Source organism: Miniopterus natalensis, chromosome 2 (genome assembly GCF_054644295.1).
Source record: "Miniopterus natalensis isolate mMinNat1 chromosome 2, mMinNat1.hap1, whole genome shotgun sequence".
Classification (NCBI taxonomy): domain Eukaryota; kingdom Metazoa; phylum Chordata; class Mammalia; order Chiroptera; family Miniopteridae; genus Miniopterus; species Miniopterus natalensis.
The window spans coordinates 81,186,283-81,258,371 of NC_142082.1; the positions used below are offsets into that span (position 1 = coordinate 81,186,283).

Genomic DNA, 72,089 nt, shown 5'->3' on the forward strand with positions numbered 1-72,089 from the left:
CAACATTTCTTTTTGGGGAACACAATTAACCCATAATAGTAAGTGTAGTTCTCATCTTCATTAAATTGAGACTCAGTAACTTATACATAGATATAGAATAGGTGGCATAACTCAGTTTTTAATTTGTCTAGACACAATTATTACCACTTATTGGATGCCTGCCTGTACCAGGCTCTCTACTGGGTGCTTCTTTTTCATTTCTAATCCTCATATCAACTGCATATAGTTATTATCCCCCTTTTTCCAAGCAGAGACTCAGATAATTTAAGTAGTTTGCCCAGAGTCACACAGGTAGGAAGAAGCAGATCTGAGAATCAATCCAAGAATTTTCACCCAAGTAAATACACTGCAACGTCTTTGGGATGCCTCACCCCCTCACTCCCTATATACTCTCCCCTGGTATAACTCCCTACTTGCAGCTGAGAGTCATGACTATAAAGAACACGTTACTGGAGTTTCCCAAGTGAACCACGTAAAGGCAGAAAATTAATCATTAGGGTCACAGCACTGCAACTCGATGCCTCATGGTGGGTGACAGTCTGATGAGAAAGACCAAGTCGTCATCTCCTTTCTGGCAGCCCAGGAAAAGTTGCACAGAAAATCTACATGAGGAGTAAATGTCATTAAAGAGCAATATACGTCACAACTAATTACTTCCCTACAGAAAGCTGCATGTGAGCTGAAGCCACTTCTCTGTTCTAATAGATACCTTACTGGAAAGGAGCCTCTATGACTACAATGGGGAGAGGAACCACGTCTCAGCTAAATCCATAGAGTGGTTATTCAAATTGCTTCATTCTTGCTCAAAATAAAGAAATCAAAAGCATCACTTCCTGAGATGTGCTGTGCATACACACACTCATCAGGGCCTTGCAGACACAGCAATGCATAAGCCATAGCAACTTCCTCAAATCAATGCAAGGCAACATAAGCGAGGCTTCAGCCCAATGCTACTAACTGAGGTTGGAGCAGCACTTACAAGTTAAAGTTGGTTTTGCTCATATTACCTCCAAAGGATACCACAGAAATAGGGAGTAGGAACATGGGCTTTGGAGGCAAGCCGACTCAAATGCCAATCCCACTACTACCATGCACTATAAGTGGGAACTTAGGTGCATTATTTCTCTTTTTGAAGCCTCAGTTTCCTCACTTGTAACATGGAGATATTGAAATGAACTTCATAGAGTTGTTATAAGGAATATCAACATACCTCTCTGACCTGTGATTCCTAACACGGAATATAAACTATGGGTAAGAATAAAACATTTTTTGAATTTTTATCTTATTTATCTTATCCCATGTGACAGTATTTCTATTTAAAAGAGACATAGCTTAAATAATAAATGGGAGCAGAGATCTGGCAGAGGCATCAGGATGCGAAAACAAATGACAGGATGAGAAGACACCAGATTGATAGGAGACACTCATTTCTCTCATGTGCTCAATATTATCTAAATGAATAACACGCCCACAGCACTGGATGGGGTTGGGGGACTACCTGTACAATGATCACACTGTTATTAACAATATTTTTCCACAACTTATTTAAGTCTTCAGATATCTTATATTCAATTTTATATCAATGAGACAATATCCTAAAGGGCAGGGATAAGGTTGTATTCAACCATGCATCCCTTGACTTAGTGTGAACAGAGATGACAGACAGCTTTGATTTGAGCCATCTGAAGGAGCGCCATCTAGAGGCAACTGATTCAAACGGCATCTCCACAGGCAGTTAAGCAACTCACACTCATCTTGAAAATCTAGACGTAACTGCAGAAGCAATGTGCACTCACTATACAAACCCTGAAATAAGTAAAGTCTATAAGAATGATACAATACAAAATGGCATTTAAGCTGAAAATAAAGCCTGAGAAAAGACTTTTGGTTGTATTTTTGTTCAATGGAAGTACCAACCCTTTTCACAAACAGCTTTACAGGACGAGGAGCTCCAACATTAGTTAAATACAACTATTCAAATACAATATTAGTATAAAAAAAAACTCTTAAAATAAACAGTAGCAGCAAAAACACTCAACATTGTAAACAAAACCACCAGTAACAACCCTTAGCTTAATGACCAAGAATCTGCATTCTTTAAAAATACTAAAGATATAATAAAGAGAATATTGACCATTTTTCTTCTTAATATACAATCCTCAATATCTAAAACAATGTTGTCAATAATAGACACATGTTGGTGTTGTCATAAGGCCTATTGAACAGTCTTTTTCACAGTACTCCAGGGCATCATGTCACTGTAGAGGGCAAACTTTCCAAAAGTCTTCTCCTCGCTGTGATCCTTGCACACCGGGGGCACTCAGAGGATTGGAAACACTGCTTGTGAAAGCAAGCTCTGCACTCTGCAAGTGAGGAGGACAGCCATTAGCAAAGGGGCTATCTTGTTTTCTCACATACAGACACTCGTCCCTACCCTGGGGAGAGAAAGGATCGGCGTCCAGAAATCAGAGTTTTCCAAAAAGATATGAGGTAGGTTGAAATTCAGAGGGATTATAAAGTCTCCAATAGGTCATGAACATGAGACTTGGAGGGCCTGATGAATGGATGCTTCAGTGCCCCCAGATCTCCCCAAGGGACATTCCGTCAGCTGCTGAGTATTGGAAACTAATGACTCAGGTGCTGTCCCTTCCCTGGAAATGGTCCTAATTAGAGAGAGCTGCCTTGCCCAAGGTCATGTCCCCTTGTTAGCACCAGCCTGTGTTGGGTGACTGATTGGTAAACATGGGGTTTAAAGACTGGGCTGGCCCCTTGTCCTCAATTGAGACAATGTTGAAGGCCATTCCCATTTCAGAGCTCCCCATGAGATATGCTGAGCCTTCACTGCAATCACTTCATAAGTCAGCTTCACTCTCTGCCCAATCCTGCTTTCTTCACACCCCTGTGGGCGCTGAGCCCAAGAATACTCCACAGTGAACTTTCTGCATGCAAATCCCTGCCTCAGAGTTTCCCTGTGGGGAACCCACCTTGTAACTCTGCCTAATGAGTCAGGGGAGACATCTGAGTGGTCTAAGAAGGGGGCTTGCTCATGTCAAGGGCAAAGGCAGATTTCATTACCATATCTCTCCCATGAACCAGTTTAGAGAACACAGTATTTCCTGGGGCACTAATACAGTAAACAAGGGTCTGCAAACCTTTTCTGTAAAAAGGTAGATAGTAAATGTTTTAGGTCCTGTGGGCCACATGGTCTCCATAACAACTACTCAACTCTGCCATTGTAGCGCAAACGAAACCAGAGATAACACTTCAGCATTGGGCATGACCATGATCCAACTACAAGATGGGGTACTGTAGCTTGCCCTGGTGTAGAAGAATTGTGCACAGGCAAAACAGCGTTCACTTCCTCTCTTCAAACTCTGTACTAGGAGACATCACCTTTTATCCCTGCTGTATTCAAATACTCCTTCCTGTGCACCCAAAACTTTATTATCTCCAATTCAACATATAAGCACACACCAGCATCATTATAATTTAAAGAAATGTTATATAGTTATTATTAAGCTTAAGTTAATTTTATGCTTGTTATTAAACTTACGGTAACTTTGCACTTAGTTATTAAGCTAATAAGCTTATATTATTAATTTATTAAGATACCTGAACATCTTCTACACACTGCAGTCTGAAATGGGAAGATGACAGCTGTACTCCGGCAAAATTCACAAATGAAGCCCTTTCCTTGACACAGCTGTAAGAGGAGTCAAAAAGTTAAAATCCCCATTGGTAATGTCTCTTTTGATGGAGAATCTTAGTCACTACTTTTACAGAACTTAATAAGCATCAATTTTAAAATGTCTATGACTCCTGCTTCTGGAAGGAACAGGATGTTATATTCTGTTGCAATGAATAGATCAGAATAAGAAATGTGCATTCATTTTGCATGGAGAAATTTCACATTGAGTTGGATTAAGGCACCAGAGCAAGATCATGATTTTAAACATGATTCTTAAATGGTCTAATTTTGTTTCTACACTACGATTCTTCAGTCCCTGTAGATAAAGAGCTCCTGTTCCATTGGATCCTGAGTTGAATTGCTGTATTTGGAACATCAAGACAGATGGGATATGAGGCAGGCCCCCAAGCAGGGCTGGGAGCCCAGACTAAGATAAGAAGTCACTTGGCCCAGGCTTGAATCCAGGCCCTGCTACTTATTAGCAGGATGACCTTGACTCTTTTAATAGCTGTGAATCTCATTTTTCCCATCTGAAAAGAGTATTGCCAGCACTTCCTTCAGGGTTTGTAGAAGTTAAATGATGTAAAGTGCAGAACACCCAGAACAGGCCCTAATGCATAAGGGACAGCTTAGGGACACACCTGTTCCCTGTGAACCTCACCTCACAGCTGGTCACGTGGGAGAGGGAAGCTTTCAGAATGTCCTTGAGCAAGGGCGCCAGCAGCCCTTTCTTGACCCTGACCAGATCCTCCAGGGAGAACAGGTAGAGCTCGTCGGTCAAGTGTCTGGGCACCTGCTCAAACTCTTTTAATGCACTGCCAGAGAGGAAAAAAAGAGGATTCAAGGACCCACCCACACAGAGGCTGGGGCAGAAGGGGAAAGGGGTGAGCAGGTAGTTGTTTTCTCCTGAAACTCACACTTATTTTTTAACTCAATTTTTTAAAATAGCCCCAAGAACAGGTTAACCTTACTCATCACTTTGCATTTTGCAAGTTTGCTTGGAAGCCAAGAAATTAAAATCTCATAAATGCCGATTTCAAAAAAACGAACCAGCAGAGAAATGTGCCTCTTGCAGCCTGCCCATGCATACAGTGAGCAAAAGAAAACTGAATATTATTTCAAGTCTTAAAAATGTATACTTGGATAAAACCCACTAGCTTACTGATTCCAGCTAAATGTCAAGTCTTTCACTGACAGTTGCCCCAGCCGGCAGAAAAATTACTTCTCAGGCATGTAACTCCCAAATCTTTGTGTTCAAAACTAAGCTTAAGACCCAGGTATCCAACTGTGCGCTGGTCACAGGTACTTGGATGTCCCAAGGTCATTCAAAACTGAACAAAACCTTCTCCAAACTCTCCAGATCTCCTTCTGAATTCCCCGAATCAGTGATGAGTAGCATCATCACGCATTGCATTCCCAAGCCAGCCATTGCCTACACTGGACCTGACATTCTAGTGATACCAAACCATATTTAATTCTCCATCCAGCCTGGGGAACTCACTCACCCTGTTTCCACTCCCAGATCAGGTTTATCTCTGGAAGCCTTGCCTGCTCCCTTGCCTGCTCCCTTCCCTGCCCCGTCCCTTATGAACTAAATGTTCATCCTCACTCTCAGGGCTTTGTACATATCTAACACACAGTCCAGAAATGAGCTGTTGTGCAAATTTTCTCCCTGGACTTAACATGAGTCATTTTGATTTTTTAATCTGAAACACAAAATGGAGATTCAAGAAATTGCTGTTGACAGTAAGAATTGTGGGTATTGTTACATGTTACAGACAAGAAAACTGAGGGTCTGAGGAGTAATTAACCTGTCAGAGCAAGATAAAGCTCAAGCCTAAATGACTACTGAAGACATGCTACTCCCCAAGAAATTTAATTCAAAAGTAAGACATTATCATTAAGTAAAGATTAGAAACTGAAAGAAGCTTTAAAACAAAGCAAAAAAATTATCTCTAAACCTATGATCCTATTATAACGAATAATCTTAACTCTTTGAGAAACCTGCTCTTTTTCCACTTAAATATCTCTATCTCTCTCAAAAAAATCATGCCTATGCCTTTATGGCCATGGCTTCCAGAAATTCTACTTCAAGAAGTTTATCCTAAGGACATACCTATGGATGTGGGCAGAGATTCAGCTAAATTCTAGGTTTCTTTAAAAAAAAAAAAAGAAAGTAACTTTTCAATTACAGTTGATATTCAATACTATATTAGTTTCAGGTGTACAGCATAATGACTTACCCCCTGGTAAGTCTAGTTTGTTTATTTTGTATTTTAGATTCCACATATAAGTAAAATCATATGGTTTTTGTCGTTCTCTTACTGACTTATTTCACAGTATAAAGGTTCCTCAAAAAATTAAAAATAAAACTTCCATATGACTTAGCAATCCCACTTCTGGGTATTTATTTGAAGAAATCCAAACCACTAATTTGAAAATATGTATGCATTCCTATGTTCACTGCAGCACTATTTACATAGCCAAGCTATGGAAACAACTCAAGTGCCCATCAATAGACAACTGAATAAAGAAAATGTGGTACATATATACAATAGAATATTACTTGGCCATAAAAAAGAATGAAATCTTATCATTTGTGAAAACATGGATGGATCTAGAGGTTATTATACTAAGTAACTAGTTTTTTAAATAACAAAAGACATTAAAAAACATTTAAATATCTATTAAATATTAAAACTCTATAAGGTTTAATATCTACAAAGATATTTAAATCTATTTTAATATTAAGATATTTAAAGTCTATTTCGCTAAAAATCTATCAGTAATAGAACAATACTTGAATTATCACCACATCATAGTCAAGAATACTATTACACCCAATAAAAGTTTGACATGCCTCCTATCAGTGGTTTCTGAAAGCCATTGGTACACCCATGCTCACAGAAACACTATTCAGAATACTAAGAGGTGAAAGCAACCCAAGAGGGATGAATGGACAAACAAAATGTGGTATACACATATATTCAGCCTTAAAGAAAGGAAGGACATTCTGGCACATGCCAAAACTTCGACAAAGCTTGAGGACATTATGCTACGTAAAATAAGCCCATCACAAAATACTGTATGATTCCACTTATATGGGGTACTTAGTAGTGAAATTCTCAAAAACATAAAGTAGAATGGTTATTGCCAGGGACTGAGGGGAAGGAGGACTGGGGAGTAATTGTTTAATGGATACAGAGTTTCAGTTTCGCAGGATGAAAAGAGGTATGGAGATGGATAGTGGTGATGGTTGTATAACAATGTGAATGTACTTAACCCCACTGAACTGTTTGCTTAAAAATGGTTAAGACAAAAAATTCCATGTTATGTTTATTTTACCACAATTTAAAAATAATAAAAAGGCCACTGGCTAGAGTTGTTTCATCCTGACCCATTCTTCTTAACAAAATAAATTCACTACTAGTGAGTTAGAAGGATTAATAACTTTAACGAGAGGGTTTGCATTCCCAAGGAGAGACACAAGGTAATTACAGTCAGCCCTCTGTATCTGTGGGTTGGGTTTAGCACCCAAGGATTCAACCAAGCACAGATCAAAAATATTCAGAAAAAAATATCAAGCATCTTCTCAGATCACAATGCCATGAAACTAGAAATCAACCACTATAAAAAAACTCAGAAATATTCAAACACATGGAGGCTAAATAGCATGTTATTAAACAATGAATGGGTTACCAAGGAGATCAGGAAGAAATCAAGCATTACAAGCCTATCTCAAGACACAAGAAAAAGATCTAATGAACCATCGAACACAACAACTAAAAGACCTAGCACGAGAACAGCAAGAAAGAAGGACATAATAATAAAGATCAGAGCAGAAATTAATGACATAGAGACCAAAAAAACAAAACAAAAAATCAATGAAACCAAGAGCTGGTTCTTTGAAAAGGTAAATACAATTGATGCACCTTTAGCCAGACTCACTAAAAACAAAGAGAGAGGACCCAAATAAATAAAATCAGAAATCAAAGAGGTGATATAACAACTGACCCAACAGAAATAGAAAAGACTGTAATACAATACTATGAGCAACTGTATGCCAAAAAACTGGACAACATGGACAAAATGGACAAATTCCTAGAATCATACAACCTTCCAAAGCTGAATCAGAAAGAGGCAGAAAACCTGAATAGGGCAATAACAACTAATGAAATTGAAGCAGTAATCAAAAAACTCCCATCAAACGAAAGTCCTGGACCAGATGGAATTACAGGTAGGTTTTACCAAACATTCAAAGAAGAATTAACACCTATTCTATTCAAACTATTCCAGAAAATTCAAGAGGAGGGGAAACTCCTAAACTCTTTTTATGAGGCCAGCATCATATTAATCCCCAAACCAGCTAAAGACACTACAAAGAAAGAAAATTACAGGCCAATATCCCTGATGAACATAGATGCCAAAATCCTCACTAAAATACTAGCAAACCGGATCCAGAAATATATTAAAAAGATCATACCCCATGACCAAGCAGGATTTATTCCTGGGATGCAAAACTGGTACAACATCCACAAATCAACAAAGGTGATACATCACATAAACAAAATGAAGGATAAAAGTCATATGATCATATCAACAGATGCAGAAAAAGCACTCGACAAAATCCAGCACCCATTTCTGATAAAAATTTTCAGCAAAGTGGGAATAGAAGGATCATACCTCAACATAATAAAGGCCATATACGACAAACCTACAGCCAACATCATACTCAATGGGCAAAAATTAAAGCCATTTCCATTACAAACAGGAACAAGACAGGGATGTCCACTTTCACTACTCTCATTCAACATAGTGCTGGAAGTTCTAGTCACAGCCATCAGACAGGAAGAAAATATAAAAGGTATACAGATAGGAAAGGAGGAAGTAAAACTGTCATTATTTGCAGATGACATGATATTGTACATTGAAAACCCTAAAGACTCCATCAAAGTACTACTAGATTTGATAAATGAATTTGTCAAGGTAGCTGGAAACAAAATCAACATCTGGAAATCAATGGCATTGATATATACCATGAACTTTCAGAGAGAGAAACTACAAAAACAATACCATTTACCATTGCAACTAAAAAAATAAGATTCCTAGGAATAAACTTAACCACTGATATAAAAGACCTGTACTCAGAAAACTAAGTGACACTGAAAAAAGAAATAGAGGAAGGTTTAAACAAGTGGAAGAAGATACCATGCTCATGGATTGGAAGAATTAATATCATTAAAATGTCCATACTACCCAAAGCAATTACAAATTCAATGCAATTCCTACTAAAATACCAACAGCATATTTCACAGATCTAGAACAAACATTTTGAAAATTTATATGGAACCAAAAAAGACCCCGAATAGCTGCAGCCATCTTGAGAAAAAAGAACAGAGTGGGAGGGATCACATTACCAGACTTCAAACTGTATTACAAAACCACTGTAATCAAAACGGCCTGGTATTGGTACAACAGGCATATAGGTCAGTGGAACAGAACAGAGACCCCAGAAATAGACCCACGCCATTATGGTCAGTTAATATTTGACAAAGGAGGCAAGAGCATCCAATAGAGTAAAGACAGTCTCTTCAATAAGTGGTGCTGGGAGAACTGGACAGCTACATGCAAAAAAATGAAACTAGACCACCAACTTTCACCATACACAAAAGTAAACTCAAAATGGGTAAAATATAAGTCAAAAAACCATAAAAATCCTGGAAGGAAACATAGGCAGTAAAGTCACAGACATCCCATGTAGTGGAATTTTCACTGATATATCTCCTAGGGCAAGAGAAACAAAAGAAAAAAATAAACATATGGGACTACATCAAACTAAAAAGCTTCTGCACAGCAAAAGAAAACAGCCTCAAAATACAAAGGAACCCCACGGTCTGAGAAAACATATTTGCCAAGGATGAATCTGATAAGGGGCTAATTTCCAAAGTGTACAAAGAACTCATACTACTCAGCAAGAGGAAGACAAACAGCCCAATTAAGAAATGGGCAAAGGACCTGAATAGATACCTCTCCAAAGAGGACATACAGATGGCCAAGAGACACATGAGAAAATGAGCAACGTCGCTAATCATAAGAGAGATGCAAATTAAAACCACAGTGAGGTATCACTTCACACCTGTCAGAATGACTACCATCAACAAATCAACAAACGACTCCTGCTGGCAAGGATGTGGAGAAAGGGGAACCCTAGTACACTGCTGGTGGGAATGCAGACTGGTACAATCTTTATGGAAAACAGTATGGAGGTTCCTCACAAAATTAAAAATGGAGCTGCCTTTTGACCCAGTGATCCTACTTCTAGGAATGTATCCTAAGAATCCTGAAACACAATTAGAAAGAATATATCTACCCCTATGTTCATATCAGTGCAATTTACAATAGCTAAGATCTGGAAACAGCCCAAGTGCCCATCAGTAGATGAGTGGATAAAAAGTCTTGGGACATACACCATGGAATACTATGCAGCTGTAAAGAAGGATCTCATACCCTTTGGGACAGTATGGATGGATCTGGAGAATACTATGCTAAGTGAAATAAGCCAGGCAGAGAAAGATAAACATCACATGATCTCACTTATATGTGGAAACTAAAGAACTTAATAAACTGATGAACAGAATAGATTCAATGACATGGAATCATAGATCAGACTGACGAATGTCGGAGGGATGGAGGAGGGCAGGTGGGTGGAGGGGGAGAGAGTAACCAAAGAATTTATATGCATATATGCACAACCCAAGGACACGGACAATGGTGGGGAGAGGGACTGGGGAGGGGGATGGGACAGGGTGGAATAGGTCATTGGGGAGAAAAAGGGACATCTGTAATATTTTAAACAAAAATAAAATTAAAAAATAAAATAAAATAAAAACATATTAAAAATATACATTGTTCAATTAGGAAAAAAAAAAATTCAGAAAAAAACACACCAGAAAGTTCCAAACTTGACTTTGCCATATGTCAAGCACTATGCTGAATCTATGTGAATGACATGATGTACAAGCATAGCCTGCTATAACCTATATACAAATATAGGTTATATGCAAGTACTATGCCATTTTGTAGAAGAGATTTGAGCATTGTGGTGCCTGAGCATTTTGGTATTTGGGTCCTGAAACCAATCTGTCCAGATACCGAGGGACAACTGTACTATGCTGAGAGGCCCTGTGTTTTGGAGGGGATGGGCCAGGAGGCATACAGAGGGTTAGCAAATGTGTGGAGGTTATCAGTCTGCCCAACTCACATGCCCAGACTGTCCCAGCCAACAATAGTACCTTTCAGCAAATCTGCAGGTCTTCAATAGCTTCTTGATATGAAATAGCTGCTCCTGGATTTCCTAATGTCAGAAACAAAACAGGATGCTTGTAATGTAATATATGACACTGGAAATGTATGTCAAATTTCAATGTTATTTCTAACCTTGAATTGCTATAACTCTATAAAACAAGCCTTTGAAGTAAAGTCTATACAGCAGGGGTTCATGACTGAGTCCTGAGATTTGCAGAGGGTCCAGGATGGACCCAAGTTTTGTGGACCCTGAAGTTTATATAACATTGGAGGCTTTCTTTAAGAAAAATACAACTATGCATAAAAGAAGGAGATCCTGTCATTTGCAACAACATGGACGAACCTGAAAGCCATTAAGCCAGACATAAAAGAAAAAAACGGCATGGTCTCACTTGCATGTGAAATCTAAAAATGCTAAATACATGGAAGCAGAAAGTAGAAAGCTGGTTCTCAGGGGTAGGGAGGTGGAGGAAATGGGGAGATGTTGGTCACGGGGCACACAATTGCAGTTGTGCACAATGAATAAGTCTAGAGATCTAATGTGCAACATGATGACTATAGTTAATACTATACTGAATCCTGGAAATTTGTTAACAGAGTAGACTTCTGGTGCTCTCACCACACACACACAAGTACATAAAGGTAACTATGTAAGGAGATGGATATGTTAATTGAATAGTGATCATTTCACTCGGTATGAAGTCATGTTGTACATTCAAATATGTACAATTTTTATTTTAAAAAATAATAAAATTTAAAAGCTATGTATAAATGCAAAACAGCATAAATATAAAACCTGACAGGGAGACTTTGCAAGAGCCAGTGCAAGCCAGGGGCCTGGAGGCAAAACTCTATCCACTGGAAAACGGTAAAATGCCCTCAAAGGGTGCCCATGGAATGGATTCCCTGTGATGGGTGTGATGTACATTTGCGGCGGCAGGACCCTTTCAGCCGCTGGACTGGTTCCCCCAAAAGGCAGCTGCTCACCCTCACTCTGTCCAACTCCTTGGCCTTCGCATATCGGCTGTGGCTGATGTTCAGCAAATTGAAAATGGGCTGGTGCCATATACTATCCAGCAGCCATTTGGAGAAATTGCTGACGTAGTACTTCCTGAAGTCCCACATCGTCAGGATCCGCGCCGGGATGCAGGACTCTGCATAGGAGTGGCAGCAGTCGCAGAAATACTTGCCCAGGTATTCACAGTATCGGAGTCGCTTCACAAACTCTGCGGAGCACACAGGAGATGAGCACCAATCAGCTGATGCTGAAAACATACACTTGGTGGCCCCACCTCCAATTCCGTCCAAGGGTCAAGGCTCAGATTGCTGTTTATGTGGTGCAAAAGCCATACTCCACAACCTCCCAGCAGCTGGGAAAGCTGTGGCAGGGATTGTAGGCCTTAAATCACGGTCATTCATGAGCTTTGCTTTTGTGGAATAGATTTCGGAAAAATAGAACCCTCCCTATGTGCTGCTGGATTTTGGACTACGGGCAGTGTAAACTGCAGTGTAGCCAAGAGAGCTTGACATTTAGGGTCTGGACATCTGGCGGAGTCCAGACTTGGTCTCTCACTAGCAGGAGGCTAAGGGGGGACAAGTTGGAATCTCTTCAGGCTGTCCCGAGGCCATAGAAAGAAACTCAAAACTGGATTACAGGATATCACACATATGAAAAATGCTATATATATATGTATATATATATATAAAGGACTATATATACACTGTTAAAAAGTAGTATACAAAAGAATTCCTGGATAAATAAGTGAGAAAATAATACAAAAATGCACAAAGGATGAGAACAGGCAATACATGGAGTGCAGAATGTATATAACCAGTAAATAAGTGAAAAACACCCCATCTCAGTAAGGATCATAGACATGCATGTTAAAACATTGAAATACTTGGTTTTGCCTCAGGCTATCACAAATTTAGAGACGCTAGAGCTGCTGAGGCTTAGAGGGGTGGGCACTCACTCAGTGCTGACAGGAGAGCTACCTCTGAGAAGGGCATTTCCGTGATATACTTTAATTCTTAACCATGCAGCATGAATACTACTGCTGACATCTGACAGAAATGCTAACATGTACAAGTGGAGATATAGAATTACAGCACATTTATAATGAAGTGGGGAACAATCTAAATATCCATTAAGAATCAACAGGCTAAATAATTATGGTGCACTCCACAGTGAAATGCCAGTGAACATCCAGTTACAGGTATGTAGCATGTGATCTTAATTTTGTTTAAAAAAAAAATGCATGTACAGCCCAAAAGGATCCCCACCAAAAAGCCAACAGTGAATACCTCTAGAGGGTAGGGGAAAGGATTTTTGCTCTTTGCAGTTTGTTTGTTTAACATATCTTTATTGATTTCAGAGAGAGGAAAGGAGAGGGAGAGAGAGAGAGAGAAACATCAATGATGAGAGAGTCATTGATCGGCTGCCTCTTGCATGACCCCCATTGGGGAGCGAGCCCACAACCCGGGCATGTGCCCGACTGGGAATCGAACCTCAATCTCCTGGATCCTAGGTCGATGGTCAACTGCTGGGCCATGCCAGGTTGGGCATGCTCTTTGCGCTTTTTAATTTGTTAAAATAAACATGCATTGCTCTTAGAAACATCTTCAATAAAATATATTGACAAGAAAAAGGTACACAGACTAATGCAACAAATACTTGGGTACACAGCTTAAGAAAGAAAACAGTGATTCAGTTAGGTCTCCTTTGTGCCCCCTTCCTCAACACTAGGGTCTAACATGAGCCGAGGTTTATACCTATCATTTACCATTTGACTCATATTAGTTGGCACATACTGTGAGAATTAAATGAAATAATGATGGCAAAACAGTTACCACAGTACACAGCACACTGTCGATTCTGAATATAGTTTCCCTATAAGGACTTTACAAGTAGTCAAAGTCTGAGTGACCACAGAAGCAAACCTTTATTGAACATTTAGTCTGTGTCATGCACTGGTTAAATGTCTTTTGCATGCCTGTATCATTCTGTGCTTGACCCTCTATGAGGTCAGAACTATTACTTCCCCTATTTCACTGATGAAAGAACAAGATAGAGAGTGAAGCCACATGCCAGAGACATAAGCAGCAAGCAGGCAAGCATGATTCCAACCCAAGTCTGGACTGGGGAAGCTCCAGGTTTCAGCCATCATATCCCACTTCCCCTCTGCCACATTCCATGGATGGGAAGGGCAAGAAGCTAATGTCTGCACTTGCACAAATTATCCTCAGACCCAGGTCACATTCAGAGTTGACTTTTAAATACAAACAAATAAATACTTGATTCTTATTATCTGTAGTAGTTAATGTTCTGTAAAGTTGCCATGAATGCTGAACTGGTGAATATCAAAGCATTGCTCCTTAGGGAAATACAGGGTTAGATTCCTGTGAGTCTCTGGGAAAAACATTTTCATTACCAATCAATACATAAATTTGTTTTACATGGGTTTTCTGTTTAAAGACACGTTATTCAATATATTTTGCTGATTCATATCATTGAATTCAGGGCCAACAGCGCTGTGACTCATGCCTCAAAGAAGCTTATCTAATGCAGACATTTTCTCTGTAAGGCACATCAGAGTTCTCGTGCTTAGAAACACTAGACAGCACTTCAGCACTATGCTCAGGGGCATTTTAAAAAGCAAAATCACCAACAAAAAGCACAAAAGTGTTTTTAAAAGGGTAATAAATAGACCCTGAGAAGGACTCATTTACCGCATGAGCTAAAACAAGAAGGCAGAGCATTGCTTTGTTCAGCTTCAGCTGTGAACGTGTGCAACAGGAAACTCAAATTTCAGGGGACCTAAATTTTTCAGTCTTTTGTGCATATCTGTGAATGACTAAAAACTTAGTAAGTACTGATTCTGGAGTTACAAATAAATTTTAGGGAGCAAGCAAATTCACAAATATGGAATTCATGAATAATGAGGGTTAACTGTAGGTACATATATATACATACATACCCTATTATCAAACTCTTAATTATGTGACATCTCTCCAGGGTTGACAAATTATTTGTTAAGAACTTATTAAGTACCTAATAATTATGTCTGAGTTCTCAAACTTGAAACTTTAAAAAGTCTATTGTATTGCATCTATTTCCCACCCGGGTTAAAATCTCTGATGTAGCAGATAATAAGTATTATTTTGCTTATGATAGGGTTCCAATACACTTGATACTAAATGGGCAAAAAGGGAGGTATCCCCTTGCTCTTGTACTCTACATTTCTGATCAGACTTAGCAGGATGGGAAGAGATAAAGAGACAGGGCTTAAAAAAGTTCTGGATATAATTCATCTTTCCCTAACATCTAAAATCCTAACATTTCAATAATGAGTCACTCATTCATCAAACTTCATTGAATATATACTAAGCATTATATTATCAATTCAGAATAAATTATGTCCATCTCTTTTGGTTTCTTCAATCCTTTAATTAAAACAGAACAAAGCAAAGCACCCTAAACCAGTAGTGCTCGACTAAGAGTGATTTTTTTTTTACCCCAAGGGACATTTGGAAATGCCTAGAGAGTTTTTTGGTTGTCACAATGGAAAGCTTCTACTGATACTGCTAAATATCCTACAGTAAACCAGACAGCAACCCCCAACAAAGTCAATAGTACTAAGGCTAAGAAACCCTGCTCTAAACCATAACTGTATTCATCTTAGGAAAGTCAACATCATAGAAAAAAAATGGAGGCAAAAATTCTAGAAGAGCACTGTCCAACAGAACTTTCTGTGAGGATGGAAATGTTCTATATCTGTGCTGTTCACATACAGTAGCTACAGGCCACATGTAGCTATTGAGCACTTAAAATGTAGCTAGCATCTCTGAAGAACTGGATTTTAAATTTAAATTAATTTAATTTTAAGTAGACACAGGCGTTAGTGGCTACTACTCTGGGTACTGCAGTTCTAGAATAAAATTGACTAAAGAGAAATATTAGCTAAATGCAATGGATGAAACTTGGTTGAGACCTGGATAGAAATATTAGTTAAAAATGATATCTTAAGGACAACAGTGAATATTGACTAGTATTAGACAATATTGAGAATTGTTACTTTCTTTGGTGTGATAACTGTCCATAATCCTTACTGTTAGGACATGCTTAAGTATTAAAGGGTAAAATGTCATGTTGTCTGCTGCTCAATCTTCAAATGTCTTTGTGTATGAGATTGGAGGAGACTGAGGAGACATGACAACTAAATTCAAGTGTAGAATTCTGGATTGGACCTTAGAATAGATAAATAAAATCTGAATAAAGTCTGTAGTTATTTAACAGGATTGTAACAATGCTTATTCCTCACATTTAATAATTATACTATGATTATTATGTTAACATTAGGGGAAGCTGGGTGAAGGGTATATGGGATGTCTGTACTATTTTTGCAACTCTTCTGTGAACCTAAAATTATCTCAATATAAAAAGTTTAAAAAAAACTGTCCTAAGTGAGGCAGGACAGTAAGCCACTAGGAAAATTCCTGGGCAAGTGGGATGGGGAAACTCAGACAAGAAAATTAAGCAAGGCCAAGCAGTTTGGGCAGCTTGCAGTCAGCTTGTGAATCACAAGACCTTATCTTCCCCAACCAAGGACACTTGAGAGCAAATAGTTTATATCTCTCCTCCCTAACCAGACAACACATGGCTTAAATCACCCAGGCCTGGGAAAATAGAGAACAAAGATCCAATTAATGCCATTTGTGCCAGCTAAACACAAGGACAGATAAAGTCTGGGGAACAAACAACAAAACTCCCAAAGCATTGTGATGGTATCACTTGAGGGATGTTAGGCTGGAAAGATGGGTGTTAGAGCAGGAGGAGGGGGAGGGGAGAAAAGGGGAATTTATCTCACCCACTAAACAAAGAAGTCAGCTCTCTTAGGACTTGCCAAACAAGATGACCAGATGTATGTACAAACATTCCAAGATAAGCCACAACAATGTAGAAAGGGACTTTGAGGACTAGTCTGCTACCCAAGATATCTGGCAGAGGAGCTTTGAAACCTAGAGAGGGAAGGGCATAAAACTCCTTGAACTCCCACAGGGAAGGGTACTCAGATTAGCTGAGTTGCCCACTTGTGCTTTATGCCAAGTGTATTCTTAATAAATTCACTTGTTTTACTTCCTTAGTAAACTCATTTGCTTTGCTTCCTTAATATTTGCTTGCTTTTCTTTAACACTACTGTCTGTTACTCATCTGAATTCTTTTTCATGAGCTGATAAGAGCTGAAGAGGGGAAAGCCCACACCTCCAACTCAGGGGGCTCTCTGGTAACATAAGAACTACAGGAATTTCACAGGAAAAGTCCAAAATTGTTTACACGGTTGATAATACCTCTAGAGTTTGTGTGCTGTCGACCTCTGCAGCATGTTTTCTCCTCTTATTCATAGTACCTAGTAACACAGAATTTCTTTGCAAAAGCTTGAAGCCCTCCACCCCACCCCTACACTCTTCTGGGGATAATCACTTCTTTACAAAACTTCTCATTCCACCCACCCCCTAGCCCAGATCAATTTCCCTTGCTGTAAATCCCATAGCACTCTCGACTTTCTCTTTTGTTGCATGCATCACTCTTGTTATTACCTTGATATATCTTCCTGGAAGGCAGCTCAGCTCCATAACAGAAGGACCATGATTATATCAACAGTGCAGGCATACATCTTCATATTTGAATAAATTTAGAGAAGTATTTAAAAAGTTGGTGGAATCATAATTAAGTGTTCATAGTTTCAGAGTCATGCATTTAATATTTATTGAGGCACCAAAATAGAGTGGTTAATCAAATATACATGGTTCCAACTAGATTGGGAACATAAGTTATTTAAATAAAATTAGTTACAATTGTGATGCATGGCGGGAATTATCATTCAACGTGGAAGAAGGAAGTCCAAATAGATTTCTGTTTTCTATTTTTATTTCTTGAGGGGAAGGCCTTCAAAGTCCTTTCCTTCTAAGACTGCCTCTCAAAAGTCAAGGGAACACTTTCCCACAAAGCTCCTCTTCCCAGTTTTCCTAGGGGTTAGACCTATGGACACCCTCACAGCAGAATAAGTGATTCCCAGTCTCAAGTGGGCAACTTGTATTTCTGACTGGGGGAAGCCTGAATTTCTAGGCCTCAGCAGGCCCAGGAATGATCCCTGAAAACCGTCTTAAAGGAGTTTGGCTAGCTCCTTGGTAAGCTGTTCAATCATTCAACAAATTTATCTTTTGAGGACCAACTGTGTGCCAGGCACCTGGTAGGAGCAGGGGCTAAAGCAATGAATAAAAAAGACAACACATCTGTCCTCATGGAATCTCAAATCTAGTGAGGGAGAAAGACAATAATAAGAAAAATCAGTAAAATCTAAAAGGGTATTTTAGGAAGATAAGTGCTAAAATAAAAATTAAGAAGGGTAATATAATGCATTTTCAATGGGGCAGCCAGGGAAAACTTCACGGCTTTTGAGTGAATATGTGAAGGAAGTAAGGAAACCAGCCTTGGGATGTCTGGCATTCCAAGTCAGGAGTGAGCCTGCCACCTTCAAGGACCAGCAGGGAGGCCATGTTGCTGGAGCTGAGTGCCAGATGGGGAGGGAACTAGGAGATGAGTCTGAGAGGCCCGTCACTTAACCCTGTAGGTCACAATGGCTTCTTCATGAAGGAGAGGGCAACGTTATGAACCTCTCATATTAACTTCTCATCAAAGGCATGTCTCATACAAGCAATGCACTGCCCAACTTTGTTATTCTCTGCCCTGTCATCACACAATAAGCAGTCAGTCCATTCCCATACTTACTAGGTTCTATTGGAGTTCCACAGCCAGCACAGAAAAAATTCTGGGCTGCTACCACGAGATCTCTCCTGGGTATAGAAAACAATAACAGTTACATTTCAGAAAAGGCCAATGGAGCATTTTTCAGCAATTTGAAAAGAAATTAACGTTGTGATATTTTTCTAGGCTTGGGGCCTTAATTTTGTCATTTTTCACTTGTGGAAGAAATAGAATTATTCGATAGAGTTTTCTAGTTGAAATCCCTGGGTCTTTTAAAAGCCCCTGCTACCACCAAAGCAGAAGTTAGTATCACAAATAACACTTCCACCAGGGATCTTCAGAGACATCACACTGTGCATGCACAGGATCCTCTCTTCAGAGAGAACCACAGACAGGCGATGCAGGGAGAAATTTTAGGTAGACCGGACACCAAGAGGTGATGTACTTGAGAAGTTTCCAAATGGAGCCAAAGAAATTTAGATAAATAAGGATAATGTAAGACAAAACTATACATCATTTCTCATGAGAGACCACCTAGTGAAGTGTTTTTTATTGAACTGTTGGTGCCAAAACTTCACGTGTGATTTGGAAATTCAGAATAAGTTATAAAATTTTATTATAGTTTAGGGTCAGCAAAAGTGGTGATGACAAAAATATGCAGAACCCTACCCACGTGCCTTTTCTTAACTACAGTAGCTCTCCTCGAGATTAAATTTTCTTAAAAATATATTCATTGATTTTTATTTCACATTGCATTAAAAAATAGAAGGATCTAGTCCTTTTAAATTATTGTATATGATTTTTCAGGCTCATTATTAGCCACTTAAAAATATTCCCTTTAAGCTTATTTCAATTGCTATGTAATGTTTATAATTAAGGACACATAGTTAAATTCTCAACTTGCCAAAATTTACAGAGCCCCTCAAAAGCTCATGATAAACAGGGTGCCAAGAAAGCTAACTCAGAAAAACATGCCCAGCCTACCTTTTTTTTTTTTTAATATATCTTTATTGATTTCAGAGAGAGGAAGGGAGAGGGAGAGAGAGAGATAGAAACATCAATGATGGGAGAGTCATCATTGATCGGCTGCCTCCTGCACGCCCCCTACTGGGGATCAAGCCCACAGCCCGGGCATGTGCCCTGACTGGGAATCCAACCACGATCTCCTGGATCAACCTCGGAGCTACACCAGCCAGGCCAGCTTACCTTTTCCTAAAACAAATTTTTCTTTGTTCCTCAGTGTATTATTTATTTTTCTTCTCCTATTTCCACAGAGTTAGGTGGGAACTTAGACAATTTAGGGACTTGGGCCCAGGAATCGAAAAAATACTAGGTGGCTAGAAAGCCAAGTTAAGACCAGGTTAAGAATGTCGCCACCCATCCAATCCCTACTCAAAAATGAAAAGGTAGCTGATTTTAGCTCCCTTATAACTGCCTGCTTTCTTGCAGGTGTTGAAAATACTGCCCCATGCTCAGTTGACCACGGTTTGACTGCTATGTGACCTTCCTGGGGTGACTGTAATGAGCAGTGGCCTCTTGCCCCAGGGCACAGGAGGGAACCTAGTTACTAGGCAACTCAGCTGGAAAGTGAAAGCACCCCACTCGGAAACAGAAAGTTCCATAAGCCTGTATTTTTCAAAAAGCCCGCCTTTTTGCATAAGCCTGTTTTGTCCTCAGCTTATAAAAGGAGCCAAGCAGAGCCAGCCCCCAGAGCCAGTCCAGAGGATCTTTCTTTCCTGTGCTGCTTCCCTTGTGCCCCAGCATAAGCTTAATAAAATCTGTCTGTGGACAAAAAGGGGCCACATGCTAACCTGACAAGTTCAAGGAAGGCCTGTGTGGTGGCCTTACAAACTCAGAGACCTACAGTAACCACAAAGGATGGTCTGAAATTAAAACTTTTTAACAAAAAGCAGTTTATGGCAGGTAGTCATTTCCTAGGCCAGACTCTCCCCTGACAAAAGTCAATCTTTACCTTGACTAAGGCTGTCTATTGTCTTTTGCTTCTATGATAACATACTTTTGGAATGTCAGGGTAACTCCCCTTTTTTCCAGAACCCCCTCAGGCACAACCAATACACCAGACCAGAGACCATAAATCCTCTCATTGTTATTGTTATCATGTTAATTGTTGACTGCTAACTATCCTATACCCACCTATGTAGAAGATGTATGTGTCTATAATTTTACTTCTCTTTCAATCCCAGAGGTTTCCTCACTTTGCTTTCTCTCACCTCCTTAATCTATCAGCAGTGAATTTCATGTAACCCACTTGTGTCTTCTCTTTTGATTGTAATGTATAAAATAAGGTGCAAAACTGCCATTCTCTGGAGCATTATTTCAATCCATTGAGATTTTGCATCCTGGCAATTGTTGAAAGTTTGGCTCAAATAAACTCACAAAAAATTCTCTATAGGTTTTAATGTTTCTTACATTGACATGTCTGAAAATTTCTCTAGAGTTTCCTCTCAATTGCTATTTTGGGGACCCCAAGAACCCCAACATGGGTAACAGAAACAACACAGCTTGTTTTAACTAGATTGGAAGCCCAAACAGAAACCCAAACTTACTTAAGTGGTGGATGAACATTAAATATGACTTGAAATCTAGGGGGTGTCCAGTCTTCTGTCTCTCTGATCCTTGACTTAAATTTAATTTCCTCTCCTAAATCCACACTGGATTCAAAGTCTTTTTGGACACACTCTCCATTTACAACCTGCATATAACACAGGAGGAAATTTAGGAACAACTTAAGCCTATTCAGGAACTGAAATTAAAGAGCACTCAAATGGGTATCCAACATTTAAATTTACCATGATAAATTAAAACTGTTTTCAACTGAACTAAAGGACATCACAAGAGCCCTTCATGTATCTAAAGCCTTCTGCAGAAAAATTGCTTAAAACACCACCCAAATGAGATCACTGTTCTTAGTTTCTTAGTTATTTAGTTATTTTACTTGTTTCCACACTTTGGATTACTGCAAATAGGTCACTGTGACCTGCAATACTTTTATGGATAGCAGAAGCCATACCCCTTTTAGTCAATAGGCTGACAGATACTGCCAATCAGAACCTCCAGTGGTTGTCAGACTTCCCCAGAAATAGCTCTTTTAAGACCATTCCCCTGCTTGGCTCCCCTCTGAACCATTAAACTTTCCTATTATCATTTAAAAGCCAAACTCCTCAAGTTAGCATTCCAGGTCCTCCATAATTGGGCCACCAGCATTCAAGCCTTATTTCCCAGGAAGATCAACATGGCCATCCCCTCACTCCACCAACACACACACAGACACGCAAACATATGCTATCCAACCATGCCAAATCACTCTGCTTAACAAACACCTCATACACCTCCATGTCACTTTTGCTCCAGCAGGCCTTTGCCTCCTTTGCATTTTCAGAGAGATTTTTGTCTACCCCTAATTTGTTTGTTTGTTTATTTATTTATTTTATTTTTATTAAATTTGTTGGGCATAGGGGGACTACTTCTGTTTTAGCCTTTGCCACAAAGTTCTCTGTCTTCCATGAGCTGCATGCTGCCAGAGGGCAGAGTGTTCTATAGGGAAGCAGACTGGACTTTCAAATTAGGCAGTGTGAGGCATGACTCCTATTCTACCAATGACCAGCCCTGCTAGGGGTCTGGAACTAACACCTTAAAATAAAAATGACAATAGCTTCTACTTAATAGTACACATGAGGATTAAAATGTGAATTACTGAGCATAGTCCCTGGTGCATAATAAATACTCGATAAATTTCAGATTCATCCTTCCTTTCATTTCCTCCCTAATGCCCAGTGACCACAAAGGAAACACATACATGTCTGAAGTAAATAGGAGGCATAATGCAAATTTAGGAACCTTCAATTCAAAGTCAACTTATTTTGACACTTACTATTGGGCCAGCTGCATTCACGGAAACTGCCAGCTGATAGTTAACTTCTGACAACATCCAGCACTTACGGAATACTTGAAACAATTCTTTGGCTATTAGCTCAGCAGAATTAAAGTTTGGCTCATAAATAATACTGAAATGTAAGAGATGGAAAAAATTAACAACTATATTCATGAAGAGTTTAAGGGTCTTCTTCAGATTTTCAACTATCCTTCACTCTCCAAAAACTCAGAAGAGGCATCATATAAGAGACCATGTATCAACCACAGTACCAACAGTTATATAACTCAATACAATCCTCCATGCTCTTCAGAGCAGCTTTATTTACTGAGGGTACCAAGACTAAGAGGTATAGTGAAAAAAACACTGATTTAGAATCAGAAGATCTGAGTTCAAATCCTTCCTCTATCACTTGACAGCATTGTGCCTCGAGGCACACCCTGTCTAAATCTGTTTCTAGATCTATAAAATGGGGTTTTAAAAAACCCCACACAGCCTATCCATGAGGATTAAATAAGAATGCATTCAAAAGTTTTTTAAACACTATAAAAACACTGTAAGAAACTTGAGTGGTGATTGTTTCATGTCTACGTAATTATCCCTGTCAGTGCAACTGGCTGAACTTGACCTGAGAGGTGATGGCCCAGGGGCCTATGTGCAGATGGACATGAAAGAGAGATACCTCTTAGAGGAGCTGCAGGAAGATCCACAGGTTTCTGTGGTATTGCTAAACTCTCCAAGTTCTGTGGAAAATAAAAGAAAGAGTAGTGAGGTCTTTTAGTCTGTTTCACTTAATCACAGACAATTTTATAAGAAAACAAACATAACTCCCTGCATTTCAGAAAGAACCAATTATTCAGTATCTCCATACTTCAGGTTTTTTTGGGTTTCTATTATGAGGTTACAGCTAATAACCAAAGGTGGGATTTCAAAATATCCTCATCTGAAATTTCACCAAAATATAACTGAGAGGCCAAACAGATATCAGACCATAATGACTATCTGATTTTGCATTCCATTCTACAAGTGAGATGAGATATTCACTGTTAAGACATTTGAAACAAAAAGAATATTTTATTTTTTTATATCAGGACATAAGCTGACTTTGGGAGAAGTTTCTTTGAATGCCACTATAATGTGGTATAGCTTGTGATGCACATCAATATGTGGGGGGATGGGAAAGGAGAGAGGTACCTAGTCAAATCCGAAGAATATATAAATCTTACCTACAATAACAAATTTATCAGAGTCACATTTGCAGGCCTCTTTCACCACATCACAGTAAGTAGGTGTTTTAACTACTGGGCTGACCTGTAACACAGCACAACCTAGAGAAAGAAAGAAAAAAGGGTTTCACCAACAAGAAAAAGTACATGAGCTGCAGCATGCAACTGTATAGAAGTTAAGAATAAAAAGGGCTAAGAGGTTACTTTAAAAAGAATTTTTAAATTCAGTTTCAAGAATTTAAAAAAATGCAACTGTTGACAGCAGTGAGAATGGCGCCAGGTGTTAGACCAGTGAGGTCAAGACAGACCTTCTTCATTCAGCAACCTTCGTACTTGAGTTCTAGCTAGGAAAGAATTCAGGACCAAGACTCAAACTATAAGAAAACATTTATTTATAAAATCACAGAGGTAGAAGAACTGAGCTCAGGAAACAAGTTACAGAGGCAAAACAGAAGGGCCCTTGGAGCTTAAGAGAGAGAGAGGCAAGGAAAGCAAGCCTGTGGGGAAGAAGAGTGGGAAAGGGAAGGGAAAGGCACTGGTGGGCTTGGTAGGGAGAGGTGCTGTGTCCTCCATCCTAAGGGCTTTTAAGGGGGGAATTTTAGGGGAGGATCTCAACAAAATAATCATCTGCTTTCCAGGTGCATTCTTTCAGGGTCATGGTCTCCACTGATTGGTTGGTGCCAGGGCAGGGGGTTATTAGTCAATGCAACTGGTCCTGAGGTCAGCCGTGGTGTCTCTTGTCTGGTTTTGCTGCTTCTCTGGGCCTGGAGCTGAAATACAACTGAGGCCTAGATATGTATTTGATGCAGGTCAGAACCGCATTGTCCTGGGAGCTTAATGCTTAAGAGCTATTCTCTGGCCCCTTTATTCGTTCCCCCTCTGAAGGGTAGGTGTCTAACCCACATGACTAGCAACATGCCAGGGAGGAAAGGTCAGGGGAGAGTTCGTACTACATGATCAGTGTTATGAAAGATCAGGGGGTCTAAACTGCATGACTAGCCATATGCTGGGGAAGAAATGGTCGCCTTGGGGGTGAGGATCTTGTTTTCCCTGTTTTGCCCTTTGCTAGGTACCCAGGGCTTTCCACACTGGTGACTTTCTGAAGTACCTGGCCCACTGTCCTTGCTCTGCTCATGTCTATCTAACTGCCTACCACACAAGGAGCTATTTCTGTGTTGTTCTTACATTCACTATCATTAAACGAAACACACGGAGTATGTGGGAGTTTAATCTACCTACTTCTACATACGTTTGAAAATCCCCATAAGACAAAGTTTTAAACAATTATGAAGAGGAAAACAATAATCTCAGCTTCACAGTGAGGTAAAGAATATGGGTTACATAAACACTGTGCTGAGTTGAATAGTGGGCCCCCTCTGCCTGCAAAAAAAATCATGTCCACCCAGAAAATGTGAATGTGGCCTTACTTGGATATAGAGTCTTTGCAGATATAGTCAAGATGAGGTCATACTAAATTAGTGTGAGCCCTAAATCCAATGACTGGTCATAAAAAGAGGGAAATTTGGACACATACACAGATATAGAGAGAGAACGCCATGTGAAGATGGAGGCAGAGAATGGGGTGACATGTCAACAAGCCAAGGAACATCAAGGATCACCAGAAGCTGGGAGAAGGACATGGGGCAGATTCTCCCTCAGAGCCTCCAGAAGGACCCAACCCTTCCACAACTTCATTTCTGACTTCTGGACTCCACAAATGTGAGAAGATAAATTTCTATTATTTTAAGATAACCTAGTTTGTGGTATTTTGTCACAGCAGCCCTAGGAAACTAATACAAATATGTACATACTTTTATATCCCTCATACCAGTCTGGAAAATTATCCTAAGAATGTCATTCAAAAGAAAAAATAATGAAAGAGAAAGGCTTTGGGACCTGGCCAGGTAGCTCAGTTGTTTAGAGCATCATCCCGATACACCAAGGCTGTGGGTTCCATCTCTGGTCAGGGCAACCAATGAATGCATAAATAACTGAAACAACAAATCAAGCTCTCTCCCTCTTTCTTTCTCTCTCAAATCAATAATTTTTTAAAAGAAAGAGGAAGGTTTTGTAGTCTATTTAAAATACTGAAAGCTACTTAAATGCCAAGTAGTAGGAAATTGATTTTGTAAATCACTCTATTAATTCAAGAAATACCATCATTGAAAAATGTGAAAGTCATAACATTATGAAAAACTGGATATGAAAAAGTTAATATAATCATATTATTAATGTACTTACATTAATATGAGTATATAATTACTATAAAACTGTACTCACTTGAGTAAACATAGAAATGAATATAGTTGTTTAGGGAAATAGTGCAGTCCATAGGTTACAGTGAGGTTATGTGAGTGGGTTTCGTAGTTGACTGGCCACTTTAACCCTGCACTGCCCTATTCTAGCCAGGTGACAACAGACAATCAACTTCTCAGCTTCAGTTTCCTCGTGGATACAATGGGGGCAATTTTATCTATTTCCATGTTTCCCACACTCTTTTGACCATGATCCACAGTAACATACAATTTACATTGCATCTTAGTATAAGCACAAACATATATTTATCTGTTAAAAAAAGTTCCAGGAAGCTTTCATTGCTTACCCTCACTAAGGGAGGTTTACACTGAGACTTTTTTTTAATTGAATGTTCTCATGACCAACCTACAATTTAAATGCTGACCTACGTCATGGAGTAGCATCTATCACCAAAAGGTCACAAGAGTGATACTTAGATTAGGAGGAAAAGATGGCAGCAGAGTAAGCAGACCTTTCTTGCACCTCCCAGGGCCAGACTGGAAATAAAACTAAACTGGGGAACATTCACCGGAAATTACCAACTGAGGTTCGGCTGAGAAGAAGACTTATAACAAGGAAGGCCAGAAACCACCTGGAGACTGGTAGAAAGGGCGAGGTCACAAGAGGGGCTGGCCCAGCTTCCAAGGGCAGAAAGCTGAAAGTGAGGAGGGATCTTTAGGGGCGGGGGGGTTCCCTGAGAGGATCGAGGCACAGACCTCAGGCTAGGTTCTCCAGCCTGGAGCACCAGAGCCCAGAAAGCAGCCCACATAACATCCAGCCATGAGAAGCAGCAGTGCTTCTGGCCCCCAAGAAGACCAGAGCCAGTTGGAGATAAAGCGAGTTTTTTGTTTTGTTGTTTAAACCCAGAACACAGGATTTTTGTTTGCAGCTACTTACCCGAGGCTTCGGTGGAAAAAGGGCAGTGACGACTGGAGTTGTCTGAGGAAAGGCTGGGGTGGGAAGCATTGCAGGGGAGACATGGAAAAGTGGCAGCCCCAAGACCTGCAATCTTGTGTAGCTCCCCCAAACAGAAGTGGCCATTTTTTGTGAGAGGTGCAGGCCCCTCCCTGAAGCCACATCTCAGGAAAAGTGAAATACCCTGCCCTAAGGGATACAGCTCACCCCACCTTCAGGAAACCTGACTGCCATATACTACTGCAAGCTGACTTCTGCAGGGAGACAGCAGCAAAGGCCCAGCCTAGAGATTTAAACAGTCTCACGGAGTGTCAGTGACTAGTTTTGGGGTGGAGCCATTCACCCACTGTCCCAGGTGCTTCCCCCTCACAGGAGAGCTGATAGAAATTATAGGTTTCCAGCAGATCCCACTGAACTGCATATGAGGACCTCTGCCCAGCCAAAGACAGGGAAATATTCTGGGACACAGAGGAGTAGCTCTGGGACAGGGAAACACCCATCACTTTCCCTAAAATCTGAAAGGGAACTCCCTCTCATGGGAGTTCCAGAGGGCTTAATCTTTTCAAATCCACCAAAAGTCCTTTCAAAAACAGCCTTTTCAGTGATTAAGACTGATGGCAGAAGGCAGGCAGAAGCAGAGACCAGGGAACCTAGGGAGGTTTGTTGACACTCTTGGGCCCTATGCTGCTAACAAACAGCTTGGCCCCTCCCATGTGTAGCCAAGTCCTGTGGAGTAAGTCTCAAACTGTAGGTGGCTTGAAGCTTATAACAGGTTGCTGAGAGCCACGTGTGGACAGCCTCTGACATTGGCTAGCACCAAAGTACCTCTCAAGACACCAGGAATCGGTAGACAAAACAGTTAGATTCAGTCAACAGAAGAACAGGACCCAAGGGGAGCTCCCAGGAGGCACCAAACTCTGCTGAGATGAATGCCACTTCACCTTTTTTTTTCGGCATTATTTTCTTTATTACTATATTATTATTTTAGTCTCTTTTTTCCTTTACTGTCTAATTTTTCTCTTTCCATTTCTTATTCTTTTTTTCTTCTTTATCTTGCTTTCTCTTCTTTTATCCTTTTCTCATTTTTTTGTTTCTTCTTTCTCATCTTTTCTCCTTTTCATAATTTTTTCTTCTTCTTTTAGTTTATACCACTTTTCAAAAGACATAGGGTAGCCCTAGATGGTTTGGCTAAGTGGTCAGAGCATCAGCCCTCATACTGAAGGATCCCAGATTCGATTCTGGCCAAGGGCATGAACCTTCCTTGCAGGCGTGATCACAGGCCCTGACTGGGGGATGTGCAGGAGGCAGCCAATCAATGTGGCTCACTCACATCGATGTTTCTCCCTGTCTCCCTGTCTCCTCTCTCTCTTTCTCTCTGAAAAGCAATGGAAAAAATATTCTCGGGTGAGATTTAAAAACAACAACTATAGAACAGCTGAATGGATAAGAAAACATGACCCATAGATATGCAGTCCACAAGAGACCCACTTCAGAATAAAAGATTCACAGAGACTGAATGTGAAGTGATGGGAAAATATTCCATGCAAATGGAAATGAAAGAAGAAAAAAAAGCTGGGTTAGTAATACTTATATCTGACAAAACAGACTTTGAAACAAAGGCTATAGTAAAAGACCAGGAAGGACACTACATAAAGGGAGTTTTACCAAACATTCAAAGAAGAACTAACACCTATCCTCCTCAAACTATTCCAAAAACTTAAAGAGGAGGGAAGTCTTCCAAGCACTTTTTATGAAGCCAGAATTATCCTAATTCCAAAACCAGATAAAGAAACTACAAAGAAAAGAAATACAGGCCAATAACCTGCTGAACATAGATGCTAAAATCCTCAACAAATATCAGCAAATTAGATCCAGCAATACATTAAAAAGATCATACACCACAACCAAGTAGGATTTATTCCGGGAATGCAAGACTGGTTCAATGTATGCAAATTAATAAACATGATACACTGCATAAACAAAATGAAGAATAAAAATAATATGATAATATCAATAGATGCAGAAAAAGCACTCAACAAAATACAGCACCCATTATTTATTTATTTATTTATTTTTTGCCAGTCACCAATGGTCCATCATTTATTTGAGCTAATTGGAAAGTTGGAGATAATTTTGGATTCTAGGTTGATGCTCAACTGCTGAGCCACACCCGGCCAGGCAGGTTTTCCTTTATAGATTACTTTCTTGTTTTCCCTGGCTGTCTTGAGAATTCTTTCTTTGTCATTAATTTTTGATAGTTTTAATACAATGTCTTGGAGAAGGTATTTTTGGATTGAGTTAATTAGGTATTTTGTTTGCTTCTTGAATTCAAGTATCTAGCTCTCTCCATAGGTTTGGGAAGTTTTCATACATTGTTTGAATAGGATCTCCATTCTCTTCTCCCTCCCTTCTTCTTCTTCTGCTATGCCTATTATTCTTTTACTGTTCTCTTTGATGGAGTCACATAGTTCTCATAGAGTTCTTTTTTTTATGCTCAAGTGTCTCTCTTCTTTCCTCTGTGTCATTTCTAAATTTCTATCTTCCATATCACTAATTTTTTCCTACATCTGGCGAGCTTTATTTCATATGCTTGCTAGTTCATTCATTTTTTTTTTTTTTTTAATATTACAGATGTCCCTTTTTCTTTCTAATGACCCATTCCACCCCTTCCCATTCACCTCCCCAGTTCCTCTCCCTACTATTGTCTGTGTCCTTGGGTTGTGCATATATGCATATACATCCTTTGGTTACTCTCTCCCTCTCCACCCACCCGCCCTCCTCCATCCCTTTGACATTCATCAGTCTTACCTATGCTTCCATGTCATTGAATCTATTCTGTTCATCAGTTTATTAAGTTCTCTAGATTCCACATATAAGCGAGGTCATGTGATGTTTGTCTTTCTCTGCCTGGCTTATTTCACTTAGCATAATATTCTCCAGGTCCATCCATACTGTCCCAAAATGTACGAGATCCTTCTTCTCTACAGCTGTGTAGTATTCCATGGTGTATGTCCCACAGCTTTTCTATCCACTCATCTACTGATGGGCACTTGAGCTGTTTCCAGATCTTAGCTATTATAAATTGCACTCCTATGAACAAAGGGGTACAGCACCCATTTTTTATAAACACTCTCAGCAAAGTGGGAAAAGAGGGATCATACTTCAAAATAACAAGGCCATATATGACAAACCAACAGCCAATATCATACTCAATGGGCAAAAACAAAAAGCATTTCCCTTAAGATCAGGAACAAGAGAGGGCTGTCTGCTTTCACCACTCTTATTCAACATAGTACTGGAATTCCTAGACACAGTGATCAGACAAGAAGAAGAAATAAAAGGCATCTAAATTGGAAAGGAGGAAGAAAACTGTCATTATTCATAGATGATATGATATTGTACATAGAAAAGCCTAAAGACTTCACCAAGAAACTGTTAGAATTAATAAGTAAATTCAGCAAAGAAGCAGGATACAAAATTAACCCCAGAAATAGACGGCATTTATATACACCAATAATGAACCCTCAAAAAGGGAAACTAAAAAACAATCCCACTTAAAATCGCAACAAAAAATAATAAGATAATTGGGAATAAACTTAACCAAGGAGATAAAAGATCTGTACTCAGAAAACTATAGGATATTGAAAAAGGAAATAGAGGAAAATACAAACAAGTGGAAGCACATACCGTGTACATGGGTTGGAAGAATTAACATCATTAAAATGTTCATATTACCCAAAACAATCAACCCATTCAATGTGATCCTTATTAAAATACCAACAGCATATTTCACAGATCTAGAACAAATACTCCAAAAATTTATATGGAACCAAAAAAGACTCTGAATAGCCACAGCAATTTTGAGAAAGGATAACAAAGTTGAGGGATCACAATACCAGATATCAAACTATACTACAAAGTCATTGTAATCAAAACTGCCTGGTACTGGCACAAGAACAGGCATAGAGACCAATGGAAAAGAAGAGAGATCCCAGAAATTGACCCATGCCAATATGGTCAATTAATATTTGAGAAAGGTGGTAAAAGCATACAATGGACTAAAGATAGTCTCTTCAACAAATGGTGCTGGGAAAACAGGTACACACAAAAAAAATGAAAGTAGGCCACCAACTTATACCATACACAAGAATAAACTCAAAATGGATAAAAGACTTAAATGTAAGTTGTGAAACCATAAAAATCCTAGGAGAAAACATAGCAGTGAAATCTCAGACATCAATGCTCAACCTATGATCTAGGAGATCGCAATTTGATTCCCATCAGGGCACATGCCAGGGTTGTGGGCTCGATCCCTAGAAGGGAACCTGCAGGAAGCAGCCGATCAATGACTCTCTCATCATTGATATTTCTATCTCTCTCTTCCCCTCTCCCTTCCTCTCTCTGAAATCAATAAAGATATATTAAAAAAAAGAAAGTACATACAGATGGCCAATAGACATATGAAAAAATGCTGAACATCACTAATCACTAGAGATATGCAAATTAAAATGACTGTGAGATACCACTTCACATCTGCCAGAATAGCTGCCATCAATAAATCAGCAAACAGGTGCTGACAAGGATGTAGAGAAAAGGGAACCCTAGTACATTGCTGGTGGGAATACAGACTGGTGCAGCCATTGTGGAAAACAGATGAAGTGTCCTCAAAAAATTAAAAATGGAGCTGCCATTTGACCCAGTGATCCTACTTCTCAGAATAAATCCTAAGAATTCTGAAACACCAATGAGAAAGGATATATGCACCCCTATGTTCGTAGCAGTATTATTTACAATAGCTAAGATCTGGAAACAGCCCAAGTGCCTATCAGTAGATAAGTGGATAAAGAAGTTGGTACATTTACACAATGGAATACTATGTGATGGACCTGGAGACTATTATGCTAAAGGAAATAAGCCAGTTAGAGTAAGACAAATGTCATATGATCTCACTTATATGTGGAGTCTAATGAACAAAATCAACTTATGGACAAAATAGGTCCAGATGTATGGATGCATGGAACAGAATAACAGATATCTAGTGCTGGGGTGGGGCGAAGATAAGAAGAGATTAACCAAAGAACTTATATGCATATATGCATAACCCATGGACACAGACAAAATAGTATGGAGAAGGCCTGGGGTGGGTCAGGGGTTGGGTGAAGGGAGGCAAAAAGGGAGAAAATGGGATATAGCTGTAGTACCATCAGCAATAAAAAAGAATAAAAAACTTTAAAAGTGTGATACTTAATAAAAGATAAATATTTCATTTGGATGGTAAAAATATTTTTAAAATTCTTTAACATACATTTTTAAAAATTTCATCTAAACATTAGTATCCAACTATTCAACACATATTTATAAAATACCCATTTCAAGCAAGGCACTATGCTTATACAAATAAGACAAATCTCCTCTATCAAAAGAATTTAAATTCTTATGAGGAACTGAGACACTGATACACTTGACCACAAAGAAACACAGTTATGTGCCATGGGCCTTAAGAAGTTCAGAGGCAGAGCTCCACACTGCACAATTCTAGGGTGAGCCATGCACCTAAACAATTAGAGAGCATTCTGGAGCACAACTTATGTTTCATCTCACATGAATGGTACTCCTCCCCTGTTTTAAAAATCAGGGAACATGTCACATTGCTGGTGGCAGGAAGCTGCTTTTGAAGAATGGAAAGGATGAAGGAACTAATGTGTGTTCCACGAAAGCTTAGCTGAAATAAAGGGAGGTCGGTCGGAGCTTTTGAGAACTATCTACGAGCAAGTATAACAAGCTAGATAACTGAAACCCACAGTTCAACACTGGGAAGTGGAAGAGATGCCTGCTGAAAAGGTACCGAGAAGTTGGATCCCACAAAGCTAAAAATTCCAGAATTAAATGTGGAAGAAACTCAGAAGCCCATTTTAGCAGACTATAAGTTGTATTCTAGCGAGACAGATGTGTGTAAGATCAATAATAAAGGGAAAGAGTTTGAAAGCAGACAAAATTAAAGGCAGCAGATACATATGGAGGAACTAAATGAAGTTTTTACAAAACAACTGGCCAGAAGGCTGCTGTGGTGGTCCAGGTAAAAAGCAGGAATGGGGAATGGATGGAGTGGATGTCACTTACTGAGAAGTTGGAACTGATTTGTTCACTAACTAGAAACAGGACAGGGGCACAGGCACAAGGAAGAAGAGTCAAAGACAGAGTGTGGTGTGCCAAAATATGAACCACAAGTCTCTTCTCTCCACTGGTGGCCTCAGAGGGGATGATGATTTATACTGCATTCCCTGGCCCCACTGGCCACACAGCTAGCTGATCAGCTGTGGACACCCAATCAAAGCAGGTGTCACTACATGCTCTTCCTGGTAACCTAGATTTGGAATCCAGCAAGACTAAGTTGAGCTGTGAGGTCCTGACTGAGAGGTCAGGGAGATGGAAGGTGAAACCAGGTGCTAGGGGGTGGGTAGGGTGGAAGTCAGGCTGTGGAAAAGGGGAATGAAGCAACTGCATGAAGAGAAGTGATGAGTGGCCACAAAGCCCCAAAGAGACAGATGACAGAGCTGCCTCTTTACTGGTCAGTTTTATACTTCCCACCACTGGATTCAATGAAGATGCTCTATATACTTTCTTAAAAATTCCTTTTAATTTGAGCCAGGTAATGGATTCAACAACAATTCATTATACACTTATTTTATTCCAGGCATTGTGCTACATATGTACCACAGGGAGTGAGTTCTTCCCTCCTGAAAGGGTCCTGATTAAAAAGCTAGGTAAAGGAAGTTAAAAGGAAAAGCAAGCATGAGTTTTTTTTGTTTTTCTCCCCGAGAAATGGGCTTGTGAGGGAGTGATAAAGAGATGACTAGTTTAGACATGTTAAGTTAGAGATCCTGGCAGGCCATTCAGGTGGACATGTTCCACAGGTTCCAGCCACATGGAGCAAGGACTTCAAACAGAGGTGCAGGACTGAAAAAACAGATTTTAGAGATATCACCAAGAAGGAATAATGGAAAAATGCTGCAGTGGATAAAAGTCTCAGGGAAGAGAATATAGAAAAAGAAGAATATAGGACTGAAGCAGGACTCACACTTAAGAAATGGTAAGACAATGACAGGCCCTACCTTCAGTTCTCAGCTTAGGTACCCTCCCCTCCAAGAAGGACTTCCTGGAGCTCCTTCTACTCTGTGAACCACTCACTGGGTCCCTGCCTATTAGCTGAGTGATCCCGCATGGCTTCGTCAGCCTGGGCTCTACCATGCAAGCTCCTGGAGGGAAGCAGCACACCTTGTTGCATATTGACACCCAGCATGCAGCACCTCACAGGCTCCTTGTTTGTGGAATGAATGAAAGAGGACTACTTGGAAAGGAAGAAGAGTTAGGAGAATGCTATGAGACAGAAAACAAAGGAAGAGGGAAAACTTCAGCCACTGCCAAAAGGAAAATTAGGGTGAAGTCCAAGGAAAAAAACACACATTGACTTAACCACAGAATGGGGCATGCTAACCAATCCCAAGCCCAAATGACAGAAATGGTGAGGGTGATAGAGGTAATTCAAGAAGTTTTAGACAAAGAATTTAAAGATGTACTTCCAGATTTGACAGAGGAGATACATATGTATGGAGATTATAGCATAAAGCTTTCTCATATTTGCTCCACTTGCCTTCATAGCCACTGCCTGGGAAAATGGAAGACCCAGATTCTTGCTTTATGTTGGTGTAAAAGCTCACTTCAGAGTCACCTTGATCATTCCCAAGTGACCCACTGACTTCTTCTACACTCCAGTTCTCTGTGTGCTGTTGACTCAGGATGTTACACTTCATTTTCTCCATTGCTGATATAATCATATCTGCAGCATAAAAGTGGGCGTTTTCCTACAGAAAAAAAAAATTAACAATTAAAATACAAAAGTATAATCAACTTTTTTTTCATTGTGGTGTATAGGTTAAAAAATCAAGAAGCTGTATTTACGTGCAGTTAATGCATAGAAACATAAATGTTCATTTAACTGAATTATCATAGGTCATTATGTAAAGTATAGCTCATATCTTTCAGACAAAGATTTGGCCCACTGTAATCAATAGACAACCCAATTTGAATTTCTTGTGATATAATACCCTAGGTTGGTGGTAGCCCAATGGTTGACATCATTCATCAATTATGGCAGACTTTCCAGCTGAGTGTAGACACTGCCTGAGAACCCTTCTCAGCTTGGGGCTCCTGGAAGCCTCTACCCTCTACCAATCAAATGCTGAAATTAAGCCTACTTACCATGCTTCATCAAGTGAAATTTCCAAATTTAAATCACAACACTATCTAAAGGATTAACACTCTCTGTGGTTTATAAAAAGAAAAAAGATATATTCACCTTTTCTACATCAACAGGAAGCACAAATGCTTCTGGTGAGAAGGAATTTAAAGAAATGCTTCTTCCATCGACTTGAACAGCACCTGACAATACAGCAAGTTATTAAAAATGGAGAAAAAGAAGCCCAAAGATTATTTAAGGATACAAAATAATTCTGGGGAGTGGCTTTGAAATATTGTTGTTGGCTTTTAATTAGTCCAACTCTAGAATAAATTAGGGTGACAAAAGAAGAATGACCCTTCTGGTGGTAAGGCCTACAGATACTGCCTTAACGGTGATCATTTCTATGAGAGGCTATGGAACAACAGAGAAGACATGGAAGAACCACTGGAATGGAGGAGATCAATGAGGCAAAGAGGGTAGAAAGAGAAGAGGGTCATGGAAACTACTTGAAAGAGACGGAGAAAGGTGAGAAGAAACAGTCTAGAAACAGCCATAAGATTCATGGAACCACTTCTCCAACTCACTGCAATTGACCCACAGCTTCCTGTTTGCAGAAACAAAGTATCTGAAAAATGTTAGCAGAGTTTCTCTAAAGCAATGCTTCCTCCAATCAAAAACAAGAAGACTGCAGAAGGTATATTTAGGTAATTCATCTACTCTGTACCCTTAAGCTACTCCATTACTGGCAATGAACACCAACAAAACACAAATGATTTCTGTCATGTGATTTCTTATTGCAGGATTTAAGTCAAAACATATCTGTGAGAGCCATATGAGCTGGGTTGTCCCAATTCATTAAATTAGAAGAAAATGCTACCAATGTCTTAATGATTATACACTCCTCAGGGTGACAAACAGAGAGACAAGCAATATCCCTCAAATTCCTCGCCTCATCTTCAAGAAAGACACTGTTCCATGGAAAACTCTGAACTTCTTAGCATCAGAAGCCATCTGGGGTGGGCAAACTTTTTCAGAAAAGAGCAAGTAGGTAGTAAATATTGTAGGATCTGAGGTCCATACGACATTGGTCCCAACTACTTGGTTCTGCCACTTTAGTGAGAAAGCAGCTGTACACAAAGCAAGCAAAGTGGTATTTGTAAAATCAGGAGGCTGGCCAAATTTGACCTAGTCATAGTTTTTGGACCCTGAGTATAGAGAAAAGCACAGAGATGAATCAGAATGGATTCCAGTTCCAGTTCTCCATGCACTCTCAGTGCCTCTGCATTAAAATTTCCTCATCCCTTGAACTGGGACACTTACCTATTAGGTTAAAAGAGGTAAAGAATGTGAAAGTGCCTTGTAAATGTGTACATCCTATGCAAACGAAGGAACTGTGGAATTGTTTCTGACAACTCAAGTGGTCTTTCCCTACCATTTTATCTTGGACAGGAAAACCCTGCTGTTGCCACTGAGATGCAACAGTCACAGGAAAATCCCATGTCGTAGAGGCAAATGCCTGTTCTCCCCATTGCTGCCCCACACAAGAAACAGAAAGAACCAGATCACTCAGGGCTTTTTTTTTAATCGCATGGAATGAGTTCCTTTACCAAGTTGAAGGAATACTCCAAAAGATGGAGTGATTTTTAAAAGATATTTAGAGAAATTGCTGAGGTCACTGTTTTTGGACAAAAAGGGGCTGATGTGCCTGTTTTCTATAAGGACAAAGCTACAGGATAATTTAAAATTGCAGAACCACTTCCTATGCAGTGATACAACAAATGATTTGGGGGAGGGGTATACTAGGCCCTAAAGGTTACCTTCTGTCACTGTATAATTTGTCAGGGTGGTGGTGGATTTCAGGGGAGAGAGCTTTCCCTTTTCTCCATGTTCTCCTCGCTCTCCCCTCTGAGACAATCTAGTAGGAGACTAATCTCTTACTTAGCAACTGCTAAATTTGCAAATTACTCTTTGCCTGAGAGCTATCCCAGCAGATGAGCTAAAAGATAGAAAAAAGGCCTATAATCAGAGTGTTTTATTTTGCTCAGCTTTGGTTCTTATCTTAAAGTTAGTCCATTGAAAGTTTGTCCAAAATCTGCTATTCTTAAGCAATACTTAATATGTTAAAGACTGCCATCATCTTTGATTTTTCAAAGTTTCCAATAAAACAAATAAGACCCACATTTTAGGAAAGGGGAAGACTGGTTCCTGCTAGTGAGAAATAAATATGTACAAACATACACACGTCTGAACTCACACACACACCATAGGCAGGAAGGCAGCTTTTAAAATTGTTTTGACAGAAAAAACTTCATTGACTATTTGAACTAGCGTTCTAACAGAAATATAAATTAATGCAAAGTGTGAATATAACATACTGAATATTTAAAAATAAAATAAGCATGCTACAAATTATAACAACAATAGCTAACTTATTGACTCTTGAGTGACATTTTGCAAGAATGATCTCCTTTTAGGAATTTCAGTATTTTAGGAACATGTGCATTACCTCATAGCAATGGGAGCCCTTAATTTTTTAAAAAAGGTTTTGTATAGACTGGCTGGGCAGGGCTCAGCAGTTGAGCGTTGACCTAGGATCCAAGTGACTGGGGTTCTATTCCCGGTCAGGGCACATGCCCGGGTTGCAGGATCGATTGCCTGTCGGGGGCGTGCAGTAGGCAACAGATCAATGACTCTCTCATCACTGATGTTTCTATCTTTCTCTCTCCCTCTCCTTTCCTCTCTCTGAAATCAATAAAGATATATTTAAAAAAATAAAAATAAAATAAAAAATTTTGTATAGACTTTGGGGAATTATGGTTACTGTTTTTAAATCTATTTTCTAATCACACTCTAGCCAGGTCAATATAACAGGTAAGGCAAGTTCATCTCCTAGTAAGGACTGGTGTGCAATGGAGCCCACTCTGTCTGGAAACACCAGCACAGTGAATTGAGAGTACTTCTCATGCCCTGCCTTGAGACAATTTAATAAACTGAAAGTCCCTGAAGGTACACACCAGCTCAATATTGGCAGGTGGCATTGATTATCAACTAAGTTGAGCTAAAATGGCATTTCCATGCAGTCTAAGGAGAAAGGAAATACTTGATTTCACTGGCTGTGACAGTTCAGGTGGATGGGCCAAAGACGATATTAAATGTGCTAATGCACTGGCTTCTGGCCAAGGTGGAAACAGATGACCTTTTTTTTGAGGAAGACAGACAGGCTTTAGACCTTTAGACCAAGACAAAGCAAGTGTGTGAATGGACAGGAATGAGGGAAGTCCCTGACTAAAGTTACCTTCACCAGTGGAAGCCGTCAGGTGAGAAGGATTGAAACAAGCACTGTCAGCCTCAGAACATAAGGAAGCAGCCAAAACCTTGGAGCTTGTGAATGGAGACATCTGAGGAGAACGTCCTGGGAGCACTGCCTGCTCTTGTGTTGAGTTAAAAGAAAAGTCACTGCTCTTTTCACTTAAGCTGCCCATGCCCACACTGTCCTTCCACAGCGATGTCTCCACCATGGAGTTCTCAAGAGACAAAGGTGAAGTGCCCAAGGGAGAGGTAGCATCCCTCACAGTGTTGTTGCCACTGTTCCCTACTGTTGGCACGTGAAGGGGCAAATCGTGCAGCTGAGGATGCATATCCTGGGGGTTAATCCAGGCAGCTTTGTGCCTCCTGAACCTGATGTCTGATGGGCAAGGGGAGTAGTCAATGTCCAGGAGGCGAGGCGAACCATCATTGTCACCAGAGTCATCACTGACCCCTTCCCAGGGGTCCACAGGAGAATCCTGCTGGCCCGAAAGCTGTGACACCATCTTTCCAGACTCAGGGCTGACGTGAATTCCGTTGTCCTACTAGATCATGGCCTTGAACTCACGTGTGAAAGCAGGAGGGCTGGAGAGCTATCTGCAGTGAGCAAGAATAATTCAAGACAAATAAAGGCTCAATTATATTTTTTACTGCAAAGTCCTCTGAGGATTAAAAAACAAAAACATAAAAAAGTTTGTACTTCATCCTAACAACACAGTAAATCCAATTGGATCTATAAGTAAAAAAAAAAATCAGTCATAAACTAGCAGCAAACATGGGGATAGGAAAGGGTTTTCAAAGCATAAAAATAATTGAAGATTGTTTTTATTATAAGGATAAAGTCGTATAAGGATACTACTGATAAAAACAGATAAAAATGTAAAATATCCATGCATTATTCCAATAAAAATAAATGTGAAACTCAAAATGGGAATATTATCTGGAAGTAAAGACACATTTTCATAGTTTATTTTTATTTAGTTTGTGTTTATATCTCAACAAAGTACACAATGGCATGTGAAACTATGAACAATCAATAGCACTAAAAATTGTTTCATGTAACTTACATCAGCATATAATATTTATATTATAACAGCAATGTAAATTTATGATTAGCTTATCATAAATGAAGAACACAGTATAAATCTGCTCACTTTAAACTCAGTTTTTAGCTTTAGTAAATACGGTAATGATTAAAATGTGAAGAGCTAAACAAATGAGAAGCACTCTTGTCACAGTGATTACAGGCCCATCACAGTGTCTTTCTACTGTTCTCCTACTGTCCTTCACATTGTAAAGCTTCAAAGCAACCATCAACAGCAAAAGCAGGGTCAGAAAAGGGACGGCCTAGAGATAAGCAGTATGCTTCGGTGAGTTTTACCTACATAAAGAGTAGGGTACACAGGCATGGGATGAATGTGAGAGTTTGGAGTCATTTTCACGGTTTTCAATACCATCATTATATATGTAGGTGGCTCCCACATGGATCTCTATTCCTGACCTTTCCCTGAACTCCAGGCTAGCATATCTTATTGCCTATCTGACATATGTCCAGTGGGCATCATAACCTGATATATCCAAAACAGACACTGATTTCCCCCAAATATGTTCTTCTCTGGTTTTCCCCATCTCAGGAAATATACCTTCCAATAGCTGAAGCTACAAAATCTAGGAGTCAATTCTGATTCTATTTTCCTTACCTTTTACCTATTAGCAAGTTTATATCTATACCTACCACCCTGTTCTAAGTCACCATCTTCTCCCACCTGGTCCTCCTCTGTTTTCCAAAGGAAAAGTATTTAGGGTTTTTTTTATAAATTTAAATCAGATTCCCTTAATTAGTCTCCCAACCTATCAAAAATAGCTGCCCATCAAATCCAGAATAAGATTCAAAGTCCTTACCTTGTCCTTACAGAAGACATATTCCTGTTTTGTAGACTTCTCTCACTTATCTTTCTCCCAACCATGCAGAAAGCTTTTGAGTCCTACAAGCTCTTGCACACCCTAATGGTGCTTGTTCTAGTCCCTCTGCCCAAAATGTTTATCCTCCAAATGATCACCCATCTGGCCCCTTCCTGTCTTGTTGCATGCCTTGGTTTATAATTACTTCCTCAAGAGGTCTTTCCTAACTACCTACCTTAAAGTAGTTCCCCATACACACTATTACATCACCTTGCTCAATTTTCATCAGAGGAGTTCTCACTTCCTGATATTTTTTAGCTTCTACTGTCATTCCCCTCCACCCCCTGACTGTAAGCTCCATGAGAGCAGAGGACTTGACTGTTCTCTGCCAGGTCACACAGTTGCACACAGAGACTCAATAAAAATTATGGACTAAGTAAACAAATCCAACTAAGTGGAAATTATGGACTAAATGAACAAATCCAACTAAGTGGAAATAAAGTCACCAGCTGGGGAAACAACTTTTGTGATAGATACAACTGCTTTATTACTGTGGCAGAATTACTCATATGGGGATAGAAGTAAATCCATATTTCCTAAAGATATGAAATTTTCCCTACCCAATGTTTACAAATAGACAAAAAGAAGGTACATGTGAAAATTCTATGAAAAATCCTTTGAGTTTTGTCTATTTGGGGGTCTTCTGCTCTAGTCATGCTTTTTGGAGTAGTGCAGATATGTTTATAGGCCATCCTAAAACCACTGCACAATCTCCAAATCATCACTCACAAAACATCACAGAATATGGTGAAAATTGGCAGAACTTGCTACCTTAAAGTGCTTCATCTTCTTCCTCCTGACCTCAAATCTTACCTTGTATCCCAATTTCTCTGTCACACATCTTTTCTTCTCCAGTAATTTTAGGTGTAATAAAGTTCCACCAACCCTACTTCAATCCCAGAGATAGCATTAACAATTTTATTCCTCCCAGACCTTTCTCAATGAGTTCACACACATGTCAGATCAGAACATATGCTTTGTTTTCTTTCCTATACACACACATGGGATTATACTGGAAATATTCTATAACCTACCTTCTTTTTCTCTCAATATTGTGTCTTGATATGATATATCATATTATTCTCCCTAACTATCTTACCACTTTCTATAGTATAAATGTATCATAGTTTAGTCAGACTCCTATTGATGGAAATTTATTTTTAGTTTTCACTAATAAAAAATATACAGCACTGAACATCTTTGCTCATGTTGCTTCTTATTGACTTTCTTTTACCAGATCTTCTCTTACTAGTTCCAATTTTAATTCTGCAATCACATCTCATGATAACCTCTCTATTTCCAAGAGAGTGACATCATGTTTTAAGTCATATTTTACTCTCAATTCTCTATACTTCATATCTGTTTTTGTGTGTGGGAGATGACAGATGGGCAATCATATAAAAATACAAATGTTAAGTAATAGTGATCCCTGTGTTTTTTATAAACAGATTAAAGTCAATAATTCAAAAAGAATGTTGTTTATGAGCCTCCCAGGTACAGAATTGACTTAACTGCCTTGAGCAAAAACAGACTTCCTTATAAAAAGTCATTTTCAGAAGCAGGTGCTTGCTCCACTTCCTTTAGAAAGGTATTCTTGCTTCACACAAATAACCAGCAGGTGCTGGGTTTTCCAGGTTATAAAATGAGAATTTGTGAGAGCTTAAATAGGCCCACAGAGATCCAAAGCCATGTCTAAGGTCACAGATGGGTAGTGGCAGAGAGGGGATGACAAGCCAGGTTGCATACTCATTAAGGAGCGTGAGTTTCTCTTGAGAGGCAGATTGACACAGAAGAGAGAGCAATGATTGAGATCAAAGTCCAGGCCCTACTGATAGTGGTCAACATCTTCATTTCTTGATCTTCAGATAATCCATAAAATACCATCATATAGTTGCTCATTGTGTTGCTTGTTGCCACATTGCTTGAAGTTTGTTAGTTATTCAATTAGGCAAATATTTATTGATCATCTACTACATGACTGGCATTGTTTTAGTTTTAGTGGCACTGGGGTTAACAGTGGTAACTAAAATAGGCTTCCTGCCCTCCAGTTGTTTACATTCTGGTGGAGGGGAGAGAGTGACTAAACAAACATTCATATATTCCAGATATTGATAGGCAGTAGGTAATGTGGGTCTAAGCAATGTTTGGCATCTTCTCAAAGTGCTTCCCACTGTCATAAATGGGGTCCTTTGAACAACAGATGCTTAGGTACAAAGATAAAATCAATTTCCAAAAACATTTTAAAGTTAGAGAAATAAAGTTGCCAAGCTTACTGTCATTTCTATTGATATTTTCCTACTGAGGAATATGTACGCAGGCAGCAGCAAAGGCCCTAGAAACAGAGAGAACCCAGAACTCCTCCAGCCAAGTCATTCTAGATGGGTGCCTGCCCACCAGTCAGTAGTCTTGTCAAGAATGCCTACATCACTAGGGCGACTGCAGAGCCACAAAATTGACTGCAAAGATGCAACCTTTTTTAACAATATATCTTTATTGATTTGAGAGAGAGCAGGGGAGAGAGAGAGAGACAGAAACATCAATGATGAGAGAGTCATTGATTGGCTGCCTCCTGCACGCCCCCTACCGGGGATCGAGCCAAAACCAGGGCATGTGCCTTGACTGGGAATCGAACCACGATCTCTTGGATCATAGGTTGATGCTCAACCACTGAGCAATGCCAGCCGGGCAAAGGTGCAACCTTTTTAAGAGAGGTGGATGATTCAGTTGGACATGAGCCACCATGACCTCTATAGAGAACTCACAAAAGTCTTTCAAACCATAAGCAGCCAGCACTTTGTTGGCAGATGAGCAGCTTTAGCTCCTAGTGTCCTTAACATTGTTGAAGTTACTCTATAAATAGGCATATTTAGGATTTCCTCTGCCCCAGCACTACTAACTGAAAACATAAACAGGATCATCGCAGTAGAGACTCATCTTAAATGTTAATTTCTCAGTAAGGCCTCTGTGGTCCCTACAGAGGTCATAGTGGCTCATGTCCAACTGAATCACCCACCCCTCTCAAAAAGGTTGCATTCATATATAAAAAGGCATATATGAATATATAGCAACTGTCTTTCTGCCTAATAGTTCCTCTCCCCCCTCCCAATTTTTATTTTTCTATTGACTTCTTGGCACTAACCGCATTTTATTTAACCTCAGTGACTAACACCCATTAGCATTGGTGTTGCTCTCTGAGAGTAAGTTTTAAATTTTTTTTTATTTTGGATACTGCTTTGTACCCAGTACTAGAACAGAGGCACATAACAGGTGCTCAATAAATATGAGTATACGAATGAAAGAATGAACAAACATTTGTTTCTGTTGCACAAGAAACAAAGTCAAGAAAAGATGTCACCCTTTAGAAAAAATTGATCATGACCTAAAATGTCTGCCAACCGCTTCCTTAGAAAGAATGTTAGAGAATAGAAATTACAAATAAGACTTGAGGGTGAAAAGTAGAATTTATTTCTATCAATTTTATAGTGTCTTACTGAGCTTGCCTAGCAATAAACAAATGCAAGGGTACAAAGAGTGAGTGGATCTTTAACCATAGCATGTGAGCTCTCTGGTTAACACAGTTCCCCAGAACCTTTTCACCTCTTTTTGTAACCAACCACTTCCCTTCATGCTTTGACTTTAAACAAAGATTCACATCCCCAAAGATGTTGATAGACTCAAACTATCACATATCAAACAGAAATCATGAAGATGCTCAATAATGTGATGCCACAGCTCCCATCACAGTGGCCAGGAATCAGCATGAACTGCAATTTCACACAACTGTACCTGCACCGCAGCACATGCTGAACACTGTTCTAATGCTAAAGCACCAGGAAGGAAACATATTGCAATGGTGGCATCGCATGGACTCCTTATGACCAATTTACCCTTTGGCAACAGTCCTTAATTTTCAAGGTCTGTTGTCAGAAGAACACAGAGGAAGGGCAGAAAACAGTTAAGAGAAATAGGTGGGGTGGGGTTGGGTGGGGTAAGAAGGGGAAGACCCAATGAAGGCAAAGATGAAGGAACACTAGACATTTTGTCTAAAAATATTGCATGGTTGCCCAAGACACATAAATGACTAATTTTCTGTGGTCACTGCATGTGTCCTGCTTCCCACTCTCACTCTGCACAATGATAACTTGTAGTATTCAGGTTTTATTATGCCTATTTGAGAACTGAAATGGAGACCATTAGGGGATTTGCCCAAAGTCTCACCATTAGTAATTAGCAGAAGTAGAACAAAAACAAAAGTCTGACACTCGATCCAAAGCACTTTTCACTGGTATTTACATGTTTCGTTTGGGCTAAAATTAGCAAGAAATTTTCTATTTCGTTAACAAAGTAATTTAAAAATTTTTCCCACCAGTTTTGTCACAAACACAATTAAGAACCACACAGCTATTTTTTACTTCATGTCATTAGAATACTTTTCCCCCTGAATTTTATGATTACACCTTCCCGTTTATAAAAAAGTATCTTTGCACATACATCTCCAATATAGAACTATTTATTCATAATTCTTACACATGCACAGCTATTCTAATGCATTCTATAATTATAAAGTGTACATGAAAATAGTATTTGTTCTCGCTTTCCAATGAATCACCTTGTATCCTAAAGGTATATATCCTCCACTTTGGAGACGACTGCTTAAGTAATGTTCAACTTAAAATCTTATACATAAAAATATGATAACTAAGAAAGGCATATATGAATATGATTGGATAACTAAGACTTAGAAAAATTATTAATACAAAAATTTATCCAAAGTAAGGGCAGGTACTTGCACTTGAAAGATGGCTAGATTCCCATGTTGGGGCAAAATAAAAAAGGAAGCTATATTAGAAAACAGTCTGGCAGTTTCTCAAATGGTTAATTGTGCGGTTATCATTTGACCTAGCAATTCAACTCCTGGGTATATACCCAAGAGAAACGAAAGCATATATTTACACAAAAATTTGTACATGAATGTTAATGGCAGCATTACTCACATATATGTGAAATATAATGAGTGTATGTGTCTGTATATATATATATATATATATAGGCAAATCCATAGAGACAAAAAGTAGATCATTGGCTGCTTAGGGCAGGGAGAGGAGTATGGGAAGATAGGACGTGATTGCTAAAGGGTAGACAGGCTTTTTTTGAGATTCTAAATGTTCTAAAATAGACTGTGGTAACAATGGCACATATTTGTTAGTATATTAAAACCACTGAATTGTATACTTTAATTGGGCGAATTGTATGTTATGTGAATTCTATCTGAATTCAATAATGCTGCCCAAAAAGTGAAATGGGAAGAAGTATCCACCTCCCTTCAAAACAGTCTAGGAAGACTAGAGAGCATTGGTATTTCATAGGTTACAGAGATCAAAGGAGCACAAGCTGTATGTCAGGCTGTGAAAAAAGGCACTGAAAGTTAAAAGGGGAAATAGAGAATAAATGAAGGGTACGGACTTCGGAAGAAAGATTCATTTGATGTGAACCCCAAGAAGGAATTTATCTGCTGAGATGGACTCCCTATGGTCAATCAAGAGCCCAAATTTTGTGAATAATAGGAGTATAAGGCCATTTGCTGACAAAGGATTCTCATTACTCTGTATACCAGGAAGACCCTCAGACTATGCCCTCTTGTTTATGCCATCTGCGTCAACTATTATAAGGGAGTTCCTAATTTCCTCTTTTTGATCAAGGGACTTAGACTAGCCCCATCCAATCAGAACTGCACAATTTGGATGCCTCATTTACATAAAACAGACCTAATTGGGAACCTGGGGAGAAACTTTGGCTGTAAAAGGCCGCCTGTCCTTTGTCTTGGAATACAATTCAGGTTTCTACATGAATCGTTGTCTTTTGAGCTATAACTCCTATTGTTCAAATAAATGCTTTTTATTCTGTTGTTCTACAAAGGAATACTTAATAAATGTGCCTAAAGAAGGTATGGAGAGGCAAGGGGAAGGAGAGGTAACAATGCTACAATAGCACCATCTGGAAAAAGAAAAGTAAAAAACAAGGGCTGGTAAAGACAGATCACCAGCACAATGGCTAGCACTGACTGGGCACCGACTGCCAGACCCTACACTAAGGGCTTCAGACGTCCTTCCGCACCTTCAAACCAGCACTGCGAGAGAGGTTCCGCTGGTCTCGATTTATAGATGGGAAACAAAATCAAAGAGGTTCAGTACTGAGGTTGTTTGGTTAAGTGCCTACCTTTTAGAAATATATACAGAAGTAGTTAAAAAATAATTGACAGAATTTCGTGCATTTGCTTTAAAATAAGTGGGAAGTGCTGGTGGTGAATATGCATGAAATATAATTGATCCTATTAATAACTGTTAAATATGGGAAAAGGGTAAATGTGTACTATTCTTTGTACTTTTATGTTTGAAATTTTCCATAAGAAAATTCCCTAAGTTTAAATAAACAAAAACAAAAGTCATTTGCTGTATCTGCCCATGTATACTCAAGTTACTCTCTGACCTCCTTATCTACTATCTCTACACTCCTCTATCCACACTCCCCTCCACAACCCCTTCTGCCCTCCTCTATCCCCCATCTTGATTCAGATTTATTCAGATTGAGATTCACCATCACCCTGTATAAAGCTGTATCCCTACAGGTATACACTTTTACTGTGTCTACTATTTTATTATGCCTTATTTTTTCTCTATAGCACTCATCTTCTGGTATTAAAACTGGACACAAGGGGTCCGGGGCCACCTGTCACTACTTGAGCCAAACTAAGCAGAGACAGGGTTGAATCATATTTGAGTGTTTATTCCGTTATTGCCTGCAAAATGGGAGAGCAGTCAGTCACCCTGGAAGTTCTGCTCTGACCACCCCTCGCCAGCTGGCTGATTATATGCCAGTGAGGGAGAAGATAACTATGTGCAGCTGTGAGCTACAAGTGTAACAGAAAGGGGAGGCGAGGTCTGCAGTCTGGCCTTCAGGAGCTCGAAGTCTGACAACCAGGTGGCTAATCTTCTATGATGTTACAAACAGCTCAGCCTGTTCCTGGGACCCGAGAACGGTCAGCATTGCTAAGGCAAACTCCCAGAGGGGGTCAAGGTCTGGGCACAGCAACCAAGTCAAAGCATATCCTGTCCTTGGTCTCTTCTCAAAATGTATTTCTTTTCTGAGTCATGGACCCACTGAGGCATCTTATGGTTTCACAGCCTTGTTTCGTCCTCCAGTTTTTCACAGTTTGTAAGAAAACTTCTTATCTATAGTTAGTGAGGTGAATAATTATTAAACAACTGTGGCTCTATTCTGATTATGCGCCCTTCCCCACTATCAGTGTCTTACACATCATCATATTACTATGTGCTTGGCACCGTTCTAAATTTTCTATACACACACTTTCGATCCTAAAAACCTATGAGGTAGATATAGCATTACTGTATTCATTTTACAGATAAGAAATTGAGGGACAGCTAGTACATGGGGAACCTTGACACCCACCTAGTCTTGCTCCCAAGTCTGCAGTCTTACCTACAACAACACAGGGGTGAAATGAAGACCTTAAATCTCATGGATCCAAACACCTCTCCAGAATGTCAAAAATCACTAAGCACAGAGTAGCTGCTGAGAATCCAGCAATGTCAGTGACATTGATAAGCTTATCTCACTCTCTCTCTCAGCCCAAATATCACAGAGAACAAGTCTAAACTAAGAGTAAGCAACAAAAACAAACAACACCACAAAACAAACTCCACAGATTTTATTAGGTCCTAGGGAAGTTTAAATGATTTGACAATTGAGTCATATTGTTTAAAATGCCCTTAAAATATGCATTTACAAATGTTCAAGTCTCCTCACCCAGATTTAAAGTGGCCATATGTACCAAAAGCTGTCTTCTAAGAACAATTTCCAAATAAAGAGAGAATAGGAAAGTATTTTACATATATTTTCAGGATTCAGTTGCTTTATGATTAATTATACTTTGTTGGAATAAAAGAAGGTAGAAAGAAAAGTGTAACGATAAAAACAAAAACTCTCCCCTCCAAGTTTCATCACCTGAAATCAACTAGAGAAAAGCACCTGCTGGCTGTGGGTGCTTTTCAATGTTACCTCTGACCAGGAGTAGAGTTTGCCATCCCAATATATGTCTCTTTGGGATATTATTTTAGACTGTTAATTTCAAGAAACAATAGACATGGAGAAGCTCTGAAAACCAAGCAGAAATTACTCTATGTAAAAGGACATTTATCTAAGGATATTTGTAGGGGAAATCTCAATTTTTAAAAGTGTTACCCCCACTGCACCAGGAAGCACGGGCTATCTAAATCGCTAGAAAAAGTTATAGATGAAGAAAGCATGGACTTAAATTTGCATAACAGTCTTACTCTTGTTTGCTGTGCTATTCCTGCTAACCTCCCATAACTGACTTTACTCCCAATGTCTTGTCTTTAGCTGAAAGTAATATTTAAGGTGGTGGCTTCTCAAATTTTGACGTTACTCAGTTTTTCCTGGGTCTCTCCCATCTATACAGGAAGTAGACATGTTATTAAACCTTAACTTGTTTTTCTCCTGTTAATCTGACTCATGTCAATTTGACTATTAGACCAGCCAGGAGAACCAAGAAGGGTAGGGGGAAATATTTCCTCCATGACAACTGCAAAAAACAAAACAAAAAAATTTTGAGGTTTAATTTATATTTATCTCTTTTAATATGTAGAGTGAAGGATCCAAAAACAGAACCAAAGTTATTTTAAGAAAAAAAATTTCAAACTTAACTCAGGCAAATCACATAAAATGTGTTGTTAATTTTGTAACTGTATAGAAATTTCCTTTCTTCAATATGACTTGTTCTCCTTTCTTTCCTCTGGATTCAAATTGGCCTTGTCCAGCCTAGGAGCACCATGATTCACCTGCCTCCCTCTTTCCTTGCATATCCACTCCCTTAATCATTAAGTCCTGAGGACATCAGATTCTGGTCAGCATCAAACAGTCTTAGGAACAAAGGCTTGTGTCTGTTCACCACAGAGACAGAGTTTCAGTCAAACTAAAGATAACATCTAGGCTTCAGTTGTGTTTCAGCTCTACACCCAGAAAGGCAGAATGACCCTACTGACCACATCCTTGCTAAGCCAGACAGAACAACCCCATGGCTGACATCAGGACCAAATGCAATGATCAACTACCCACTGCCCTGGCTCCAACCAATTAGTAGAGCCCATGACCCTAACTCCCTTAGTCATGATTATTAATTAATTTTCCCCTGTATAACCCATCCCCTAGAAACCATTGGGAAGCCAGGTCTTAGAGAACTAGCTCACCTGTGTCTCCTGGCTTGGTGCCATTTCCTTAAATAAACCTTTACTTTCTTTGCTGCAAACTCCTGTTGGCATTTTGTTGGGCTTTGATGAGTGCACGCAAACAAACCCCTTCAGTTCTGTAACAATTTTGGCTTCTATTTATTTGCCACTTTCCAGCCTAATGTTACATATGACAAAAATACTTGACTCTGAGACTTCTTTTTTATCTCTGAGAATAATTTCACTTCCACAGTTCACACTTCTAGTGAGAAATAAAACATTCATTCAATATGGGATCATTATCATCATTTTATGAATGAAAAAAAAATAAGGGGCAGAAAAAGGAAGAAAAGTAAAGACCACACAGTAACCCAGTGAAATTCTCAGGGTACAAACTCTGGAACCTTGTTCCAGGGCCTTTAGTGGCACCCCTCATGCCACCCTTATGTGTGGGATTAAACACAGTACAGAAGTTAAAAAAAAAAAAAAAGAGTCCCAAATTTAATTTTTATACCAATCTGAGGAAATTACTTACTAGCTGTGTCATCTTGGGCAAGGCCCTCTGTGTTTGTTTCTTTACAGGATTATTGTGACAACTAAATGAATTGTAACATGCATATCTCAGTCTGACACAATATACTATAAAAATTAACTTTACTATCACCATCAGTATGATTTATAAAGACTTACAGTTCAGTTTAAGTCAGCACAATTAAGGAGATCTAGTTTTATTTTCCAACCTCTCAACCTCTCTTTGTTAATCAAAATGGAAAAACCAATAAGAGGCCTTATTTGGAATCATGGTAAGCTACACTATGACACACAGGCACTAATATTGTTCATGTTTATAATCTCTGGCAGGCTGTATATGCTTATTTAAAAATAACTGCTTAAATTTTAACAGTAACACATCCAACCATGTGACTCTCTCCCTTCCATATGAATCTAAATTTAGCAATGAGGGAAACTATTCAAATTTGTCAATGCTATCACTATTTATTTGTAAGCTTTCAGTTGAGTGGGAGGTGGGGGAGGGGGGATGTACTCTTGGACCTCTTTACTTATCTTCCTCTAAAGACCATTCAAATGAAAATATCATTTTTGGATATTTCTCCTTGGCTCTGACAGAATCTTCCAGGTCGGAAATCAAGAACGCCAACTTCAGCCCGGCAGGTGTGGCTCAGTGGTTGAGCCCGACCCATGCACCAGGAGGTCACCGGTTCAGTTCTGGTCAGGGCACATGCCCAGGTTTCGGGCTTGATCCCCAGCGGGGGGCTCAGAGGAGGCAGCAGATAAATGATAAATGTTGATGTTTCTCTCTCATCCAAGATTCTCTCTCTTTCCTTCTCCCTTCCTCTCTCTCTCAAATCAATAAAAACATTAAAAAAAAAGAAAAGAAAGAAAAGAAAGAAAAGAAAGAAAAGAAAAAAAGAAAAGAAAAGAAAAGAAAAGAAAAGAAAAGAAAAGAAAAGAAAAGAAAAGAAAAGAAAAGAAAAGAAAAGAAAAGAAAAAACTCCAGCTTCAGAAACCAAACAATGTTTTCGGAGTTAAACAGGTCACATGAACGACATGTTTAATCAAATCTAATCTCCTAGAGGCCAGGACTCTCAATTTTCATCTATGTTCTTAGTAGCTCCCCTTTGTGCAGGCCCTAAAGAAGCTGATGAAAAAGGCAAAGCTCATGTCCCCCGAAGACAGGCGGTGATGGGAAGTTTCACATGGTAGTGCAGTGAAGAGGAACTGAAACGAGAGATCTGAGAAAACAGTACCATCCGGCCACTTCCGAGGGGTAATCTGGAAAACTCCAGCACTGCTGGGAAGCTGCTGCCTTAACCGCATTCTCAGCAAGGTTCTGTTGGAGGCCAAGAGGAGGGTGTGGACAGCAATGTGGTGATACCTGACTTTGTAGGGACTGCACTTTATACTTTTCAAAACACTACCCTCCCCCCAGTTATCTTCCAAACCACCCGGCGAGGTAGAGCAAGTTATCCTCCCACTTAGAGCAGCAACCGAAGTTCAAGAGCTAATGAAGTTCACCGGTACCCGGCCTTAGGAAGGAGTCTACGAGCCCGAGTTTCCCGACCCCTCAGTGCTTTGCTCTCTCCCACCACACCGTCCACTCCAGGATCCTCCCAAATGCCGTTGTAATAGCGCAGGAAGGGCAGCTCTTGAACATACCCTTTCCTTTGAGTCTTAATTCCTATTAGGGCTAAGCAAGCCCTCCTCCGAAAGTTCTCCACATTCTATAAACTGACTATCCATTTCGCAGGGGTGTGCAGCAAACCCTAGCCCCCGCGCGGTCGCGGTCAGGTGGCTGGGGTAAGGAAAAGCACGCAGCAATTCCGCTCTTTCCGCTGCAATCTCAGCAGGTGCGCTCGCACCACACCATCCTTCCTGTTTTCAGGCCGCAGCCTCGCCTGGCTAAGTTCGCAGGGGGTCCCCCGGGCCCTCACAGTCTGTGCGCGCCCTTCTGAGGAACCGAGCAAAGCCCCCGAGCCCGCAGCACGGCGCCTGGAGCCCCGCAGCGCCCGGCTTTGCGCTGACAGCCGTCCCGCGCCGAAGAGCCTTGAGGTCCCGCTCCGGCCCTGCCCGACCCACGCCCGGAGAGTCGCCCTCCCTTACAAGTCAAAGTCATAAAAATCCGCCACCCGGGCAGAGGAGCCGCTTCCCACCTACTCCGAAGACCCTCAGAACTGCCCTGACCTACCCTGGGATCCTCCGGTCTCCGGCGCCTACCTCCTCTCTCCAGCGGCGCCGCGGGCCCCTCCGGGCGATGGGAAGCTGCCCCGGGCGCGCGACGCGTCGGCGGTCGGCTCGCGCCTGTGCGCGCAGCGCGGCCAGAGCCCTGCGCCCCGCAGCTGCGGGGACGGCGAGGAGCTCCAGCCGCACCCCGACGCGGCCACGCCCCTGCGCGCCCACCCGGCGAATCCCGGCGGCCTAGGCGAGCCGAGGAGCTCCCGCGCCCGCCGCGCTCCGGAGACGTCGAGGAAGGAGCTGGAAGGAACCTGGGGCCGGCAGCTTCTAACCCCTCCCCTCGCGGCCGTGTCCTCTGCCCCCATCGCCCCCCAGGGCCCCGGACGCCGCGGGCTGGGGACAGCCGGAAGCGCTGTGCTCCGCTCCTACCGCCCTCCCTCCCCAAATCTCGCCCTGCAGCCGCTGGCGGCCCGGACGGAGCCGCTGTTTCAGAGGTCGAAATGAGATGAATGTAGACCTGGCGGACATAAATTCCCAGCCCAAATGTCCCGAGCAGCAGTATTTAGCACTTAGTGCAATTGGCTGAAATGAAGAATGATCCTCTTGAGTAATTTGGGTTCAAGTTTGCGCAGACATCAATGGACCCCGCAGGGAACTGCAACTGGCCCGAACGGAGCCGCGTCTTTCCGACAGCTGGCTCTGAGCCCATTGCGCGACCTCACTGTCAGCGTCTGTCCCCTGGCAGGGAGGTTTTGGAATCCCATCACAGCTGTGACGCGCAGAGCGTCCGGATTCGGTGGATGCTGGGGAAAAGCTGCCAACCGGTACAGAAAGTTTCACAAACAGAAACCCAAGCCCTGTTAATAAAGCTGAGCGCACAATGTCCTCCGGCCCTAGGGGTTTCGGCGCTCTCCAGAAGCACCCTCACCTCTCGTGGGGAAATGATCTCCCAGTGACCTGCCCCGCTGACAACGCACTGGTGAGCCGGTCCTGGTTTACTTAGAAGAGTCCCCTCGACTTGGTGAAATCAAACCCTATCTCACTAACTGACTCCTTAGCTTTGTTCTTTGTCACTTCCACATTGTGGAACCACATCACAGGTATCTGACGGGTAGAACACCACTCTCCCTGACATAACCTGGCGTGGACAGGTTAAGGAGTGATGCCACATAGTCGCTGCTGCTTCAGATGTAGGCTGCAGGAACCAATTTCACAAAGCCGGGTGAATAGTAGCTGTCAATCACCCGCTTCCGATGAGGGTAGCCTGAGTGGAGCTTAGACCTAAAAGAATTCTGGACATTTGGGGTTCTGTCTCTGGAATTCAAGCTGGGTGAAGACGACTGCGAAGAGCTTACTTTAAACTAAATCAAAAGAAGGGGGTGTGGGACATGTGCTAATATTTGTTGAGTATCTGCTAATATTTGTTGAGTATCTGCCTAATTATCTTAGGCAATCCTATTAACATCCCATTTCATAGATGAGGAATCTGTGGCTTAGAGAGGTAAGTTACTTGCCCAAGGTCACACAACTAGTTAAGTAGCAGAGTCAGGCTTTGAAGGCAGATGTATCTAACACCACACCCTATCTCCACTAGCAAGACAGAAGAACAATGAGATGAAAGGTCCAAGCAAGAGCCTGTTTCAGGACATGGAAAAGAGAAGAGGAATCAAGTAGATGCCAAGAGAAAGAATCTTGAAACAAGAGCAAATGTCATACAAAGTAAATCATTGAGCCTACTAGCCAACCAACAACAAACTGTACCAGCATAGCAGACTGGACACAGTCCAAGACAAGAAAAGCATTCTTGTAAGGAGACGACTGTAAGATCTAGTTAGTTCCCTTCGAAGCCACTTTGAAACCATCTTAATCAGAAGTGCCATAGTCTGGCCTGTGCACTATTTATTGTGTGTGGCACCCTGTACATTTGAATATACACATAGAACACCTAGCTACAGATATAGGAGGCTCACATTCTGGAAAAGTAGCTCTAGAACTAAGAAAGTTCGAGGACAGATTTTTCAAATTAGGAATACCCACTGGGAAATCTGCTTTGTCTCTGGTGGGATCTGGAAGTAGAATTTCCCAAGTGCTAAATGCTGAGGGATGGACTTTCCTAGACTTTCTAATTGATTGGTCAATTCCGAGAAAGTTACAAACCAATCACCATGCAGGAAAAACAGAGGTTGGTTTTGTTTTATATTCCATGAGGAAAGTCATCTTCCAGATCACAGTACCCTCCAAAATTCAGGGCTTGAGTATCAGGAACAACTCACCACTTCATCCAACCTGGCTCACACCCAGCACCCACTGGTCACACACAAAGCTCCACTGTGGCCAGGACAGCCTCTTAGGAGACTAGAAGCCTAGCAGCTGCCCTCCCAAATCAAGCCAGGCTTCATAAGAAGCAATTTGTGCCATGAGCAGAGATGTGACCCTGTTTTTTAGCTCAACTGATAGAATCAGCAAAGGGGAAATCAGTCTCTGTACAAAACAGGAAGGAACTGAGATGAGATGAACTCCATAACAAGCTACAAGAAGGAGCTTATTGGCATCATTACCACGTAGCTGTCCAGGGAAAGAGGGATGATCCTGCATGGGAGGGAAGCCAAGACGTGTCCCAGAGCGTGAAAGAACTGAGGGGAGCTGCATTTGGCTTGTCTCAGTTTCTTTTCCTCCTGCCTGTCTGTCAGTCTGAAACATACATTGTCCACAAAAGGACAGATTTCATTCCACTTACATGAGGAACCTAGAATAGGCAAATACGCAGAGACAGAAAATAGGATAGAGTTACCCAGGACTGGGGGAGGGGAATGGGGAGTTATTCTTTTATGGGCACAGAGTTTCTGTTACGATGAGAAAGTTCTGGGTGATGGTTCCTCCTTATTGTTAATGTACTTAATGCCACTGAATTGTATACTTAAAAAGGCTTAAAATAGTAAACTTTATGTTATGTATATATTACCATAATAATATATATGAATTTTCATGATGTAATACTTCTTTGGAGTATAAGAAAGCAAAATTCTTTTCTTGAATTTTAATAAATTTTGCCTTATTCTGCTTTCCTCTAGGGATGTATGAGCCCAGTTTTGGGTGGTTTTACTCCCCCACTCATAAGGAAGAACAGTCCTGCCATTTTACTTTTTGCTTCTGCTGGTTAGAGATAGTTTGGGATGTGTGAGGCATAGTCAGAGATGGCATGCCCTGAGAAAGGCTTTTTACCTTTAAGATATAAAGTTAACACAGAAGGACTTTGGACCTAGGCAAAAATTCTGTTTGCTTCCAACCAAGAATACCAGACATGACAACCCCACAGCTTCAAGCAATCCCCGATCCCAGGGTCAGCCTTCCCCATAGAGGTGATAGGACAGGGGCATGTGCCTTCGGTCTTACAGATAAGTAACCCTGTCCTTAGCCCTCCTCCTCTTCTCCCTCATTATGCAGTTCCCATTTTTTCTCTTTGAAGATGCCTTTAGCTGGACTAGTAGAAATCAGAAGCTGCACCTGTTCTGTGGTCTATTTTCATGATGAAAAATGAGGTATACATAAACATTTGGGGTCTTGCATGAGTGCAATGGTAAACAGTAATCTGATATTTGAACTGAAAACAGTAAATTGTTTGTATTGTTTTGCCCAGTACATTGTGGACCCAGGAGGACTTTACTTATTTCTGAATTTCTTCCCCTGCAATTCCCCACCCCAGCACCTAGCCTTGTACTTCACGTTTCAGGTGTTTGATAAAATTTTTAACTGCTCGCATGGCTTTTGGGGTGTGATTTGAACCCATCCTACAGAGAGGAAGACATTAAGCTAAGACTCTCATGTTTGGAAACAATGTGTCCAAAGTTCAGTTTTTTAGTCTAGTATTTAAAGTGCTCATTACTGTGATCTCAACCCAATTTTCAGTTTCTTTTTTCACTCCTGCCTCATTTAACCTAAAACCCACAATGGTCTACCAGTTGCTCTGGTAACATTCTTCACATTTTCCTACCTTTATACCTCATGCCATTGACTGTATCTTATATATTTTTACATCTGCTTCCCAGAGCTTCCCCAGTGCTTCAGTGTTTTATGTCTCACATTTAATTAGTTTTTGCAGTAGCCTTCTAGTCCAGTTTAGACAATTTCCCAAGTCATTTCCACCTGGACTGTTTGATAAGAAAAGGTTGAAACACTAGATAAACTCCTGTGTGGCTGGGCAAAGTCCCATGTGGCTGGTATGAAATTTTCTCCACAACTCTGGTGCCAAAAAAATTGCCTTATTTTTCTAATTTTTTTTTTCTTCAAAATCAAGTTAAGTTGACTTGTTATCCCTGCTTGAATAAATGACATGAAAAAAAAATCTGTCATGTGTTAGAGAGCCTTGCACCATCCCTAAAGTTTCTGAAGAGGCCAGGTGCTTATATAACATCTGAGGAAAGACTTGTGGGCTTTGTTCCATCATGGTCGCTGCTGAGATTATCATTTATAAAGTCTATTAATGTGGGCAGTTCCATCATTCTATGCCAAGTGTGCATACAGGGATCCTTCACCAGGCTCTTACAGGTTCAGTCATTCAGCATCCAAATGCTGCTTCTTCAGAGAATCTGTCCCCTTCTCACAGACCTGCTCCACCCTTTCCATTTAAAAAATCTCCTTTTCTTAGCCTACTTGAAGAAGGTACTTTCCACTCAGGTAACTCCTGCCTTTCTGCTTACAATACCACAGAACCACAATTTAACTAAATACAAAAATCTCTTAACTCTGCTTTAGGGAACTCGAAGCCCTAAAGGAGGTGAGAGAAAAGTGCTTTTATTTATTCAGATTTGTTTACAAAGCAAAAACAACAAAAAAGGTAAATTTCTCAATAAATAATCAAAACAATAAGATACAAATGAATTTTTCAATAAAATTTTTCGCTACATTAAGTTAAATTTTTTTAATGTACCAATACAATGAATACCAATGGATACTGGTCTCCAGTCTCAATGGAAATTGTATCATCGATAGGTCCAACCAACAGCTTTTCTCTCACTGATTCATTTCACCAGCCATGCTCTGATTTCATGCTCTCCAAGATGTCTTCTATTTAAAAATAGATTTTCTGTGTCAGTTTGCTTACGGGAAAAGAAGGTGATGACCAGCCAACAAGGACATTTCCACCTATGCTACTCCCCCAAAGTTATAGTTTTCATGGTAAAGAGTAATAAATTATTGTTCTTGCTTATATATTACATATTAATCTCCAGTGAGTTTGGTCAGAGTAAATCAGATCCTGTGATAGGGAGAATAATGGGTCCCCAAAGATGTCCACATCCTAATCCTCAGAACCTATAATTATGTCATTATTGGCAATGGGGAGTTCTGTCTGTAGATAGACTTAAGGTTGTTAATCAACTGACCTTTGAGATGAGATTATTCTCAATGATGCATATGGGCCCAATGTAATCACAGAGGTCTTTATAAGTGAAAGAAGGAGACAAGAGAGTCAGAGTGATGCGATGTGAGTGATTCTACTAGTCATCATTGATATCTTTGAAGGTGAAAGTGGGCCACAAGCCGAAGAATGCAGGCAACTTCTAAAAGCTGGACCAGATAAAGAATTAGGTTCTTTCCCAGAGCCCCCAAAAGGAACAAAGCCTTGCCAACACCTTGATTTTAGCCCAGTGAGAGTAATTTCTCATTTCTGACCTCCAAAACTGTACAATAATAAATATGTACTGTTTTAAGCCACTAAATTCATAGTAATATGAAACGGCAATAGGAAACCATTATAGTTATGTAATAGGGAACTATTGCTATTATAGCAGTGGGAAACTAGTACAAACTCCAAGAGAATGCACTGATGAAATGCAGTTCCTGGAGCTGCAATGTAGTATCTCTGCCAGTTGGTTTCCTGGACTCCCCTGGAACTACCTCAATTTTTTCCCTCTCTCTAATCATCAAAGTGCTTGGAACATAATAAAGGTTCTTTAAAATATCTATTGAATAAATGAGTTTTGGTAAAACATACAGTCTGTGAGCCATGACTGGTGTATTTTTATAGCCTAAAAAACTGTAAGGATTAACCATCTCTCTCTCTCTAACTAGTTGTGAATGAATGTCTTTACTATAAAAAAAATTGGTAGTTAAAGTATATGGACTTAAAGTAGCAGAGAATTTGTGATAATAATACCTGGCACTCTTTTTTACTTACAGGGAAAATATGGATTCAGTTTAAAAGTCAATGCCTAGCCCAGCAGGCATGGCTCAGCAGTTGAGCAGCAACCTATGATCCAGGAGATCAAGGTTTGATTCCTAGTCAGGGCATAAGCCAGAGTTGCGGGCTGGATCCCCAGAAGGGGACATGCAAGAGACAGCTGATCAATGACTCTCTTATCATTGATGTTTTTATCTCTCTCTCCCTCTCCCTTCCTCTCTCTGAAATCAATAAAGATATATATATTTTTAAAAAGTCAATGCCTAGTCTTAGCATATAGTATTTACTATCCTCATAGAATAGGAAGCTTCATTTCTATTCTGAGGTGATTAGAAGCTCTTTAGTCTGGCTGGTGAAACAGCTTGTGACATTCTTACAAACACAGCTGACACCCATTTCATGTACAACACTAAACACTAGGCCTATTTTAATAAGGAAAGACAAGCAGAACATTTCAATGGGTCATTACATTTGTTCAGCTCAGAAGGGCTCCCAAGAGCCCCGTTGTTATTCTGTGGTATTGGAGCTGCTGTCAGGGAGTCAAACCAAGTGTAAATAAAAAGGTCCCTTGAAAAATGCCATTGGTTGAAAGGTGCTGACTTAAGAACCCCCTGGGAAGAGACGCACTTCTCCAATTGAGCTGCGTGCGGAGCTGATGCACTGATCCAGTCATATTCACTGGGCCCTGTGGGCCAGGACACCGTTTTTTAAAAATGTTCATTGTTCCTAACAAATGCTGTATTTCTTTGGTTTTAAAAGAGTCCTATTTCAGTCACCAAAAATATATGTAACACAAAGGGCAAAATGAAAGCCTGGTTGGGATGTGCTGCTGCTCTAAGTTGCATTTGACTGGAATATGAGGGAAAAAGAGTATGGAGAGGAGCCTGGACATGAGAGTCTAAAGCTGTATTGAGGAGCTGGAGCCTTATCCTTAGGGCAGTGGGGTTCCTGAAGGGTTACTAGTTGGAAAGGAAAAGGTTTGGAGCCTACTAATGTTTGCATTTTTTCTTTCTTTATGATCTAGTATTTCTTATGTTCTCAAATGTAAAGTGCACAGGAATCATCATAACCCTTGATAAAATGCATATTCTGATCCAGTTGTTCACAGATGGGGCCTCTGTATGCTGCAACAAGCTCCCAGGAGAGGATCTGAAGGAAGGTTACAAATCAATAAATTAGGTTCCTTTAAACTGATGTTGCAGAGAGACACACAGGATTCTTCTAGTCTTTGTTTTGTCTATACAGCATATATAATACACCATTGTATAGTATAAAAGAAATAATAAATGTTAAGTATTTGGCACAGTGTCTAACACACAGGAAGAACCGAGTATATGGTAGTTATCATCATCTTTATTATATTTTTCCATGAACATTTATCTTCCCTATACTGCCATCCACCTTTACCCACCTCCCTCCCTACCACAATCACCACACTGTTTGTCCGTGACTTCTTTCTCTTTTTTTTCTTTTTCTGTTCAGTCCCTCTACTCCCAACAACCCCCACACCAGAGCTGCTCTCTATCTATGAGTCTGTCTCTATTCTGCTTGTTAGTTCAGTTTTTTCATTAAATTCCACATATGAGTAAAATTATATGGTACTTGTCCTTCTTTGACTGGCTTATTTCACTTAGCATAATGTTCTCCAGGTCCATCCATGCTGTTGGAAATGGTAAAATTTTCTTCCTATTAATGTCCAAGTAGTATTCCATTGTGTAACTATACCATAGTTGTTTTATCCACTCATCTACTGATGGATGCTTGGGCTGCTTCCAAATCTTGGATACTGTACATAATGCTGCAATGAAATAGGGGTGAGCATATTCTTCTGAGACAGTTTTTCAAGTTTCTTCAGATAAATTCCAAGAGGTGGAATAGCTGGGTCATAAGGCAGTTACATTTTTAATTTTTTGAGGTATCTCCATATTGCTTTCCACAGTGGCTGCACCAATTGGCATTCCCACCAACAGTGCACAAGGGTTCCTTTTTCTCGACTTCCTTGCCAACACTTGCTGTTTGTTGATTTATTGATGATAGCCATTCTGACAGGTGAGAGGTGATATTTCATTGTGGTTTTAATTTGTATTTCTCTGACAATTAGGGCCATAGAGCATCTTTTCTTAAGTCTATTGGCCATCTGTATGTCTTCTTTGGAGAAGCGTCTATTTAGGTCCTTTGCCCATTTTTTAATTGGATTGTTTTTTGTTTTTTTTTAAATATATGTTTATTGATTTCAGAGAGAGGAAAGGAGAGGGAGAGAGAGATAGAAGCATCAATGAGGAGAGAGTCATTGATCAAGCCTGCAACCGGGCATGTGCCCTGACCGTGAATCGAACCCCGATCGCCTGGATCCTAGGTGGAGGCTCAACCGCTGAGCCACGCCCCACCAGGCTGGATTGTTTGTTTCCTTGGTGTCAAGTTTTATAAGTTCTTCACAAATTTTGGATATTAAACCCTTATCAGCTGAATCAGTAAATATATTCTCCCATCCCGTGGGCTGTCTTTTCATTTTGTTGATGGTTTCCTTTGATTGCAAAAACATTTTAGTTTGATGTAGTCCCATTTGTTTATTTTATTTATTTTTAAATTTATCTTTAATGTTGAAAGTATTACAGGTGTCTCATTTTTTCCCCTATTGACCCCCTCCACCTTGCTCCCCCACTCCCCTGGCCTTCACTCCATTATTGTCTGTGTCCATGGATTATGCATATATGCATATAACTTCTCTGGTTAATCTCTTCCCACCCACCCACCCCCCTCTCCTCTTCCTTTTGAGATACGACAGTCTATTGCATGTTTTAGTGTCTCTGGGTCTATTTTACATGTCAGTTTATTTTGTTCATTAGCTTATTCTTAAATAAGACACTTCAACATTTCATGTAATACTGGTTTGTTGGTGATGAACTCCTTTAGCTTTTTCTTATCTGTGAAGTTCTTTATCTGACCTTCAGTTGTAAATAAAAGCTTTCCTGGGTAGAGTAATCTTGGTTGTAAGTTCTTGTTTTTCATCATTTTGAATATTTCTTGCCACTCCTTTCTAGCCTGCAAAGTTTCTGTTGAGAAGTCAGCTGACAGTTATATGGGTGCTTCCTTGTAGGTAACTAACTGCTTTTATCTTGCTGCTTTTAAGATTCTCTCTTTGTCTTTAACCTTTGGCACTTTAATTATGATATGTTTTTGTGTGGACCTCTCTGGGTTCTTCTTTTTTGGGAACTTTGTGCTTCCTGGACTTGTAAATCTATTTTTTCACCAGGTAAGGAAAGTTTTCTTTCATTATTTTTTCAAATAGGTTTTCAATTTCTTGCTCTCTTTCTTCTTCTGGCATCCCCATAATGCAAATGTTGGGCTGCTTGAAGTTGTCCCAGAGAATCCTTACACTATCTTCATATTTCTGGATTCTTTTTTCTTTTTGCTCTTCTGATTGGGTGTTTTTTAGTTCCTCATATTCCAAATTGCTGATTTGATTCTCGGCATCCTCTACTCTACTGTAGATTCCCTGTAAATTATTCTTCATTTCAGTTAGAGTAGCCTTCATTTCTGACTGCTTCTTTTTTACGCCATTGGTGATCTCACTGGTTTCCTTAATAGTCTTACTAAGATCCTTAGGCATCCTTATAAACCTTGTTTTGAACTCTGTATCTAGTAGCTTGCTTGGCTCCATTTCATTTAGTTCTTATTCTGGAGATTTCTTCCCCTCTTTCATTTGTGAAATGTTTCTTTGCCTCCACATTTTGGCTGCTTTGAGGTGTTTGTTTTTATGTATTAGGTAGAGCTGTTATGTCTCTTGGAATTGATAGAGTGGCTTTGTGTAGTAAGCATTTTGTAGGGCCCAGTAGATCAGTCTCCCCAGTCACCTGAGCTGGGCGTTCCAGGTGCTCCCCTGTGAGGGCTGTGTGCACTGTTCTGTTGTAGTTAAACATTTGTTGCAATTGGCATCACTGGGAGAAATTGACCCCCAGGCCAATCAGCTGGGTGGGCCAGCTGCAACTATAGCCAAAGAGCTGCTGTGCTGGAGACACCCCTATGGAGCAGGATTTACTTTAGTGGAGCTTTGGTGTTCACTGAGTTTGCCCCTTGAGTGTGTCACTCATGGATGTGGTAGGGTTGTAATCCAGCATGGTCAAAGCTAACCATGAGGTGCACTGTCTCTGGGGCCTCCCAGGAGGCTCAAAGTCAGACTCTGCCTGTGCCTTACCCACAGCCACCCAGCATGAGCTACACAGCAATTTGTAGATGGCTGCTACTTGTGCTAGATTTGGCATTGTCCAGAAGAGGCCAAGCTATGAACCAATGCAGGCCGACACTAGTGCCAGGCCTGAGACCACTTGTTGAGAGGTATAGGGCATGCTGAGGCCAGCTTCTGCTTGTCTGAGAGATTTTAGGAAAGTTCCAAGCATGAAGTTAGAGAAGTTACTTGCATAGAAAATTCACTGGAAATGCCTTGGATGAACGTGCAAGTAAGGAGGGGCTGGGTGTCTGGGAATCACTAGGGCAGGTCAAAAGGTGTGAGTCAGGTTGATGGAGATTCAGAAAAGACACCTGCCTGCCGGCTGTGTTCTGGGAGAGCTCATTAAAGGAGCAATGGCTTCTGCCAGCTCTTGTCTGTGAGAAAGCTGCCCCTCCAGCTCTTTCCCTGATTCTAGGCAAGTTAGTTCCTCCCTGAACATCCCAGGTTCCTTTCAAGCTGCTGTCCCAGTGCTGAGCTCAGAGGGAGTGAATCTGAGTAAGTCCATCCATGAGCCCTTTAAAAGACACTGCCTGGAACTCCAGCAGCCTCTGAGTCACTCAGCTACAATCTCCACTGGTTTTTACAGCCTGAAGTTTTGGGGAATTCACTTCCTGGCACTGGAACTCTGGGCTGGGGGCCTGATGTGAGTCTGGGGTCCCTCACTCCTAGAGGAAAGCTGCACTGCTGGGATATCCCTCCTGGTATTGACCACTGCACCTGGGTGTGGGACCGCTACCGGTCTCCACAATTCTGCCCAAATTCTGCCCCACATCTCCACCCTGCCTATGCATCTTGATGTGCTTCTTTAATTCCCTAGATGTAGGACTTCTGTTCAGCTAGATTAAAAGAGGTTCTGAATGATGGTTGTTCTGTATTATACTTGCAGTTTTGATGTGGTTGTGGGAGGTGGTGGGTACCACTGTTACCTATGCCACTGTCTTGTTATCTCTCCCTTTTGTTTATTTTTTCTTTTGTTTCCCTTGCCTAAGGAGATATATCAGAAAAAAATATTGTTAGAAAAAAATGTCCAAGATTTTATTTGCTGTTTTCTTCTAGGATTTTTATGGTATCAAGTCTTAATTCAATAATCCATTTTGAGTTTATTCTTGTGTGCAGTGTAAGAAGGTGGCCTAGTTTCATTTTTTTGTATGTATCTGTTCAATTTTTTCAACACCATTTATTGAATAGACTATCTTTAGCCAATTGTATGTTTTTGCCTCCTTTGTCCAATATTAATTGACTATAAAGGTGTGGGTTTATTTATGAGTTCTCTATTTTGTTCCATTGATCTATGCGCCAGCACCATGCTGTTTTGATTACTATGGCCTTGTAATATAGTTTGATATCAGGTAGCTTGATTCCTCCAACTTTGTTCTTCTTTCTCAAGATCACAGTTGCTATTTCGGGTCTTTTGTGGTTCCATATAAATTTTTGGAATATTTCTTCTAGTTCTGTGAAATACACCTTACGTATCTTTTTAAAAAAATAATATATCCCCACTGATTTCAGAGAGAGGAAGGGAGAGAGAGATAGAAGCATTAATGATGAGAGAGTCATTGATTGGCTGCCTCTTGCACACTCCCCAGTGGGGGCTGAGCCTGCAACCAGGGCATGTGCCTTGACCGTGAATCAAATCATGATCTCCTGGATCCTATGTTGACCCTCAACCACTGATCTATGCCTGGCAGGGCCACCATTGGTATCTTGATAGAAATTATGTTGAATCTGTAGATTGCTTTGGGCAGTATGGACATTTTAATGTTAATTCTTCCTATCCATGAACATGGTATGTGGTATCATTTATTTTTATATTCTTCAATTTCTTTCTTCAGTGTCTTATAATTTTCAGACTACAGATCTTTTACATCCTTGATTAAATTTATTCCTAAGTATTTTATTTTTTTTGAAGCAATTGTGAATAAGATTGTTTTCCTTTTTTTATTTTCCCTTTCTGATAGTTCATTATAGGTGTATAAAAATGCAACTGATGAGAGGAAGATGGCGGTACTCTGGGAAGAAGCAAAGTGCCCTTGCTTCCAGCCACAGACTCAATTTATTCCTAAAATACTGCATAACCAGCTTGTAAAAACCAGAGAAATATAACCGAGTGGACATATTTCAAATAGGGAGCAATGAAGAAATATCATAGAGTCTGATAAGAGAGGGGAGAGGTAGAAATGGGGAGTCCCCTCTGAAACCTGTGCTGGGCTCTGAGTTCCAAAGCTTAGAGGCAGCAAAGCTCCCTCCCCTTGGGAGTGTGGACTGGCATCTAAAAGCTGCCATCTCAAACCATAAGTGGAAGAGAAGGGAAGGAGTTCCCCAGGCGGAGGGCACAGGGACCCAGCAGAACAGTGTGCCTGCAAGGAGGGGACTGTGACTTCCTAGAGAAACAAAGCTTCTAATCATGGCCATGACAGGTGTCTTACACACAGGATGTGTCTTACACACAGGGTGCTGACTATAGGAAAGGCAGTCCCACAGTGTATGTCCCCCAAATAGAAAGGGGCCAGAGGTCTGCACTGAGCAGCCACATAAAAGGACCCTCTGCCTTCCTGTAAGGCATTGTGTAAAACCCCAGAAAGCATTTAATCTGTGTGGCACGGAGAAGAGTAACCCTGAAGGGTGCCTGGGTAGAGCACAGGGAGCCACTCCAGCTTTACAGAAATCAGCAGTGCAGGGGAGCTGCCTGGGGCTTTGTGTCCCCTCCTGCTTGGTGACTTGGCATGGGGATAAAAGGATCTTGCAGGGTGAATACTCTACTTGTGCACTGCTTTGGGCATTTTTCAGTTTATGATTGCTGAACTGACTTCCACATTCCAGGCTTGCATTCAACAGAGGGACCAGCAAAAGCTGGAATTCATGTCTCCATTGTGGAGAGTTTGCAATTTGTGTGCCCCGTTCAACCAGCCAACCATATCTGAAAAACAAAGGGAAAAGCATGTCTACTTCTCCTGCAGGCTAGGAGCACAACCCCCAACAGGAAAGGGGCTGGTTCAGCTCACTGAAGCCCCAGATACCCCCCCTCAAGGCACAGCCTGAGGAGGAAAGGAGAACAGCTCACAGGACAACAATACAAGAATAAGACTGCCAGGGATTATTGTTTGAGAACTGGAGGAAAAACTTAAAAACCCCTGCTGGTGGCTGGGTAGGCAAAGTGCTACCTGGAATGTTTTTTAATAAAACCCACTGAGCCCAGACAGCTGAAACTGCCCATACAGAAAAGGCAACAGACAGTAGTCAATCTGAAACTGCAGCAGGCCATTGTATGAGGAACTAGAATTGGAGGATAAGGTAGAGACTGAGGAGCTGGCTTTGAAGCAGAGACTAACTTCCTCACAGTGAGTGCCTGACAGCAAAACCTCTAAGTAAGGAGAGGAATATCCTGAGCTACACTAGCCATTCTGCACCCTAAAGACTTCAGAAGACTCTGGAGTAAGACCAGGCAACCACAAGGAAGAGGCAAAATAACTGACAAAAAGAGGTGATCAGCAGAGAGCCTCAGATCAGCCAACTGCCTAAGCACCCCAGAGCCAAACCTAGACAACTCCTCACATTGGCTGATACACAAGTACTTTCCAGGAGAACTGAAATCAGCATACCAAGCAGTGAGCCACAGACAACATAAGCTGCCAAGATGAAACATCTGATTGACTTTTTTTCTTAGACAAAAGAGAGAAAAGAAAAAAAAGTTGTCCTTTTAAATTTTTAAATTTTTTAAAATTTTTAAATTAATTTTTTAAAATTTGTTTTGCTTTGGTTGTTTTTTGTTTTGTTTCATCTTTTATTCTACTATCAAGATTTTCTTGATATTCTCTGCTAAATTGCTGGGATATTATCATTAAAACCAATAAGTTTACTGCTTTTCTCTATGGTTTTCCCCATATCTCTTATTGGACTCCCTCCCTACCTTTGCTTTATCTCTCTCTCTCTCTCCTCTTGATTCATTGGCATAACTTTTTTCCCTTTTTTTTTCTTTATCTCCCTACTGTCTTTCTGTCTTTTTGTTTTATTATTAGTTTCTGTTTGTTGCTTTATTGTACTTTTATTTTTTTATTTTCAAATATTATCCTATTTCTACAATCTACCCCTAATTCTTTGCTCACCCTTCTTTCAGAATATTTTCTCCACCCTTTTAATCTCCCAGTTGCTTCTCTATTTTTTACATTTTATTTTCTTTTATTATTATTATTATTTTTTAATTTTTGTTACTATTAGCAATAATATAATTTTCTCTCTCTAGCTTTATTTTTCTTTCTCTCTCTTCTTTTTCCTTTTTTTTTTTAACATTTGTGTTCTCCCTTCAGCCTCCCACTTTTATTTTACTTGGGTTGTTTTCATTGTGATTGTCAAGATATTTTGTAAGACACCCCTTGTATCCTGGCAGCTTATTTGTGTATTGTCCAGCCTTACTAGCACTTGTACAAAAGCTCACACAGTGTGATTGGGGCTGAGACAGAGAAAGTGTTACCCAAACTAAGAGGAGAGTCCTCCCAAGGACAGCTCAACAACAAACTAGACACAATCAGAACAGAAGAGCCCAAAGAAGCCACAAAAGGGAAACCCACAAAAGGGACACACTTAGAGCAAAGAGCTCAGAAGTATAAAGAAAACACACCTCTGGGCTCCACTGGACTCACACTACAAAATCCCACTCCACAAGACTGGGAGACAGAAAATATATCTACTATATAGATACAAACACTAAGAGCCACCAAAATGGGGAAACAGAGAAACAACACCTAAACTAAAGAAAAGGAAAAATTGCTAGAAAAAGATCTTGATGAGATGGAGTTAAGCAAGTTATCAGAAATAGAGTTCAGAGCAATAGTTATAAAGATACTCAAGGAAATTAATGAGAACAAAAAGACACTTTTTGGAAAGGTCAAGTAGCTTAGTGAAAACATGAAAAAAAAAGATAAATATAATAAATAAGAATTAGGCAGAAATGAAGAATACTATATTTGATATCAAGAATATGTTGGAAGGAATTAAAAGCAGGCTCAATGCAGCAGAAAATAGAATAAGTGACTTAGAAGATAAAGCAGAAAAAGAACAATCAGAGGAGCAAAAAGAAAAAAACACTTAAAAAGCATGAGGACAGTCTAAGGAAAGAAAAAACACTTAAAAAGCATGAGGACAGTCTAAGGAAGTTTTGCGACAACATGAAGTGAAACAATAGTCACATATAGAAGTGCCAGAAGGGGAGGAAAGAGCAAGGGATAGAGAACTTGGTGGAGGAAATAATGACAGAAAACTTCCCTAGGCTGGCGAAGGAGAAAGCCACACAAGTTCAGAAAGCACAGAGGGTTCTAAACAAGAGGGACCCAAAGAGACTCAATCCAAGACACATCATAATTAAAATGGCAAATGGCAAGGACAAAGGAAGAATATGAAGGGCTGCAAGAGAGAGACAAGCAATGACCTACAAGGGAACCCCCAGAAGGCTCACAGCTGATTTCTCAACAGAAACTCTTGAGGCCAGAAGAGAGTGGGATGAAGTTCTCAAAGTAATGAAAGCAAGAACCTGCAACCAAGGGACATATTGTAAGTAGGGAGAACTGAAGAAACATCAGAGTCTGGTGAAAGAGGGGGGTCGTAGAAAGGGGGAGTCCTCTCTGAAGCCTGTGCTGGGCTCCGAGCCCCGAGAGTTGGAGACTACAAAGCTCCCTCCCCTCAGGAGAGTGGACAGGCATCCAAAAGTGAGGATTTCACACCCGGAGCAAAGAAGGGGGGAAGGAGTGCCCCATGGGGAGGGCAGAAGGACACAGGGAAACAATGAGTCCACGAGGAGGGGAAGGCACCTTCCTAGCGAAACAAAGCTTCTAATGGTGGCTGCACTAGCTTCTAATGCTTAAGGTGCTGACCATAGGAAAGGCTGTCCCCAAAGTGTGTGGCACCTGAGTAGTAAGGGACTAGATGTTGGGACTGAGCAGCCACATACAAGGATCCTCTGCCTTCCTGTAAGGCATTGTGTTGAGCCCCAGAAAGCATTGAATCTGCTTGGCACAGGGAAGGGGAGGAGAACCCTCCCGCCCAGAACTCCTGGTGTGGAGAGTCTGGAATTTTGACCAGCATTGAGGGGTGCCATGGTGGTACATGGAGCCGTCCCAGCTTTACTGAAATCAGAGATGTGGGGAGCTGCATGGAGCTGACTTTGGATCCCATCCTGTGGAGCGCCTTGGCACACGGGCAGCAATACCTTGCAGGGCAGACTCTCTGCTTGTGTGTTGCTTTGTGGGTTTTTAAGTTTTGATCACTGAACTGGTGCCCACATTCCCAGCGTGCCCTGGGTGGACAGACCAGCAGAAGCTGGGATTGGGGCCTGCAGAGTAGACTGTTTGAAGGGTGTGCCTGGTACAACCAGCCAGCCAGAACTGGGAAGGGAGGGGTGGAGCATGCCTGTCTCCCCTGCAGCCAGGAGCACCACCCCCAACAAGAAAGGGGCTGGTCCAGCTCACTGGAGCTCCAGATATGCCCTGCAGGGAAGGGAGTCCTGAGAGGGAAGGGAGAACAGCTCACAGGAATACATTACAAAAATAAGACTCTCAGGGACCGTTGTTTAGGAAATGGAGAAAACCCTGAAAATCCCTGCTGAGGGCTGGGCAGGCAAAGTGCTCATTGCAATGTTTTTTAATCAAACCCACTGAGACCAGGTGCTGAAATGGCCCATACAGAAAAGGCAGCAGGCAGAAATCAATCTGAAACTGCAGCAGGCCAGTGCATGGGGAACTAGAATCAGAGGATAGGGTAGGGGCTGAGGTGCTGGCTGTGGAGCAGAGACTAACTCTCTCATAGTGAGTGCCTGACAGTAAAACCTCTAAAGAAGGGGCATGATACCCTGGGCTACACTAGCCATCCTGCATCCTAAAGACTCTACAGAAGACTCTGGAGTAAGACCAGGCAACTACAAAGTTGCAAAATAGCTGACAAGAGGAGGTGGTCGACAGAGAGCCTCAGATCAATCATCTACCTAAGGACACCAGAGCCAAACCTAAACAGCTTCTCATATTGGCTGATACACAAGTACCTCCCAGGAGAACTAAAATCAGCACACAAAACAGAGCCTCAGACAACATAAGCTGCCCAGAAGAAATTCACCCGATTGACTGTCTTTTTTTGTTGATGTTTGTTTGTTCGTTTTTTCTTTTTTTCCCTTATGAAGAAGAGAAAAAATTATTTGTTTTTTCCTTTTTAAATTTAATAATAAATGTTCTTAAATATTTAAAAAATTTTTTAGTTAATTTTTTTTCTTATTTTATGTTATTTTTTTAAAGAATTGTGTTTTGCTTAGCTTTTTTTGTGTTTTGTTTCTCTGTTTTGTTTTGTTTCTTTACTATGTTTTGTTTTATCCTTGCTTCTAATATCAAGACTTCCTTGATATTCCTGCTTAATTGTTGGGACTTCATCATATAACCAAGAAGTTTACTGCTTTCCTCTATAGTTTCCCCCATATCTCTTATTGGACTCCCTCCCTGCCTGGGCTTTATCTCTCTCTCTCCTCTAATCCTTTGGCATAATTTTGTCTTCTTCTTCTTCTTTTTCTTTCTTTTGTTTTTGTCTCTTTTGTCTTCCTGTCTTTTTGTTCTATTGCTAGTTTCTCTTATTCTCTTTACTGTATTTTTAGTTTTTCATTTTTCAACTATTATCCTATTCTTATTCTCTCCCCTAGTTGTTTGCTGGCCCTTTTTTCATAATCTTTTCTCTGCCTCTGTTATCTCCTAGTAGCCTCTCTATTTTTTACATTTTAGTTTATTATTATTATTTTCTAAACTTTCATCACTATTAACAACAATATACTGGTCTCTCTAAGCTTTACTTTTCTTTCTCTTCCTTTTTTTAAACTTCTTTTTCCTCTAGAATTTGTGTTCTCCCTTCACTCCCCCAGTTCTATTTTCACTTGGGTTGTTTTCATTGTAACTGTCAAGATATTTTGTAAGATAGTCTCTGTTTCCTGGAAGTTTGTGTATTGTCCTGCTTTGCCAACACCCATACAACAGTTTACACAATGAGGTCAGGGCTCAGACACACAGTCAGCCAACTTGAGAGGTGAGTACTCCCAACAACTGGTCAACCACACTCTAGACCCAACCACAACAAGAGAACCCAAAGAAAACACAAAAGAAACACACCTAGAGCAAAGAGCTCAGAAGTATAAGGAAAACTCACCTGTGGACTCCATTGGTCTCACAATACAAAATCCTACCCCACAAGGCTGGGAGACAGCAAGAATATCTTATATATAAATAGAAACATTAAGACCAACCAAAATGAAAAACAACTCACAAATTAAAGAAAAGAAAAAAATCGCCAGAAAAAGATTTTGATGAGATGGACTTAAGCAAGTTATCAGAAACAGAGTTCAGAGTATTGATTATAAAGATGCTCAAGGAACTTAAGAAAAAATTAGATGATAAGGTAAAGGACCTTAGTGAAAACCAGAAAAAATAGATACATAACATAAATAAAAATTAGACAGAGATAAAGAATGCTGTATCTGATGGGCTAGAATACACTGGAAGCAATTAAAAGCAGGCTCAATGAAGCAGAGCATAGAATAAGTGACTTAGAAGACAAGGTAGAAGAAAATCACTCAATCAGAGCAGCAAGAGAAAAAACACTTAAAAACCATGAGGACAGTCTAAGGAAGCTTTGGGACAACATGAAATGAAACAACATTGGCATTCTAACAGTGCCAGAGGGGAAGAAAAGAGCAAGGGATAGAGAACTTGGTGGAGTAAATAATGACAAAAAACTTCCCTATGCTGGAGAGGGAGAAAGCCACACAAGTTAAGGAAGCACAGAGGGTTCTAAACAAGAGGGACCCAAAGAGACCCAATCCAAGATACATCATAATTAAAATGGCAAATGTCAAGGACAAAGAGAGAACATGAAGGGTGGCAAGAGAGAGACAAAGAGTGACCTACAAGGTAACCCCCATAAGGCTAAGGGCTGATTTCTCAACAGAAACTCTTCAGGCCAGAAGGAAGTGGCATGAAATTTTCAAAGTAATGAAAAGTAAGAACATGCAACCAAGATTTCTTTATCCAGCAACTCTACCATTTAAAATTGAAGGTGAAATAAAGAGATTCCCAGAGCAAAAAAAAAAAAAAAAAAGGCTAAAGGAGTTCAGTAC

General features: G+C 40.4%; 1 protein-coding gene across 1 annotated transcript; it reads right to left on the reverse strand.

Moving 5' to 3' along the window:
• Positions 1-1,866: 1,866 nt before the first annotated feature.
• On the reverse strand, positions 1,867-39,192 carry RUBCNL (rubicon like autophagy enhancer). Its single transcript, XM_016219178.2, has 13 exons — positions 38,621-39,192; positions 35,443-35,525; positions 34,738-34,948; positions 23,877-23,978; positions 23,333-23,393; positions 22,651-22,783; positions 21,326-21,471; positions 18,783-18,847; positions 11,981-12,219; positions 10,981-11,042; positions 4,350-4,503; positions 3,613-3,703; positions 1,867-2,363 (listed from the first exon to the last, which is right to left on the reverse strand). The coding sequence occupies exons 1-13, from the start codon at positions 39,135-39,137 to the stop codon at positions 2,251-2,253; spliced, it is 1,977 nt and encodes a 658-aa protein (XP_016074664.2). The 5' UTR covers positions 39,138-39,192; the 3' UTR covers positions 1,867-2,250.
• Between the last annotated feature and the right edge of the window lie 32,897 nt (positions 39,193-72,089).

Bases quoted from the DNA above. Each gene is read 5' to 3' on its own strand.
- RUBCNL (XM_016219178.2), bottom strand. From the start codon at position 39,137: ATGGTGTCACAGCTTTCGGGCCAGCAGGATTCTCCTGTGGACCCCTGG. The intron at 3,704-4,349 runs GTGAGGTTCACA...CTCCTCTTACAG, and splicing joins CCCACGTGACCAGCTGTGAG to CTGTGTCAAGGAAAGGGCTT. The intron at 2,364-3,612 runs GTATCTTAATAA...CCTCACTTGCAG, and splicing joins AGTGTGTAGAAGATGTTCAG to AGTGCAGAGCTTGCTTTCAC.